General features: G+C 39.1%; 1 long non-coding RNA gene across 1 annotated transcript; it reads right to left on the bottom strand.

Annotated features, from left to right (window-relative positions):
* Positions 1-23,357: 23,357 nt before the first annotated feature.
* Positions 23,358-61,144, bottom strand: LOC130157066 (uncharacterized). The gene is made up of 6 exons (XR_008824687.1): positions 60,849-61,144; positions 44,643-44,976; positions 41,868-41,956; positions 29,964-36,284; positions 28,483-28,618; positions 23,358-25,150 (listed from the first exon to the last, which is right to left on the bottom strand). It is a non-coding gene; the product is annotated as an uncharacterized LOC130157066 (long non-coding RNA).
* Positions 61,145-72,089: the final 10,945 nt, after the last annotated feature.

Raw genomic sequence — 72,089 nt, 5'->3', positions numbered from 1 at the left:
GGAAGGGTCCTTTGGAGGTCATCCTGTCCAGGCCAGCTGCTCACGCAGTGCCACCTAGAACCAGCTGCCCAGGCCATGTCCAGATGGCTTCCAAACGTCTCCAAGAACCGAGACTCTGCAGCCTTCTGGACAACTTGTGCCAGTGCTCAGTCACCCACACAGTGAAAAAGTGTTTCCTGATATTCACACAGAGCCTTCTGTGTTTCAGTTTGTGCCGCTGCCTCTTGCTGTCACTAGACATCACTGAAAAGAGCCTGGCTCTGTCTTCTTTGCATCCTCCTTCTGATATTTATCTACATTGATAAGATCCCCCAGAGCCTCCTTATCTCCAGGCTGAACAGTCCCAGATTTCTGAGCATCTCATACATGAGATACTCATCCCTTTGTCTCCCTAGCCTTTCATTGGACTCTCTCCAGTATATTCATGTCTCTCTTGCACTGGGGAGCCCAGAACTAGACACAGTGCTCCTGGTGTGGCCTCATGAGTGCTCAGCAAAGGGGAAGGATGACCTCTCTTGAACTTCTGGCATTACTTTGCCTGATGCAGCCCAGAACGTCCGAAATGATCAGTAACCTTTCTTTTCCTCTCCAAACCACAGTATGGACCACTGGTACAGAACTGCACAAATAAGAAAAAAGAGCCTGTTTACATTTCCTGTTCTATAATGACAATATTTCTAATCAGATTAGAATTTGTTACAAGATTCATTTTTCCTTTCAGTAGAAGTAACAATATGCCTCTTGCTAATTAAGAATGGAGAAGCTGAAAAGACGGTTAGCTCTCCAGTGTAGATGCCACCACATTACTGAATATACGTGTCAGAAAAATGTAGGAACATTCCTCTCATAAAACTAGGAAATTCTTGATGAAGAACTAGAAATGTGATTTCAGATTCTTACAAGGCTATTGAAAAATCTTCCTGCTACCTCACACCTTCATTTTATATGACGTTCTAAAAAATAATGTAGGCGATTTGCTCCTTGCCTCTGTAAGATGCTCAAATTCCTCAAATACTCCAATACACCCTAATTATGAGTATGAACCAAACCAAATTATTTTGAACTCCAGAGAATTATGATCAAATGCTTAAAATTTGGCCTAGCTCATGTGAAGTTTTGGCTGTTTGGTACATTAACTCATGCTGCACATTTCAGTGACACTTCCAGAAATGCAACTTTTATTTCCAGATTATGAAGACTTCTGTTGTTCAGCCATGTGTTACCGCAAAAATGCCCCGCCCCCTTCCAGAAATCAATAACATAATATTTTTGATTCTTTGTGAAATAGGAGAACCCTTAAAAATAAAAAAAAATCAGATCATCCTTCTGTGTGTGTATGTATAACTTTCTTTGTTAAAAGGTACTGTCTTGGTTAAAAGACTTAATTAATTTACATCTCATGAATTCACAGTGTACAAAGAGATGTAGTCACTCAGATAATATGGCCATAAAGGATGAAATTCACAAAATAAAATGTTTTCTTTTGTTTTCCTTCTTGCCTCTTCAAAAGAAATAATCACAGTCAATACAAAGAGAAGATAAACGCAGAATGCCGTTAAAAGTGAAATGAGAGATAAGGAAAATATTTGTTTCCTGAGATATTCCCATCTGATATAAAAGACAAAAAATAGGACTTTCAAGATTATATTGGCTGAAATGTTTATCTTATTTATTCTGCCATCACCCTTCCATGTGTGCTGAATGTGGTGTTCGTTAAAATAGCATTTTTCTGGTCTTTCAGACAATGCTAACTAATCTTGCCTTGAACTGTGGAAACAGTAAGTCTTGTTAGATGTAACAAAAATACCAACCAAAGCAAGTATCTTCCTTTTTGTTTCTCTTCTTTATGTTGTTGTTATCAGAACAATTTTACACTTGTATGCTTTTTTTTTTTTTTTTTGGTTGCTATTTGATGTTTTATGTATATTGGCAGAATTAGAAGTTGATATGTTTGTGAAAATCATCTCGCATGCTACAAAGTGCAGCTATCACTGGGGGGGAGAATGTGCCATCCACTAGAATAGCTTGAGTTGTGGAGGATAAACAAGTGAAGAATAACAACATCCCAGCAGGTCAGCACTAGAAAGAACCTACTAGAACTGAATTACCAAAGTCAATGAATGTGGAAATATTACCTACCTCTCGTATATTCATATCAGTCTTCAATGTTTGGGTAGTTGCCACTAAATTGTCTGTCATTCTATTGTAGGTAAGCCTTTACGAACTACTGAACGCTAAATCACGACAGAATTTTAAAGATACTCACAGAACGAAAACCGCACCTGTCTTTGAACCATAGTATATATGCTCAAATAGTTCATGCTATAAATATTCCAATAGTTAAAATTCAAAAGATACAGCTAGAGCTGATCTAAACGTGCCTCATAATGTGTATTTCTTTCTGAAAAAAAAGTTTAAGGTGCTTTACTAAACTTGTCAAAGGCACATGTTGTGGATCACTAAGGACAGTGTCACCAGTGGATCATTGAACCTGGAAAGGCAGATTTCAATGTGTCTGTTAATGGAGAGTTTCCTCAATGCACTAGTGTTTGGAAGATCTCCGGCATCTTCTACCTATAGTGGAATAGACTCAAGGCTCCTCAGAAACATAGGCAAAATTGACTTTTTTTCCTGTTTTTCATCCTGTCAGCACTAAAATTCATTTTTGTAGACAAAATTCAGTCACAATTACATGCAAGAGAGGGATACTGCAAGGGAGTAAGTCTCTAGAGGAAAAAGTTCTGAGAAATCAGGTGTGTTTCAGAGAGCAGTGAGAGATTAGTGTCACTTTGGCTGGCTGAAAAGCTTTAGAAGGGAGAATAGAGAAGCTGGATAAGCAGTACTTTGGGAGGTTTTGGAAGTCTACCACCAGGGAAAGTATAATTCCATCCAACAGTACGAGTGGTGTCCTTCAGGGGTCTGTACTGGGACCAGTACCGGTACTATTTAGTATCTTCATCAATGACATAGCAGGATCGAGTGCACCCTCAGTAAATTTGCAGACAACATCAAGCTGAGTGGTGTAGCTGACACACCTGAGGATGGAATGGTGTCCAATGGGACCTGGACAAGCTCAAGAAGTGGGCCCATGTGAATTTCATGAGATTCCACAAGGCCAAGTGCAAGGTCCTGCACCTGGGCAGGGGCACCCCCCCGTATCAATACAGGATGGGGGATGAAGGGAAGAGCAGCCCTGCGGAGAAGGACCTGGGGGTACTGGTAGATGAAAAGCTGGACATAAGCCAGCAATGTCAGCTCACAGCCCAGAAAGCCAACTGTATCCTGGGCTTCATCAGAAGCAATGTGGCCAGCAGGTTGAGGGAAGTGATTCTGCCCCTCTGCTCTCCTGACAGCTGACCAGGAGTACTGCATCCAGCTATGAGGTCCCCAGTACAGGAAAGACATGGATCTGTTGATCTGTTGGAAGTGGTTCCAGGGGAAGGCCACAAAAATGATCAGAGGGATGGAACACCTCTCCTATGAGGAAAGGTTGGTGGGGTTTTTCAGCTGAGAACGCTCTCGTTGTGGCCTTTCACTACCTAAAGGGTTCTCATGAAAGATGACAAACTCTTTAGCAGGTCCTGTTGTGATAGGCCAAGGGGTAATGCTTTTAAACTAAATGAGGGTAGATTCAGACTAGATATAAGGAAGAATTTTATTTTTTTACAAGGAGTGTGGTGAAACTCTGGAACAGGTTGCCCAGAGTGACGGTTGATGCCCCATCCCTAGAAACTTTCAAGGTCAGGTTGGATTGGACTTTGAGCAACCTGATGCAGTTGGAGATGTCCCTGCACATTGCAGGGGGGGTGGAGTAGATGATCTTTAAAAGTTCCTTACAGCCCAAACCATCCTGTGGTTCTATGATGCTGATTCTAATATGGAGTGGGTGTCAACTGGCTTTGTAGAAGGTCTTGATAGTCCTGCAGGACAAGTTGAACATGTTACCAATGTGTTATTACAGCAAAGAGCAATGACATCCCAGGATGTGTTAGCCAGAAGGTAGCCAACAGGTCCAAGGAAGTGATCCTTCCCCTCTATTTGACATTTCCAAGATTGCTCCTGGAATGTTGGGTCCAGTTTCAAGCTCCTCAGTATAAGAAATATATTGACATTCTGAAGCAAATCCACTGGTAGACACCAAGGTGATAAAATGGTTGGGAAATATGATGCACCATAACAGCTTGAGACGAATGGGTATGTTCAGTCTTCACAGGAGTCTTCTCATTTCTAAGATTAATTGCTTAATTAATTCATTAGGCTATGGAGGGGCTAATCACTGTTTTTGTCTACGTCTTGGATGCATATAGATAAGGTGGAGTTAGACTCTTCTCAGAGGTTCTCAGAGAAAAGATGAGAGGGTGGTCACAAAATACAAGGGATTTCAACTGGACACCATTAAGGGCAGCTGAGGTTGGTGGATGGAAGGAGCTGGGGCTAGTCAAGACAAGAGGCTGCTCTCCACCTCCAGTCTCATGTCTCACCAGTAGCAAGGCTAGGGATGAATTCCCAACAGGTACACGCACACTACAGTCACAGCTGATCACCGACAGGTTAACACAGACCAGAATGCAGTACCATAGGCACTCACATAAATTAAGATAGCACTAAATAATCCGGTCTTGGTTTTAAGGGGGTTTGTTCATTAAAGACCTTCTTTCACAGATTTCTCCAATATATGGTTCCTGGATTTCCTGGATGTTTGATCTCTCCTGTATGCAGCTCCTAGACCCTTTGTCTCCCTGGAACAACACCCAGACCCACAGTCCCCCTGTTATCTTGCAACCAGACTTCTACCCATCAACTAGTCCAGCTTGAAATTTTCTCATTCGCGCACGCGCGCACATACACACACACACAGAGTAGTAAAAGTGGACTTTCATTAAAACATAGATCAGAGTGCTGTGGTCAGTTGGCGATCTCAGCCACACAAACTAGCAGCTTGCTTACACCATGGCCCTTCCACACACAGCCACCCTTCTATCCTTCCACTCCATCTCCTCCCTGGTCAACTTTGATCCCGGTTTTCAGCAGTTTCTTTTTTTCCCCATCCTCTCTCTATGTCAGTACACACAAAATGTCTCCTCTAAATCATGAGAAACACAAATATGGTGGTGTTTTGTTTATCTTCCTTTCAATTTATTTATTATTTTTTTAATGAAAGCATTTTATGATTGAGGCTGGTGCTGCATCCTTCAAAGGGAAAAGTCTAAAACAACTGGAGAAGGGATGAGGAGTTTGTGGAACATCCATGGTCATCCCTGACCCACAGAAAAGGTGGGATGCATTTTTAAAATTGAGGTAAGAATTTCAGTGAGTGAGCTTAGACCTCCTTCTTCCTGCCCCAGAGACTGCGATATTTGGCACGGCTCTGCTGTAATTTACTTGCGCAAAGCACCTGCCACTGCTTACATATCTCTGAGCAGGATATGGTATGTAGGAGGGGTGGTACAGTGCTTGAGGCTGTATGAAGATCCAGCCAGGGACAAGCTGTCAAACCTATGGATGTTCTATTCATCCCACCACCAGTGACAACCATTAATCTCCCGATAATGGGATGGAAGAGACAAAAAGAAAAGGGTCTGAGCTCAGAAAACTCAGGGAGAAGCATTTGGGGAAGGAGTGGGAAGCACTCATCCAATGGCTCTCAGAAGTCTTTGTGAGAATTCAGAGTACTGAAGGACGACATGAGATTGGTCATTCCAGCACCTAGACTGGAGTCCCCTTCCAGGGGTATTCTTTTGACTGTTCACAGGTTAAGCCTAGAAAGACTGAGCACCCTCTTCCCCACACTACTCTTGCAATAGTAAAATATTTTGAGCAGTGCAACTAAGCACACATACCCTGTTTATTTAAAAATTTACTTCCATTAGTCTACTAAAACCAAGTTTAAGGTTGTTCATTTATGAAAGCAGAGAGACCTTTTTTCACAATGAGCTAATTCGCAACAACCTATTAAGTTGCACCACAGGCTCCATTGTGTGCTTAGACACAAATTGCTGAGAGAAAATGTTTTAGTGCATTTCATTTCTGTGTATTCAGTCACAATATATTTACAGTTCTGTGGATTGTGAGGTAGATGTAAATAAGTTTCCCCCTTGTATATAAGTAAGTACTTTGTGGTATATTTCCTTGCTGATTGAAAGTAAATGGATAGCAACATTACAGTGCTGTAAATCATAATTTGTGCCTGGCTTCTTGGATCATCAGTTTGAAAATATATCAGAACATATTGTTATAGAATAAACAGCATGACTCAGTTTAAGCCTTTCTTGCTCCTTCAGGTGCTGAAAGTACTGTAAAGTGCTCCAGAATTCAGTCAGTTGCCTCCCTTCAGAGGAGCTAATAAACCCAGGTTCTTTCTCCCTGTCTCTGGGATTAGGATAAATCCAATTGCATCTTTCAAAACAAATACAGCTGCTGGTTAAACATCCTTTCTGATGTATGAAAAAAGTAAGAGTTCAATTCTTCTTGTCTTATCAAATCCAGTTAAAACACACGCGCCTTCAAGGTCTCTAATCTTATACCTTACATGTACCGAAAATGCCTATAAAAACCAAAAACCAATTACTGACATATAATGTGTGCCCTTCCCCCTCAACCTTTTAAATGGAATCAGTGTTAAGGGAAGTTCTTTTCTAGGCCACTTTAATCACAAAACCAAGAGCAATGAAAATTATGATTCAATTGATCTGTCATCACTAAGTATTTGCATTACTGATTTTTTTTCAGCTTAAGTTGAATCAAGAACTTCCCTGGTCATTCTTGTTGACATACACTCCTCTACTCATCATATTTAATGAAAATGGCAGGGATATTAAAATCATTTATAATATACAGGGGGAAAAAGAGCCCTTCTCACCAAGGGCCAAGGACAAACATGACATATCCAGGAGGCATTGACTATACCACATATAAAAACAACAAGTTTTTTAAATGTATTTTGTCTCTGCAGGGTACATAATGAATAATCACAATTTGAAGTATGTCAGATTAAAAGAAAGATGTGAGCCAACTTATTATATGCATAAGAAGGCATACATAATGCACAGGAAATACTCAGATAATGTTGTTTATGGCATAATTCTACACAATGTTTCTCAGAAGTATATCTTTGCAGGGAAGTCAGATATTCTTCTCTGTAAACCAAGCAAGCACCTGTGAAGACAGTGAAATTAGACTGCCAAAGGGCACTGGCCCATCATATTTTAATTTCTTTTCTATATCCAAAGTGATGAACTAGTTAATATGCCTCAAAAACAGTTTTTCATTTTTATTTGAGATCTTTCCTGGAGTAGCTCTTATTTCTTTGGTAAAGTTTTGCAGTCACTCCAGGACATTTCTAGAGTGTGCATATAACAGTTTCATGACACAAGTGATCAACAAGGTAACAGTGGGAGATGCTTTGCTGGACCTATTACATGCGAGCAAGGAAGAACAGGTCAAAGACGAGAAGGTCAAGTGTGGCTGTGGCTGCAGTGATCATAAGATGGTGCAGTTTTAAAAACCTGAGAGAAGTGACCAAGCAGATTCACAGCCCTGGACTTCAGGAGACCATATGTCAGCTTGTTGGCAGCACCCAGTGGGAGACTGGGTAAAGGAGCCCAGTACACCAGTGGTGAAGGACTTGGGAAAGACGGAGGCACTCAATGCCTTTTTGCCTAGGATTTCAGTGGAAAGGTCTGCCCTAAGGACTCCTAGGCCCTGAGCCAAGGAGCACAGCCTGTGGGATGAAGCTGTGCCCACTGTCAGGGAAGATAAAATTAGGGCACACAAAAGCAGACTGAGCATGCACAAGTTCACCATTCTGGGGTGCTGAGGGACTGGCCGGTATTGCAAGGCTGCTCTCTATCATCTCCATCACTCCTGAGATCACAGGACACGCAGAAAACTGACTGGAGAGAGAGACACATCCCACATACCTGCAGGAAGGGCAAGGAGGATCAGCAAAAGTACAAGCCTGTCAGCTTCACCTCATTTCCTGGGAAGGTTATGGAACACAGCCTCCTCAACCTCCTCTTCTTCTTAAGGATCCAGACACATGCAGAACAGTTTGAGACTGGGAACAGTCAGCATGGGTCTTCCAAGGACAAACCAAACCTGACCTGACTCCTTTCTGCAGTGAAGCAAGTGGCTGTATAGGCAAGGGAAGATCAGTAGCTCTTTGCTTTGGTTTTAGCAAGGTCGTGGACAAAGTCTCCCACAAAATCCTTCCAGCCAAATTGGAGAGACATGGACTGAGGAAGGGCATGAGGCAAGGAGAAAAGGTCCTGGAAAACTCGGCTCAAGGGGTGATGATTTGTCGTACAAAGTCCAGCTGGTAGGTGGCCAGTTACTGGTGGTGTCCCTCAGGGACTGGTACTGGTGATCTGGATGATAGGACAGAGTACACTGTCAGCAAGTTTGTAGACAACGTCAACCTGGGATGTGTCCTGATATGCTGTAGGGCAGGGCTGGTACCCCAAGGGACCACAACAGTACTGAGAAACAGGCCAAAAGAAACCTCATAATCCGGGGCAAATGCCTCTAGTTTGTCGTAAGCTCATGCAAGAACACAGGCTCTGGGCCAACTGGCCGGAGAGAGCAGCTGTGCAGAGAAAAATTCGGAGTCCTAGCGCACTATGAGCTGAATCAGCAGTGCGTCCTTGCAGCAACAAAGGCCAACCCCCAGGGGAGGGATCCTTCTTCCCAGTCCGGTCCTTGTAAGACTGTATCTGAAGTGCTGCATCCGCTTTTGGGGACTCGCTACAAGACAGACTTGGACCTACTGAAGAAAAGCCGGTTCTAATTAGGGGGCTGGAAAACATGACATAAATATAGGCTGAGTGAACTTAGTCTTTGCAGCCTGGAGAAGAGCAGGCTTGGGGGAGACCTAATGGCCATCCACAGCTGCCTAGCTGGAGGGTATAGAGAAGATGCTTTTCAGAGCTGCAAAGCAATGAGAAAAAAGACAACAGGCACAAGCTAGAACATGGAGAATTCTGATCTGACGTAAGGAAAAATGATCGCCACATGGGTGGTCAAACATTGGCACGGATTTCTCAGAGGTGGTGTGAAATTTCCACCCTTGAAGACAGCCAGAACTCCACTGGAAAAGGCCCTGAGCAACCTTCTGTAACTACCTGTCTTGACTGAGACACTGAACTAGACCTTTGGAGATCTCTTCCAACCTGTAATATTATTCTCTGTCTCCAAGATACGGCAGCATACTTGGAGTTACCATTTTTTCCAGATGGACTAGAGGAGAAAGGAGATGAGGGAAATTTGTTATAAGCCACGTGTCTGGGTTACCAGTTCTTTGACATTACCTTTCAATCATTAGCCAGAGGCCATTATTTCTGCTTGTCTGAGTACCCTTGATGTGAAAAAAAAAAAAAAAAAAAGAATAAAGTGTCTAAAATGTTTTTCCAATGAGAAAATTCTATGATAGAATATCTCCTCAAACTGTCCTTGTCCTGTTTTCTCTTTTCTGTGAAGTTTCTAACTTCTTTTTCTGTTTTAAAATATCTATGACTTTGTCCGGTATGCATCACAATTAGACAGAAGAATAAGCTGTTGTTAAGCTGTATCTCGTCAAACTATTGCAAAATCATAAAAAAACCCCAAAAAAACAAAACAAAAAACCAAAACAAAACAGAACCCTGTTGCCTTTTCTCCTTTCTTATATGATTCAGAGTAACATAGGAACTCTTGCATAAAAACTACAGCAAAGTCATGCCTTGATGAGAGAGGTCATCAATGCCTTTGGAACAGAGAAGAAAAATTCAGTTATCTGGAACAACAGCCGAAAACTTTATTCAAAGGAAAGGTAAGTTCATAAGTATTTCGTAAACTTTCTCTAAGCTTGATTAAGAACCTGAAAGTGCCTAACATTATTTAATTTCCTGTCAATTTCAGTCTGTCTTTTACTCTTCCAAGCCTGTACCAGAGTCATATTCTCCGTCCTTGGAAAACACGTTAACCCCATTAGCAGAACAAAAAAGGAAAATCTAAAGTTAAAAGCTCTTCTCCCTTGATCTGCGCAAGCACCTTGAAAGCTGATGACATGTTTGGGTTAGTGTAAGTCTAAAGCATGTTAAAAGTACACTTTTGGCATTTTTAATGAGAGTGTTTCAGGCAAGTTGATTAACTCTGAATGTTTGCCTAATGGGGAGTTGATGGTAAATTAGTCTCTTTAAACCTGACATGAAATGATCAAAACTCTAAGTTAGCAGAAGTTTATATAACTGTATATTACTATGCTGCCTGAATGTATGTGGAACACCCTGTGATACAGCTGGTCTCGTTTTCTTCTAGGTCAGCTAATTTCTTTAAGATTAATTATCTATTTATTGGTGACTGTAAGTGTTCCAACAATTTGCTGCTACATACAAAACCATTGTCCCCCATCCGATGGATCAATGCCACGTCTTCTCAGAAGGCTTTTCAGAAGCTTTATGATCCCTTCACTATACATAGGTATAACTATAATAAAGCCCACAGTGGGCTGTGATGGCTTAGTGTGTCCTTGTAGAGCAAGGCAGTGACGTTGAGTTCACCCAGAGTTATCATAGTTCGCTGTAGCATGGATGATGGGTATATCCAAAAAAGCAGAACTTGTACTCAGTGGAAAGCTAAAGAAGTTTTTAGCCAGTTCTGATAGTTTAAGAAGCTGCCAGTCTGTGTTACTGATTCCTAGCATACAATTTTTACTGGAGAGTGGTGGAACATCCTCAAGACAGACTTACAGCTGTCTGCTGCAATAGCAGCAGCAAAGGAACCACCACTTCGATCTGGAGCTCCTAAAATCCTTTTCTTTTTAAAAATGATGAATAAGACAGAGCAGGGGTAAGGACCTTGCCACATTTTCAGATTTTCCACTTCTGCCTCAACTATTTTAGTGACACATGCAGTAGCTGTATAAATAGACCTCACCTACAAAGCTGATGAGAAAACAGCTCCATGGAAATCTGCAGAGCGGTCAGCTGAAAACTTGTTTCCTAATGACTTACACAACAAAAAATGTAAAAAGGAATTATCTAGAATATTTTGAGGCCAAAAATGATGCTATTGTCCTGATATGGCAATAATATGTACCTGTAGATAACCAAAATTCATGGTGACAAAACATGTAAGTAAGAAGCATTATTAATTTGAAAAATAATGTGTAATCAATAGCTAAAGGATATTTTACTGTCATGGTCTATGTCTCTAAAGCAGGGAGACAGACAGTTCTGTTGGTTATGTCAAACACAGAGTTCAATACAGGGTCACATGACATTTGTGCTATTTCCTACTATACCATAGCCACCATCCCACTCGAAGAAACAATAACAAGAATACTCTGACAAGGTCCAATCTCTTAAACATAAATAAACAAGATAAAGCTCAGTCCCTCATGTTTTCATTATTGATTTCATATGCTTATATATTAATTTCTCTGAGAAATAAACTTCTTGTATCCATGGTACCCATTCCCATAAAAATGATACATTGATTACTAGTAATTATACATGTGAATAAAACCCAGTAAAATTAATTCTGAAACTACTAAAGTGCAGGCTTGTTTTGGACTTCCTGCAGCTGCTTCTCATGGCAAGAAAGATGAACACAGAAAAGAAGCCATCACACTGTTTCTTCTAATATATTTTCAAGTGCTTTTGTCTAGTCTTGTATTTTTGTATGCAAGTACAGACTTGTAGGATAAGCACAAGCAGTATTAACACATGCTTCGTGTGTTCTTAAAAGCATGTAAGTACTAAATTCCAGGGGCCTTCATCACTACCAAATTTGTCCATCAATCACATTTTTTCTCTGTGAAGTGCTTTCATACCAAGATGAATGCATGAGGAGGTGGAGTGGGCTTGCAAATGTATAACTATTCTTTAAATTACTCACATCTGCACTCAGCAGTTCGTCCTCTGAAAGTATTACAGCATAGAGAAATGCCCCCTCCCTCCGCCCCTTTATTTATCTTCCTTCCATACACAGCAGTGTCTCACCGGCAAAATGGTTTTTAGAGAGTGTATATATCAATTATTTTATCCTTTATGGAAAGAATATTTAGCCATAGTTCATCTTACAAGGTAGTAGAGAATGCCATTAAAGAGTGACACTAAAATGCAATGTAATTTTGTAGAGAATAATAGCTAAAAGAAATATTAAGAGAATGTGTTCTTTCTTTGTATTTCTGTGTCAGTAACTCAGAAATTTCACCACCACTGGCAAAAAAAATAGAGCATTTTTATATTTTTCAACATGATGGGAACAAAACTGTAGCTCTAGAAATATGGAGATTAAAATCACTAACACAAAGTTTGCATTTGTTGATATTTTACAGATAGACTGATTTTATTTTTTTTAAATTTTTCACTGAATTTGCATCAAAAGTTTCTGTTCCAAAAATGCCTGCATTGTTTTATAACAGATACGAATAAAGAACCAGATCTGAATTTGAAATTTGTTGCTAAAAATACCAGCTCTACATAAAACTATATGTGTCTTGTCTCTGCTGTATGTAGCCTAACACCTATTTTTGCCGTTTACCAAAGTTTTTATAGTTGCCATAAGGAATGTGTGACAAAATGCTTTGGGAATTGGAGAGAGACACCATCCACAAGACAGTCTTTGCCTGTCTACACTACAGAAGTATTTGCAGTATAATAGGTAGAAATATGTAAATACAGCTGAGATAGCTGGATGAGATTTCATATTGCACTTCTATATCTGTAGAATAAATCTGCCATTATGTGTTTGGCATACCTTGTGCTATCTTACATCTGTAGCTCTAAAATTAGAAAACACACAATTATGGAGTGATTGCTCTTCTGCTAAGGGGAGAGTGGGATTGTCTAGAAATTGCCAAGAAGTCTGAAGGATGGAAAGAGGAAATTCTTACACACACACATAATTTTTTTTTTTTTTTGCTTTAATATAAAATTCTGCTCGAGTACATAAATTGACAAATACTTGTACTGTTTTATTGGTACAAATGGCTGTTGTATACTTTGATATACCAATAAATATACCAATAAGGGTGCCAATAACTCTGGTATACCTAGTCTCTTCTTAGATTGATTTAAACATCAGGAATATATTTCCTTGCTCCTGCATACTGTGGTTAAATGGCTATTTAAATTTATTTATGTATGTCTATATGGGAGCAAAGTAAGAAAAAGGAATTAAAGAAGTCTTCACACCCTCTCTTTTCTTTCAGTTATTTGCAAGGGAAGCTGAGTATGGAATATTGCATTTTCCCCAGAAATACTCCCCTGAATGTAAAAGGAAGTCTGCTCCTTTAAACAGCCGATGGATATTTTATTTTTTTAATAGAATATTAAATTATTATCCTATTTTCATTTGAGACATCCTGTATGCAAGCATTCACGTATTCAGATAGGTGTAAAATATACAAAGAAAAACCTGTTTATAAATAAAATGTGTATGTAGGAGCCATACATAGTAAATATATACCTTTTACTTACTCCAAATTTACTTATTATTGTAGTCTGATAAATGGTGATCTGTTAACAATTCTGCAGATTTTCATGTGACTCTTCATTTGCCATTTCCACAATTTAATTCCACCATTCCTTCAAAATATGTGGATGATGTCAAAGAGCTGTGAAGCTTATTCTTCCTGTACTACCATGGCAAATTTTTTTGTTGAGGTTTCTTCACACTTTGTAAAAGGATTGAGAGTTCAGATTTGTCTGTCACTGAAATACATCTCGCTGATTGCTGTTGTTTGATAGACTTGTGCGTGGCTGGACTACTCACTGTAGAGATGCAAATTGTTTGGAGCATGACAAAAAATATAGGGGTTTATGGGATAGAAGCTTGCAAATCTAGGGAATACGGAAGCTTCAGGCAGGCAGAGACATTAAACATCTTGACTTTGCGCTTTCTAGCATTGAGCATATATACTAGGGACCACTCTATGTCTGGGCAACCAGAATCCAAAGCTACGTCCAGCTTTGGATGAAGGGGTCCAGTTTTATGCCTCAGAGGAGACTTCCATCGTCAGCTGCATCTGTGGCATGACCCTGGGGTCCGAGCCTTGCAGCACACAATTGCCTGAGAGCCCAACCATAAAGCACTGTCTTCCGACCCCATGGTGGAACCTCTGTGAGGGGCCTGGCTATACCATCTCATCCCCTCCCGGCAGGCAGGGTGGCTGCTGTGAGTCCTTCCACAGCCTTGCCTGCACCAGGGTGGCCAGGCTCTGCTCCTGTGGCCTCTCCTCCCAGCACTTGCTCCAGCCCCAAGCGCCCTGGGGACCTCTGCTGACCTTGCTCCAACTTGTCAATGTCCAAGACTGGAGACAATATCTGGATGTGCCCTAATGAGTACTGAAGAGGAAGGAGTAATTTCTGCCTTCTAGAAAACATTCCGGATAAACATTTTGTTGTATTTATGCATCATCAAATTCCATACAACTTAAGGTTTTCTTAAAAATCCTAGTATTTTCTAGATGACAATACTTCATATATGGTATCTCATAAGAACTTTCCAGCTTTCACATTCCCTTTCCCTGATACATAGACCCTAAAACACCTAATTAATTTCTGAAAGGGGGAGTTAGCCCTCTTTGGAAAATATTATCCCAGCTTATATCAGGGTTAATAACATCCTCATTGCAGGTATCTCTGCTTGAACAGGTTTATCCTGAATATTTAAAATATGAAAGCAAGCTGCTCTCTTGTTCCACTTTAGAGACAGCTGATATCTTACAAAAATAGGGACTAATATATTTTTTCCACCATTTGAGCAGGATAGAATGCCAGAGTTTTAGTTCAATGTGGAAGCAGACTCATGTGTTTAGTAAAACTGCCATTAAAACGCATTTGAACGACAATTCTTTGGTTCACTGCCAAAGCCTGTACGCGTGCATGATGCTGGCCTGGAAACTAGTGTCTTCCCTGTGGGCATGATGAGCAAAATGGTAAGTTGCATTTCTTTGTATTTACCTTCCCCTCCTTCAATCTATTGGAAGCTCAGAGATTCTGAACTGTGGTTTGTGGATGTAATTTTTCATTAGCAACTTCTCACCCTAACTTCAACCCCCATCTTCCTCGCACGCGTTACAGCGTTACCAGGTACACCGCAGGGCAAAGATCAAAGCTAGTCCTGTTCACAGCTTAAGCAATTTCCCATAGCCAGCCCAGCAAACCTCACATACTCGGAAGGGAACAATTGTTTGTGAGTTTCCAACTGCTGACAAAACAGATAGTTTTCCTATCACGTGTAAATATGCATCATACCAAGTCCCTTTAAAAATCTGTACACAACTTATTTTACCTCAATACATTTAACATTTTCCCATCTTTCTACCACAGTGAATTACTGGTTTTGTTACAAAACATGTTGTTTCTCATAAGAAGTCAGTGGTTTATAAATAAAAAGAAAATATAAAATTGCAAGACAATCTAATAACATCTGACAGACTGTTAAAAATACAACAGGTTTTTTATCTATGCCTTTCCTGTGCTAATGGAGGCTCTGCCATGAAGGAGTATTAACAGGACATGCATTTAACACATTAATTTAAACATGCTGTTCCTCTAATCAATTGCTTAGTGGTAGGTGATGACAATCTTACCCAATTAGAACGGTGGCAAGTATATAATTATTGGATTTTCAAGGGGCGGAAAAAAAAAAAGTGCCTTAGTAAATTCAAGCTAATTCAAGCTTCAAGTAAATTCAAGCTTAAAACTTAAAGTTTTCTAAAAAGTCATAGTATTTTTGAGGTTACAGCAATTCTTTCACTCACACACACCCTGTTCACTTGCTGTGATTTACTGCAGTGCAAAAAAGACTGACAGTATATGGATTGGATGAATATATGCAAAACCAAGAAATCACAAGGATTCATTTGCAATACAGACTTCTAACATATTAAGGCATTATTTGACAAGCACATTCATATGTTAATTCTTTATTTTGGTTTGGTTTCAAGGGGTTGATATTACAACATAGGCATTCATATGTTTGAGCTTCTTTTGATACAAAGTATGGACAAAGAAATCCATAAATATATATTAATATGAATGTGTAACGAATAATATATGCAAGTGTAAGGTCATTTTTATGCTGTGAAATATGAATTAAATATAGTTATTGGAAAAATTCTATTAAAAAACAAAATGCATTCTTGAGTGACTAAGCATTTGCAGAAATAAAAATTTCACTTGTGAAAGCACTAGTATAACAAGGTCATTAAATCATGTTGGGGCGCATATTTTGTGAGATTTTAATGCAGGGTAATATTCATTTTCTGGTTTTGTTTCTTTGCTATCACTTGTTTTTAATTCTACCGCTATCTAGCAGATCTGTAGTAAACCCTTTTTTTCCTCTGCCTGCAACTTTCTAATTACTGCTGATCCTTGCTGCCTTGTCATCAAAACTGATATTTCTGTTGAGACAAATACACAAATGAAACAAGGGATTATCTTCCTGCCATTGGCTTTTTTTTTTTTTGTTTGTTTTTGTTTTTTTTTTTTTTTAATGAACAGATTTAGGTAACACAAGGAGAAAAAATACTTCCTTTATTTGCTTATTTCTATTTCAACAGGAAGCCAGCAAACATTTTATAAACAGGAAATGTACTTTCTGTGGGGAGTATTCACCAAAACCTATTAAAGAAAAATACCTTTCTGCATTGCACATCAAGTTACATAACAACAGATTTTTGGGGAAAAAAACCCAACTACATTAAAATCCACATCATTAGCTAATTGCACAAAGTCTCAACAGTAAAGATAGATTTTAAAGTACTAAGACCCAAATTCATTCAGTAACTCAAGAAGTCACTGGTTCAGAGTGTGAAGCTTGAAGGACACTTCCAGCACCAGCAGTTTCATGATATTAGTCTTTCTCTTCCTTTCCTTTCTCATAAGGGAGACAAAGAATATTCCTTCAGGCAGTGTGGTGCATTATTTACAATTTACATAGTCTTTGTTAGAGGGATTGATTGCTAGTGTTTCATTTCACCAGTAAAAACCAATGCATTTTAATTGGGCAACCTCAGAATCTGCCTTCAGAAGCTGCTTAAAATTATCAAATAAATACATAATTATTTCTGTTATTAAATTAAATTCTCTACTCCTCACAATAGATAAAAACCCCTCTTTTCTTTGCTATGCCCCAAACCCATTTTTGTCCTAAACCTTGACCTTTTGCCTTAGAACTTCTGAAACCGAGCCAGATAGTAGCAAATTTTTTCAGGAAAGCAAGAGAAATACAACATAATAACCTTGCAATTTCCACAGTCTCAGCTAACCTAACCATTGAAAAATGCTGCACTGAAGTGAATAAAACAGATTGTGAAAAACACTGCCGTTCAGCATAGTGACAGTTACACTCCTATAGCCAAAATGGGCATTGCACCACAGGGTTGACCCAGATGAGGGTAAAATAACAGAAAAGAAAATAAAACCCAAACCAAACACATTTATTTTACTTTGAAATCTAAGAGCTCTTCATACAGTTGAAGCTTGTCTCATTCACACTTGCTTTCTACAGTAATAACATTTTCATTAAAACAGTAGCTTGCCAGACCTTAAATAAGCGCTACAAGTGCTTTTATTGAAAGTATAAGAATTAATCCTTTTTGCTATTACTTTCAATATTCCTTTTTAAAAAGCCACCCATATATGACATTTATAAATTTGTGTACACTATGTATTAATTCAAATTAAGCCCTGCAGTGAATAATGCTAAGGCCCTTGAATTAAGCTATTTAATTCCTTTCCTCCTCTAATTGCTGAAACTATTATGTAATGTCTCCTGTTTTTCTCTCTATTAATCTGTTTGCTTTACTAAATTGCATTCAGTTTTTCAATGCAGAAATCGTACAAATGAGAGGGAAAGTAAAGGTTTTAAACAAAGGAGTAATGCATTTATTTGAAAGAAGAAGTAAAAAGGTGGCTGAGGAAACATCCAAATTATAGGGTACTTGTCACAAGTACCCATCTATAAATTACAGGAGAGCTGGAAAGGGCCAGCAAGGTGAGCAGACTATTAATAACGTGAAGAAAGATAACCGGGACCTGCTACACTTGTGGCTCCAGCAGGTGGTGGACCCCAAAAAGCTCCGGCCAGGCTTGAAGTTTCTGAGTCCAGCCCAGGCGGTGGGCTGGAGCTGACAGAGACGAACTGCTAAAGCTGGAAAGACAAAATACTGTGCTTAACGTTTTAATTTTGAGCACAATTGTGTCACCGGGCTTTTCATGCTACTGTAACTAATGGCTACGAACAGTCGCTGCCACAGAGAAAGCTCTAAAAGCTTCTCCCTCTCGGTGTTATCTGCCCAGGTCATTCAGTTTGTGAATTATTGCTTGCATTTAACGTAGAGTGGGGTGGGCTTTTTTCTCTTCTTTTCCTTTCTCTTGAAGGAAAGAAGCGGAGCGGAAAGGTTCTGTAGAATAAAGACACAGTTCCTGTTTGTTCAGTGCCTTTCTGGTGTGGCTCCAACGCTGTTGATACCACGTTGTATCAGCCTGGGTCACAGAACGCAGCACACTGCTGACAGGGACGGCAGAGACCCACAGTATGCTTCAAATGGGACAGGCGGCTCTTCCAAGAGAAACCAAGAAAACAATAAATAAACTATTAAGCCTTATTTCATTATAATACCAATGGCTTTAATGTAGTCTGCAAGGACTAGTTTCAGTATCCCTTTAAGTCTGTGCACAAGGAACATGCACATTGTTCCTGGTGTGGCTAAAATATTCTGTGCAATAAGTAGGTAAAATAATTGTATCATTTCTGCAAATTAGTTCTGTGTTCTGGAATGAGCTATGCTGTTGCAGAGAGGCTTGTGTTATTTTCTGTATTCACAGTTTCCCTTCACACTGATAATTGGGTACACAGCCACTTCCACAATAATTTTCCCATCAGCTCAGAAAGCACCTTATGTTTTTCCCGTTACATCAGTCAGCGTGGACATATAGTGTGAAGGGCAACAGAAATAACATTGGTCCCTGCTTTGAATTGTAATAGGTACGTGTGCTTTAGTGATATCTGACTTCCTTAGGAGAAATCAGCACTGCTCATGGTCTGAGCCAAAATAATGTGCAAAATGGCCTTTTTTTGGTCTTTATGCCAATTACTGTCATTCTAGCTGGTAAAAAACTTGCAGAAACTATAGTCTTGATTTCAGATCCTTCTCACAAATTATAATCTCACTCGTAAGTTTTTGAGTGATTTTCATCAGTCTGCCATCTTAAAATGGACAGACACACACTTATCTGTCAGCAAATGGTAGCATATGAATAGTACACACTCTTTGCCACAACTGTTTTCTCTGCTGTCTATCACACAGCACTTACTTGTGTACATTTTCTTAATTCTGAGCTGATTATTGTACCTGCACGACTTTAGGGAGCATAGAAAGGAAGGAAAAAATAAAAACCTTGTTTCTTTCCACTAATTGCTAAATAGGGCTTTCTATTTTCTTAAATTAGTGCTGTGCTCCAGGGTTATACACCCTTTGCTGTCCTTCCACAAGACACTGACCACAGCACCATCGACAAAATCACACAGGGACATTTCAACAGCTAGAGAAAAGCTTTTGGATGCTTGTCTACTTCTTTTACCATAGTGGTGTTGGGAAGACTGGACCCACTGATGGAGTTTCCCCACAGAGATTTTAAACAACTTGGCAACTTGACTTTTTGTTAGTTTCTTTTGACTTGTCTGGAGTTGTTTGTGGTTTGTTTTTTGTTTTGTTTTTTTTTTTCTTAAAAAGCGCAGACTGCAATGCCGCAACTTCTTTCTGCTAGAAAGGTCCAGCATGTTTATATTTCTGTCAACAGTGTGCACCAACCTGGGTAGCCTAGTGAAATCATATTAACACACCTTCCCATCAGGGGCTGCTTTTGAATGCAAATAGATGGTATTTTTCCTGGCACCAAAAAGACTGTCTCCGGGGTCTCTGTGGGCACTTTGGTCCTCCCCATCTGATTCTGCTGTAACAACATCTTTGTGCTCCCATATAGACCTGATACTAAAGCCCACACTCCTCAGGTGGGCTATGTTTTGTCGTGTCGTGTAAACACCCAAAGCCACCTTGCCCCCTGCCAGGGGGTTCCCATCTTATTTATGGTGACATCTGACACAGCTATAGGAAATGCACCGGTTACACTCGAAAGCTCTCAGCCATCCGTCGCTGCACAGCCACCCAAAAAGCAGGACCCAGCTTGGGATTCAACATCTCGTAACACGTGCTAGTAAGTATTGAACAAAGGTGGCCAAATACCCTTCTTCCTCTGGCAGCAGCCATTGGGGAAAGAGAGGATGTTACCATGTTAGGAGTAAGGATTATAAAGAGGTGTATCTCTGCAAACATATGCCAGGCAGCAACGTGCTGAAAGGGATCTGTATGGATTATTGACCTTTACATCATCACTCTCTTCCACACGGACTGTGTGACAAATTACCACCACTTTCTCATTTCTTTATGAACTCAATGTCTCCCTCAAAATTTTCACATCTTGCTTTCAATAGTAACAAAGCTCTTTTGCAGGTCAAAAATTGTCTCACAATTAGTTTTGTGCCACACCAAGAATTGCTTTTTCTCCCTGAGCATCATGCTGTCCACCCTAAAATATTCACGTGTGGGACAGAGTTTTGCTGTTCAGTGGTGTTAAAAATAGTGAAAATAATAATCTCTGAAGTAAGATCTATGCAGTGGGGAATGGGGACATAGTGCAATCTGTTACTTGGTCTCTCTCCAAGCAGTGTATTACTTTCAAAGGTTTCTGTTTGCATAACTCTCAGTAGACCTCAGCTTTGCTTTAGAGAGGTACGCTGGTTGCCTCTTGTTTGAGCTGTGATCTTTTCTATATTCTTCAGACATGTAGTTATATACTAATCTTGTAATCAGAATCAGTCTTTTACAAGCAGAAGACTACATTTACATGCAAAAGCCTTTGGTTTAGGATCTTAGAGCTTTACTTGCTGAGGTCTTAAAAGTGATAATGACTTCGAACCTTTTGTTATTCACTTCATGAGTTTTCCTCTGGAACATACTCTGTTGTCCCTGACAAAGTACAAGACAGTGACTCTGATGGCCAATAATCTGAAAGTGTAATTGTTTCTTAGATTTTTGTTTAGTTCAGTTCTTTTTTTTTCTCTCTTACACATGGCTGGTAAAGCTTTAGCTGGAATCAGTGTGATTATAGAGAAGAAAAATCTGGTCCACTGTATACTGAAGCGTGCTGTGCTTGCAAAATACTCCTTATGAAATAAAGTTAGAAACTGTTTCAATGGTTGAACTAGAGCTACACTAATGTCTTTAAACTCGGTTAATTCATTTCAGCAAAACTCATCCATTGACTGAGTTTATCAGAGTGACAGAGAAGGGCTTTAATACTGTTGACTTCAGGTAAGAGAAAGTACAATGAGATTCTTTAAATTAGTTGAATGTGTTTGGACAGTTAATATCTCAAAAAGTCTATTATCTGTATTGACTGTATCACTATAGAATGTTATAAAATTAATTATATTCTTCATAGCTTAACAATGATTGCCTCATTTAGAAATATAATTACCTATCATTGACGTTTTCAGCCAGAAGGGTTTTTTTTAGCCGTGTATAACAACTTGGTTTGCTAGGCTTCATTTAAATCCCTTGCCTCCTCCTCCTCCTTGTAAAAGTTTGATATTTTAGGTAGCTCTTTTTTTTTTTTTTTTTTTTTTTTTTTAAATACCGAAGTTTTATTCAAGGTATTTAATGTCATTATACACAAAGGACAGATTGACACTAAAATAGCAGCCTGGCTAATAAAACAAGAAATCACCAAATGACAGCATGTTATGGGGTTCTCTGTGATACAATGGGATAGTGGACAGTGTGAGCAGTGTCCTCCTCAAGATTTAAAAGCAGGACAAATTATTATTCAGGAACAAAAATTATGCTCTATCTCCTAAAAGGATCATTCAACGAGACAGAAATAAGAAAATCAAAACCCAGAAGATATTTTCCATGTTTTCCCAAGAAAACTGTTTCAAGCATTTTTGTTCCAGTTTAGAATTGTTTTTGAGAAGCACAACTATCATTCCTACAGACACATCAAAACCAAGACCACCAGGTTTATCCTGATATAAACCATAATTTCTATGTGCAATTACAAGGCATTGGGAGAGAAAATAATTGCTAAACATTGTCAAGCATAATTACACAGCATCCATCTTTTGTAGACTAGTCAATTATCCAAATCAAGGCAACCCTGCCATCTTGCTCACAGGTTCATCCTTCCTCATCCAGTGAAACAACAAGGAGTTGAGAAATATTGAAGAAAGTCAGAGAATATATTTTGTTACTATTATTTTTCCTGTAGACACTATTCTTTCTCCTTGATAGTATCAGAGATCATCATTCTCCAGAGCTATTAATCTGGCAAGTGTATTGACATTGTGTGATTGTGAAAGATGCTATTTATTTCCTGCTGCCTTAAAGCTCAAGTAGACAAGAAATACTGAGAAGCCCCAAACCTTAGGAACAAAATAAGAAGAGAGTAAAACGATGAGGTATGATAATTTAAGTGCAAAGAGATCAGATCCTTATACTCGAGATATTGTTTTTGCTTAAAAAAATACGGATTTTTTTTTTTCAGGTTTAGCTTCAAATTAAGTTTGAATCTTTGGATTGAATCCAATTTAGTAAGCAAGATGCTGCTTTGTACCAAAATATTTTTTGGTACAAAAAATCACCACTAGAATTTGATGACTCTGTAAAGCACATACAATGAACATAATGCTTCCGCAGCTTTGCATGCCTTCTCATGCATGTAGGTGATTATGTAAAATACATTGTAAAATGAACACAGGCTGATTATTACACAGACACAGTATGCCAAACCAAACAGCATAAATCTTTGCCTTAGAGTAGGACTTTTTACCATAACCCCTTAAATCCATTATAAATAGGACACTGTACAAAGATATAACATATAAATATATACGTTGCTGATAACTTTCACAACTACAGTGTCTAAATATGTATTACATTGAATGTTTTAATGTATGAACTGTAACACCTGTAGAATACCTGAGTATTTTTAAAATTATATTTCAATTTCAGAAATACTGCAGTTTACTAAATTATTAGCATTATTCAAAAACAAGTACTCTTTAACCGTGTGATTGTATCCAAATAGTAAAATATATAGTATGTAATTTAGAAATACATGAATGCCTGATGGATCTTGACAGTTGTGAACATGCAAAACAAATTTTGCTTGATCTTTTGGCATATTCTTGAGTTACTATAAGCTGTCCTTTGGAAGATTTTTTTATTGTGCATTCGAACACATCAGGACCTCAGCAATCAAAACCTGAAGGCCATTATAGTGTGACATAAAGAACAAGCTGCTGTATCTAGGTGCAGAAATTAAGATTTATTGAGCATTGCAGGGTATTTGTGATTAACTCAATACAGGTAACAAAAAACATTTTGAAAATCTCAAACCCTCTCCAAGGGCTTCTCAATGAAATCATCAGGTGTAGAGGATGCCTGTTTTATGATGGTGGTCATATAGCTTTATCAACTTCTTATGATATTATGAGCTTAGTCAATATGAGGAGATCATGGAACAGATCCTCCTAGCTATGCTAAGGCACATGGGGAACAGGGCAATGGTTTGAGACAGCCAGCACAGACTTCACCAAGGGCAAGTCTTGCCTCACCTATCTAATATCCTTCTGTGATGGAGTGGCTACTTCAGTGGACAAGGGACGAGCTAGGGATGTCGTCTATCTAGACTTTTGTAAGGCCTTTGACACACTCCCTCACAACATCCTCCTCTCTAAATTGGAGAGATATGGTTTTGATGGGTGGACTATTTGATGGGTAAGGAATAGGTTCAATGGTCACATCCAGAGAGTAGTGGTCAATGGCTCAATGCCTGGATGGAGTTCAGTGATGATGGTGTCCCTCAAGGGTCTGTACTGGGACCAGTACCATTTAGTATCTTCATCAACGACATAGGCAGCAGGATCGAGTGCACCCTCAGCCAGTTTACAGACAACACCAAGCTGAGTGGTGCAGCTGACATGCCTGAGGGATGGGTCGCCATCCAGAGGGACCTGGACATGCTTGAGAAGTGGGCCTATGTGAAGGTCATGCAAGGTCCTGCACCTGGGCAGGGCCCCTCTGGTATCAATACAGGCTGAGGGATGAAGGGGTGGAAAGCAGCCCTGCGGAGAAAGACCTGGGGGTACTGGTGAGTGGCAAACTGGAAATGAGCCAGCAACATGCACTCACAGCCCAGAAAGCCAACTGTATCCTGGGCTACATCAGAAGAACTGTGGCCAGCAGGTTGAGGGAGGTGATTCTGCCCCTCTACTCTGCTCTCCTGAGACCCTGCCTGAAGTACTGCATCCACCTCTGGAGCCCTCAGCACAGAACAGACATGGACCTGTTGGAGACAGTTCCAGAGGAGGCCACAAAAATGATCTCCAATGAGGAAAGGATGAAGGAGCTGGGATTGTTCAGCCAGGAGAAATGAAGGCTCCAAGGAGACCATATTGTGGCCTTTCATTACTTAAAGGAGGTTTATAAGAAAGATGGGGGAAAATCTTTTTAGCAGGTCCTGTTGCGATAGGCCAAGGGGTAATGATTTTAAACTAAATGAGGGTAGATTCAGACTAGATATAAAGAATAGGTTTTTTTTTTACCATGAGTGTGGTGAAACACTGGAACAGGTTGTCCAAAGAGATGGTAGATGCCCCATCCCTGGAAGCATTCAGGGTCAGGTTGGGTGGGGCTCTGAGCAACCTGATGTAGTTTCCTGCTCATATTTGAGTAGTCAATGACTGCGGTGTGAATCCAGAGTGAGGGATCAGTGTACTCCACCGATGAACTTCAGCGGTGATCAGGGCAGGGCAGGGCAGGTATGGGCTGTTTGTGCTGATCGTATTCACATGGTTGCAGCTGGTGGGTGCTGGCAATGGCACTGGTATCTTTGGAGTGATCTGTGTGAGCCTGCACAGGTACTACGTATATACGTGTGTTGGTTGGGATTATGTGCTCAGTCCCTTCCCAGAGCTCTCTCCCCAGGGCTGGGAGCCCTCTGGACTTGGCTGCAGCAGTCCATAAAGGAGATCCCCTTGGTACCAAAGTCTGTTGGATTTGCCTACTTCTAATGTTGGACCACAGCCAGTTCTGCATCTGTCAAGTCAGAGAAAATGAGATGTGTTGGTAACTTTGGAAATGTCAGTACTGTCAGGTCTAAAGATCACCTAAACAAGAATTTAGGGGAATCTCTCTGATACCCATCTGGAAATCTAGCTTGAGGAGAGTTTGACTTTTCTTGGCCTTTTTTGTAACCTTCTTGTAAAGCTACTAGCAAAACTGCTCTGCCAGGCTCTCCCAAATGAACATCTTGCTGCAGTAAATTCAGGATTGTCAGGATTGCCTCTGTGTAGAGCAGAACAATGTACTGTTGAGACATGTATTTCAGAAGGGTTGTGACATACATCTCTAACACAAGAAAGAGTTCTTTCTACGTACTAATGGATTACAAATGCCTAAACATGTTCACATAATTAATTCTCATCCTTTTGCTTGTCAAAGTGCAGGGAACTTTGGGCTATTCCGTTTCTACTTCGCAAGAAGTAGAAGACATCCAGAATCACCTTCCAGGGCACGGTACAAGACCTCCTTGTCTCAAGCAAGAGATTTCCTCTGAACACTGCTCAGTCTACTGGGCCATTTTAAAAGAGGCTTTTAGTTTTGGAATTATACTGTTCAAGATTTTATGTTCTTGGAAAATTAAATCCATCATTTCACACTTTGAAACTTTTCAGCTCTTGTGCTTCTGGGGCAATAGACCAAGCTTATGATCTCCATCCCAGTGATGTAAATTTGCAGTAACACAGATGAAATCACTGGAAATACATTTCTATAGCAGAATCTAATTATTAACATCTTAGATATTCAGACTGTTGTGTCTTTGGGGAAAATTTTTCAGCTATTCATCAAAGAGCAACCTAGAGTTGAACATTTAAAACATTCATGTGTTATGGTTCATATCAGTTGATGCAGTCCCTCATTTGGGTGGCATTAGACTAACCAATGAAGGAATATTGATAGAGAAAGTAAAAAGATATTCCTATTTCTTGAACTCTAAATTAATTAGTTCCCCTCTGAAAAGCAAAATATAGTACTGAACATCCCTGGAACCTGTTCTAAATCTCCACCATTCTGAAACACCCCATGAAATAAAAATACTATATAGTATGGAGGATGACAGGAAGAAATATTTAAACATATATATAATTTAAATATTTGTTAAATATTTGGTTAAAAATACATAAATCACTGCACCGTGCACAGGTAATAGTCCTGTCAGGGCTGATATCACATGTTCTGGCTGCTGGTACATATGGTACATCATGCAGCTTTGCATTGCCTTCTTCTAGGTAGCCTATGGCACTGAACCTTCTAGGACTACCTTTTCTCCTGCCTTGCAAGTTCTGCACTCTTTTAGTACACCAAGCACACTACGCTACCCCTACCTGCTCCGCATACCCTTCAAATGGAGTAAAAAATATAATAATAAAGAAAAAGTATGGTTTAAAACTTTTGCATTAAGACAATTAAATTTCTTTTCAGTTTGTTTTATCAAAAAGATATCAGAAAGTTCCTAAATCTTGTCAGCATTAGGTCTCAAGCATCTATCTGCTTCTTGGGTTTGTTTGCAATTGGTCTTATTAATGTTGTTTAGCAAAAAATATAGATATTTATTTTTTTCTTTTTATTGCAGAAACACTAGAAGTTTCAGTCCTAGCTTGAAAGTTGTTCTTTTAGTAAAGACATAAGACAAATAAATTAACTTTAAGATGGTAAAATATGGAAATGGTATTTCAAGGATCTTTCTTCCTTTTATTTATAATCACAAATATTTCATGACCTTAAGCATCTGTATTCATATCAAGAAGGTCTATATCATACTGCTGGGGACTCCTCCAGCTATACAAAGTTACTATATATTTTTTAGTCAGCAGCAAACTTTAGACTGTAGCATAGTTCTTAGGCTCAAATCCTGGCCTCTCTTCTGGCCTTGGTGACACAGGGTGGTTATTCTGGTTGTAGACGGCAGAGCACTGTAGGGTGTATAAAATTACCCAAATTCGTTCTTTGTCTTTTTAGAATAGCAGATGAATTATCTCTCTTCAAGTATTTAGTTGAAGCTAAGTGGTCTTGCCTTGAGATCATAGAACGGATCATATATCCTGAGGCATAAAGTCTTTACATGGTGCTGGAGAGGTAGATTAATTATGCTTAAATATTTTTCTCAGAACAAATTTATGTATGCATGCACACACAATCACACACTTATTTAATGTTATAAGGAAATTACTCAAATGCCTGTTGCAGTTCTAAAAACAGAGGCTTCTCCTTATAAACCACTGAAAGAGAATACAAACACTAGAAATAATGACTGTATGTGAAGCTCATCACCTTGAGTCCTGGAAGCACTGTGGAGGTATAGGGTTGTTCAAAAAGGAAAAAGGGAAATGAACAAAGATAAAAGATCTCAGGATCTGCAGAAGCAGCATTGTTAGTGTTATGTGAACTGAACTAATACTTAATACTCTCCTGAAGTAGCAAAAAAGAAAATAACTTTTAAGAACTTCATAACATGCAAGAAGAAAAAAAAAAGTAATTTAATCTTGAATCAATATTTGAAAATGGTACATGGAAATTGCAGCTCAGTAAGGACTGTGACTTGCACGATTCCATTTAATTTTGCTTTCATGTAGTGCAAGTCTGGGAAAACATTCCAAATGTTGGATTGTACAGAGGGAAAAAAATACTTTACTACTTACTCTCTGCTCTCTGTTAATCTAAAACATTCATTTACTATATATTACATGTGATACATCATCTATATCTATAAAATAAATGGTAATTCTTTAATATATTAAGATACCAGACCATGGATTCACCTGTGAAACAAAGCAAATCACCAGCTCAGCTATCACCAGGCTTGCTTTGCCGGTTGGTGAATATGAATTTTGTCCATGTCCGTGTCCGTATTGTTGTCAGTCATATCTCCTGGTATTGAAGCCGTCTGCACTCAGTGTTGCTGCCTGTGTTGCACAAGCAGAGGTAGATTTCCAAGGCCAGGGAGGGGTCAACCTCAACGACGTAAGTTAAAGGAGCTGAAGGTCTGCTCTCATATAGGGTACGGGAACAGCCCAGATGCATGCAGCGTTACAGACTGTGTTTGCTCCAGCTCGCTTTAGCCCCTTTGTGCATTACTGGCAACTGTCTGACCCCAGCGTGGGTCAAAGGATCTTCTGCAAATACTCAGTCCTCAAAGCCCTCCAGTCTACATGTCTTTCCTTTTCAGAAGCTGAATCACAGCACAGCAGTGTTGGTGGGATGAGCCTACTGGCTGTGCTGGGGTTTGAAAAGGCTTTAAAGGAACACACACACACACACACACACGCGCGCGCGCGCGTAAGATTTTTTACATAATCTGCACAACTAACCAAAAGGAGGCAGTGCCTCCTAACTGGCAATGCCATGGATAGAGAAGACAACGTTCCCATCTGCTGCTGTGTGTCCTTGGTTTCACTTCACCTTCTCTCCTCCTGTCCCATCCTTTTTCTGACCTGTGCATGTAGACTGTAAGATTTTCAATTTAACAGTGATTTTTCAAAATACACTGCTTTTTCTCTAATAGGAAGAGATTTTGACAGAGACTAAACTCTGATTCTAAACCGAGATTCTGATACTGATTATAGGCGACACTGCTTTGCAAACAGTAATTCTTCCATTAAGTAAGTAGAAATATCAGAGGTGTGGGTTTGGTTGGTTTTTTTCATTGTTGTTTTGGATTTTTTCTATTTTTTAGTTCACATAGTTATGAAAAGGAAGAAAAGAAAAACTAATAGTTGGTTTGACTTTCTTTACCTCAAACTTCCTTTGTCCCTCGGTTTCAAAAAAAAAAAAGAAAGATGGTTAGTAGTGGTTAGTAGTATATATAACAGATTCAGCAAGCAACAGAAAAAATCCAAGGGTGAAAGTATACCATGCAACAGCTACAACATGCGGAGGTGTCAGAGCTGTGCCAGCAGTGGAAGAATTTGCTTAATGAAAATTTTCCCCAGGCATCCAATAATGTCGCTTGTGATTTCCACTGAAGATTACCCATCAGTTAGCACAAATTTGCTTTTTAATTGGCCTGTATTGCACCTGCCACGTTCTGTCTCCCCAGTCTCTGAAGCATTGGCAAAAGAAGGAAGGTGGATATCTGGGGGGATTTAATCTTAATACATTACAGGAAGGGCATACACAGCAACAATTAATGTTTAAAAGACAAGAATAATGTGCACTAGCACAAAGTGATGAGGAAGAGAGAATGGGACCTGGGGAGTAACTAATGAACAAGATTAATTAGCCACAGCAGAAAGATCTAAAGCTCCAGTGAATTCAGTGGGAAGCTTTAATTCTGTTGACTTTTGTGGGTCCTGGGAACAGCCCAAGGAGGCCAGAAGTAGAAAGTCCAGCAGCAAGGCTACGTTTATCTAGGCTTATTTTTAAAAGAATGCCAAAGTTAGCATGTGCTGAAAGCAAACTGTAAACAACTGGGCAAGCTAGCCAAAGGGCAGGGCCATGCAGGAGGCTGACAAGCACACGGCATGGCAGCCCCAGCCGGCAGCAGGTATGCCAGGAGACAGAACCACTCCGTGCACTATTTGACTGTAAAACAGCTACTTGTTTATGTTGTTTATGGTGGCGTTGCTGTTGGTTTGCTTTTCAGGGTGTGGAAAGGAAGAAAGAAAATAAATAACCTGAGAAACAGAGGGTATTTTCATCTAGATGTGCAACAGCGTGGAGGCTCTGCCTCATATCAGGCCTGGCGTGTTGCAGAGTGCACAAGCATCCAGTAAGAGGCAGTTTCCAATTTGGGAGGGTTACATATGAACAAAACAAACGCAGAGTGAAAAGGAAAAAGGGCCACACCAACCTGCTAGAGCTCAGGAGGCTTCCAAGAATCCAGGTGCAGTCCTCCATTCCAGGTACAGGATGCTCCAGGTCACTTTTCCTATCTCAGAAGGAGCACAATGCAGCTGACTTCACGTTCACAGGTGCTACCAGGCATGCTGGCTTTCTGCAAGGTCAGCCCATCATAGCAAAGGCAACCAAGCTGGCACTTTGATATCTCGTGGCAGCAGGGATGAATGAGGGCAAAGAAGGTGACAGTGGTGACCCAGGACCTGCCAGATTGGGGATCAAGGTTCCGGGAGGAGAAAAAGTCATTAGTTTTGAGTAAGCACAGTGGGACACTGAGGAAGGAACACCAGAGATAGATCAAAAGGGCAGCAAATCATCTTGTTCAGGTAACAGAGAAGAAAAGGCAGGGTGTCAGAGGGGTGGACAGGCCTGCTTTCCACCATAATCTAAACAAAATATTTACAGTTGAAATATCCCCTTATTTGTTGGATTGAGTAAGAACAGTTTTCCTCTAGAATCTCTGTAAATTTTGTTATTACATTCAGGTTTTTCCTCTTCAGTTTAATCTACATGAATTTTAAATACTTTTTTTTTTCCTCGTCTCTCTTTGCTCAAGTGTTTTATCTGGTGTTTGTTGTCTTGGGCCTTGCAATTGCTTTGACAGTTCTCACTGCGCAGTGTTGCTGGATTAGCACAAGCTGCAGCCTGCCTGCTGTGTCGCGGGTAAAACTGGCACACAAGGCTCAGCAACCTGAGTCATCACGAGCTGTTCCTTCTCTCTAAAGCTTTGTCTTCACCCTTATTCTACTGGCCTCTTTTACTGATGTCCATATTAGAATGGATGACTTTTTTTTTTCTTTATAGGGAAGTGTTAAAATTATTTCAATTTCTTAAAAGCAAGACAAATTGAACTTCAAGTGTAAAAGTTTGTTAGAGACTGCTTACTTTTGTTAACATGTTCAAACTATTTCTGCCACTCTTCCGGAATGGTTGGATTCTCCTGGCTCAGATTGCTATGTAAGCTTCAGAGAATATATATTTTACATATAAAAATTATGTTCAAGTTCTCTGCAGTGGCTTACTGGGATGTTCTGCTTCCAAACAGTGCAGCTTCATGGCAGCACTGCCAGCTGGAGCATATGACTTCACAGCTCCCAGATGTGGCTCCAGAGAAATACTGTCAGGCAGATAGCATGGGCAGCAGGGAGGTTAATTTCTAATGTATTCACCTCAAAGGCACTCCAGGAACTGCAGAAGGGAGAACGCAGTAAAACTTCACAGGGTTGGATTTCAAAGGACAGTCTCAATTAAATATAAATAAATACATATTTTGCTTTGAAATAAAAATAAATTTGAAAAATTAATTCTAGGAAATGTGGGCATTTGTTTTTGCTGTTTAAAACTACTCAAACTACTTTAAACTCTCAAAGTAAATTTCAAGTTTCAACTGGTTTTGTGGTTGTGGACTTTCATAAAACCTGCTGCATTTCCTTACAGTGGAGTTTCACAGCCAGCTTCAGCTGAGGGATTCTGCAGTGCTGTGCACGGGCAGCTGCTTCTTGCTCCTGCACACCACTCTTGGCTGTTTTTGCAAGTCTTCTCTCTTGTTTCCTTGGATTGGTTAAAGTAACCGTGCATATGCGTTGTGAGCTGGTGGACAGCAATTTCTTCCCCTCCATTGAAATTGTTACATTTCAATCTGGTCCGTGAACAGGTCTGCCTCACTAGGTCCCAGCAAGCGTAAGACGGCAGTGGGAAGGGATGGTTGCAGGCAGAAGGGAGGCAGGACTGCCCCCAGATTTTGTGTGATTTTACAGTGTTTCACACTGATCATGCACACAGCATCTATTTGTTATTTTTCCCCTTCCCCGCATCCTCCCGTCCCCTTTCCCCAGGTGCCTGCTCTCCCTGCCTGTCACTGTTTATTGAGTCCTTGGTTTATTTGCAGAAGAAATAAATTTATTCAATAAAGATATTCAAAATAAAGATATTCAGATAGTAGTTGTATAAGTATGCATATTTGAAATTTTATCTTTGCAGTGCCAGTCTGTGTTGTAATATCTATGATATATTGCTGTTCCCTTTACATTATAACAGATTGTCTATTATAGAGGCAAAATTTAATAAGGGCATGTACATTAACATTATGGCATAATTTCCTGGCTGCCAGACAGAAGATATTTTGAATGTTAAACTGTGTTTGATATGTTAATATATGATGTAAGTACCAAATGGGGCTCTATTAACATCACTTGCTTAAACATTTTCCAATTTTCCTGTTAAGTCAGAGCGGGGGGAAAAAAGGTACTTGGTTCAAAGCAAAGAAATCGGGAGCTATTTGATACACGTTAATAGCAGCCCAGTAGTTACAGTTAGCAGCTATCTGTGTGAAAACCAAGCAAGTAGGAGAACACATCTTGTTAATGGTGTAAGTGCTAGCAGTCCACACACAGCGGCTTTCTACTCAACATAAAAAAAATGAAAAATAATTGTCGTCATGCACTTGTTCAGCTGTCAGAGTCATCATTCAGAAATAGATGGGCTCTGCGAGGCAACTACTCCACCTTGCCTCTTGAATTTATGCTTCCAAGTTATCTGCACATTTCCTTTTTATGTAACATGTACAACGTGCTATTTAAAGGAACTCTAAAAGATCTAGGAAAATTGAGAAGCACTACAGTCGCATATATCAACAGCCCTAGAGGCAAATTCCACCTCTGCCAGTGACCTTCATTTTGACCAGGGACAAATTGCTTCTCTTTTTTGTCTAATATCATCTATTTTGTTTCTACATTACTTTTAAACCATTTTGCTTTGGTATCTCTTATATTGTGTTGGTAAATCCAGATGTGATGAATCTATGAGCTTCTGGTCTCCTCTGGGGTTTGAGACAGTACCAACATGAAAATAGTAGTAGTAGTAGTAGTAGTAGTAGTAGTAGTAGTAATAAAATTGTAAAATAACTGCTTATACAAGCATAGAAAATAATAGCTTTTTACTGAACTAGATTAAGGCAATTTCTTAATTTTCTATAAATCTACAGGTTAATCTGCTAAAGGGCAGTTGCATCTGTCTTACAGTTCAAAGAAGAGCAAATACTATAACACCTGAAAAGACTCTGAGGAAACCTTTAAATCAGTCTTCATTATGCCTATTAGGTACAGTTCAAAGGCGGCTGTATCTCTTCTCTGTCACTCATATTACTACTTCTTTGTATAAACGTATACATGTATATTGTAAGCTTGTTATGTATAATGGCTAAAGTACACATGTATGATTACAAAATAGGACAGTCTTGATACGGTCTGTCCTTTGAAGGGTTAAAGTTCAGGATCTGAGCCTCTGCACAGAGTTGGCATTGACCTACAGCAGACTAGAGATTTGTCTTTGTCAGTCAGATGTGACATTTAAAGCGATTTCCCACGTTCATAGTTTTCCTACCTTTGGTGCAACAACTGGTAATGTTAGAAGCAGAGCACAGGTTGTTGTTAAAAATCAAAACAGCAGCTGAATTTGCCTTCTACCCCTAGCCCTTGAACTAAGTATTTCCCTTTCTGGTCTGTGAATTGTTTGAACATACCCTGAAAATAACTAAGCACAACTTTAAATCTGATCATGTTTTAGTTATGGTAGCAACATAACCCACTCTGTCTGCTGGTGTCAAAATTATCTGACTGAAATCAGCAAGAAACAGGTTTTATAAAGGTCTCTTTCTGTTCTAGCTGCACTTTTAGGATACACTTTTCAATCAAAAAATACGTGCCACAGATTTAAGACCAATAAAAGCATCAACAATTGCAAAGGGCAGTCAAATCTGATCTTTATTTTAGAAATACTCCAGGGATTTGCAGCTCCCATGTCCTCAGCTATTCTGTCCTGGTCAATAAAAGAACCCTCAGAGGACTTTGAATAATTCTTCCCTGCAGGTTGCACATGATTTCTGAATGTGCAGGGGTTGATTCTGCAAAATCATTAACAACAGGAATGTTTAAGGGGTTGGGGGCAGGGGCAAAGATGCAAGAATCAGTGTTCTAAATTATATGCATTCAGGAACCGCTCTGAATCCAAAGACACACAATTGCAGATGTGAATGCTGTGCTTCAGCAGGGGAAGGAAAGACGTTTCCAGACAGAAGAAAAAACCCACTAACACACCTATTTTTCATTATGCTAAGACTACAAGTATTCAAATAGCTGATAGAACAGTAATTTTGCTAATTATGCACTCTACAACTTACACTATGCCTTTTCAGTCCTATGACCTTCGTGTTCTTCATGTACTTCCCATAAGACAAGGATGTCCTAGGACTTCCTCCATAAGGAAAAACTTCATCATAATAGTCAGCCATTCAGCTGATCAAGTTAACTAAGTTGCATAAGGTTATACACCATTGCTCTTATTCCAGTCTTCAGTAACTCCCTACATAAGCTGTTAAAATGATGACTGTTGTGTGATCTTGTTGGTTGGTTGGTTGTAGGGATTTTTTTATTTGGCAGCCATTGGAATGTTTTACAAATAAATTACTGTGTGGGAGCTGCAGCAAAAACTTGTGGTTTTTTGGTTGGTTGTTTGGGTGAGTTTTTTTTTAAGATGTTGAAACTAGGCATCACAAATGATGAAACTGATATCAGGCAACTGAGTGAAAAATGAGTTTTGGCAAAGCTAGAGCCATTCTACAAAACCACCGATGCTTCTGTGTAGTAGCACAGACTTTGAAAACTTGTGGGTTAGTTTTTTTTCCAGCCATATGATTTCCACAATTTTCAGTTTGGGATCTGGGGCATTTACAGTACACAGTACCTCAGTCCCAAGATGTAATGTGTTTTGATGATTTTGTTCGTTGAAGAAAATACAGCTCCAGTGTGGGGAAGGTGAGATGGAAGCTAGCTGAAGGTGGTCAAAAAGGACCAGGCCACAGGAACAAGAGGGGAAATGTTGTAAAAAAATCAAATGTCTGCTTTCTATAGTATTAATCTTCATACAATGTACAGTCACAGGTTCCCAGAAAGTTTTGCCTTACCACATTGTCAAAGTTAATTTGCTGTTGATTAGCAGACGTTTCATCCAGTGCATGTTCAGTATTCGGGACTCCCTACTCTCACAGTGGTTTTCTCAATTTTGGCTCTCCTTATTCTACTGACTTCATAAGTATATGCTAACTACTCTGATAGATTTGCAGATCACCAAACTGCCAAGCTTTTTAAATTCCAGTGGCATATGACCAATTAAACAGAATAATTTCCTAGTTCTTTTTGAGACACAGGAGGGAAAGCAAATTAAGCAAAACCAAATTTCAAGGAAACTAGATTAAAAAGGCTCAGGCAACGGACAATAGTGATTCTATTTCTCTGTGACTGCCAGGTAATCTGAATTCCATGCCATTTGTGTGTAACAGATCTTCCTTAGAGGTAAAAGAGTAGTAAAGAGGAATTGCACATTACCTGGCCCAGGTGCTGCTGGAGCAGCACCCAACCTCCGTATCTACTGTGCTTATGGGAAAGGGAGAGGAAACATATCACTGTGGGGACCACAAAAACCCAGTGCCTATCTTTCTGTCATAAACCCACCCAAAAGTAACTGCGTTATTTGAAATGAGGATGTGGTGAACTTATTTCATAAGGCAGACATCTGTAAATTAATTTCTGTTAGGCAAATTCAAAGGTTATCACTCATCAGCATTCATCTTTTCATAGAAAGAATGCTCTGCTGACTTTGGACTTGGGTGTTGGAAGACATCCTCACTTCAATCTGATTTCAGCTCAGCAATGTTTTCGAACATGTTTCACTTTTAGGATCTGAGAATTCCCACTGGATTCACATGGACTTCTTGCATACTCAAATTCTCTGTGCTTAAGTGACAAGCAATCTCTAATATTGGAGAATATCTAATGTGATAATGGTAATATTAACGGACAATCAAGAATTTAAGCATAATAAAATCACAGTCCTGAGAGCAAGCTGCAGTTCTTGGTGAAAGTGTGAATGCAAATTTGCTGAAGGATATATGGCTGGATGTTTGTGGGGGTTTTTGTTTTACTTGTTTCCCCATGCTATGATAGCATCCAAATACATTTTTCAAGTGTATTAAAGGTATTCTTTAAAGTTGTAAACTTCTTTCCTTAAAATGTTATGAGTTATTTCTGGTAATGGGAGGTAGTTGCAAAGCCTACTCCATAGGTCTCTAAGTTCAACAGAAAGGTTCAAATTCATTTCACTTGCACATTCTATCATGTCCAGTGTGAGTAGGTCTCATGGCAATGTCTGAACACAGCTTTGTAACTTTGCTTCAATCCAGATCCGAAATACCAAGCTGGGACTGCACAGCTCTGTCAAACTGCAGGAAAAAAATTGTATAAGCTGCAAATGAAGATGAAAGATAAACAAAATGGGTAATTCCAATTGAAAACTATTCAAAGTAGTGGACAAGAAAGAAAATTATGAGACTCAAAGAGGGTATGTGTATTAAGTTTCTCTCAATTCAAGCACTGCTGAAATAATTCCTTGCCTTGATCAAGAAAGGTAAAATGCTTTTGAAAAACTAGTGGATATTGCATTTCTTTAATTTATTTCACTTTTGGATTCAGGAAATGTAGTAAACTATGATGACTTCAGCAAAGTATTCAATATAATGTCACATTCTAAAGATGACGGAGAATCATACAACAATCTTGAAGTAAGCACAGAAAGAGCAAAGCAACGTCCTTAATGACTGAGCTGTAAAATGGCATGCTCTATGAGAACTTTTTAAAACAGAGCTTTAGGATTGATTTTATTTACTATGTTCATTAACACACACACACACACACACACACACACACAAAGTAAGAGCATGTGAAGATAGTAACTAATTCTATGGCAAAGTTTGATTAATTTAGGAAGGGGTTTATATGATAATGAAGTTTTCTGGAGTAGCAGATCACAAGACTGTCCCCTCCAGCACCATGTTTTTTGTAAATTGAAATCTGTGTTGCTAAGAGGTATCCAGTTATTTTTCTCATGTCTCAGACACTGGCTGGGTATCTCCAGAGCCACATGGTGTTGGGGTGAAGAACCCAAATGAGGCAGACATGCCCACACTCCAGCCACATCCACTGTTGTCCCTTCTAGACAGATGGTGGCTGATGATCCAGCAGTGGCAAATATTCCCATAGGTATGGATCTGGCTTGGTGACTATGGACTATCTACTGAGGATAACACTTCCAGAGACCACCGTTAATGTTTTAATGTTTGTGGACACTTGTCAGAGGTAATGGGTTTGGGGAATATGCTTGTTTGATTGTTTCTTTTGCTCTTCTGTTTTCTCAGACTTCAGCTGAACACATCCACTTCCATCCTCATCGCTGTGATAGATGTGTTGTCTTTTTTTCTCAGGTCTGGTATCATGTTCAAAGGAAACTCAGCGTCTGAAGACCTGTCTCATTGCTTTTTCTGAGCTTTGTCCCATAATTATCAGTATAGTAAAACAACTCTGCCTCCATAGTGATTTGTTTGGTTGGGGTTTTTTGGGTTGGGATTTTTGGTTTTTTTGGGGGTTGGGTTTTTTTTGGTTTGTTTGTTTGTTTGTTTTAATAAACATGCCAGGTGATATTATTTAAGAATTTTCCTATCAGGTTGACCCAACAGAACATTGCTGTAATATTTTGCAATTTGTTTACATTTATGTGTTCTTTTTAGCACCTCCTGACAAGAGAAGACCACTAATAGATAGAAGATAAATTATATTAATTCTTTTTGCCATTTATAGAAATTTTTTTTCCCTCTCTATATTTCAGCTCAGTCCCTAGTCATATCATTCTTTTCTGAGTTATAACAATGTGGAAAAGGAGTCTTTTTAGAAGTAGTAATGATATTCTATTTTTTTCTCACAGGGACACCAAACATCTGGTTTCAAAGATAATGGCAGTAACAATTATTTGCATCATAGCCCAAGCTAACTTGATAGCTGAAAGCTGCTGTTATTATCTTTCAGCCTCCTAACCTGTCCCTAGTGAGACAATGATGTATGAAATTCTCTGCCATTTCTCTCTGTGTTACTAAACTTTATGAAATGCACGTGACCTGACGCTAAAAAAAAATTAGCTGCAAGGTTGCCTTTTGTGTTTGTTTTACATACGTAAATGAATCATGCAGACTGAACCTAAATAAATAATTAAATAAAAGCAAATACTTCAACATTGTTTCTCAGAAGGGAAGTGCAAACTCATAATAAATTCCCCTAATAGACCATCAGCTGTTCAGAGGCGCTGCCTGGAGAGGGAAATTGTTACCTCAGAAGAACAGAGGTAATAATGAGTCAAGTTGTTCTTACTCATTACCACGAGGAGGATCTGCAGGGTGAACAACTCCGATGTACGGTTTATCCAGGTCATGGTTCTGCCACTTTTATTATTAATAAGATCAAACGTAAGACATTTACTTGGTAGCTGGACCAATGTATGCAGCTGCAAGAAAGCGCTGCTACCAGCCATCCTGCTCATGTGGTGGTGTCCTTTGGGGTTCTGCTGACCCTCTGAGCACCTTTCATCCCGTGCCAGCCCCTGCCTGGGGCTGGGAGCTGCATGTGGTTGCAGACAACAGAGGGAGGGAAGAGATGCTTCAAAATCTCACTCACTCACTGCCAGCTATATTCTATGCTCTGTGGTGCTTCTGCAATTTCCAGGACAAAGTGAGGAAGTCAAATGGGTTAGAAATCATCAAAAGGTCTGATTTTCAAACCCTGCAGTTTTAGTAGTGCATTTGTGTAATATTTCCATCTAGAAAAGGTCATATAGGCAGGAAATGGAAGTGATAAGATCCAGATGGGACAAACAACTAATTTTAGTATTGTCTCCTGACCTTTCCATTGCCTTCTTGAAAAATTTCAGTGCTGATATGGCTCTCTGTCAAACAGCTACCAAAATCCATACAGAATGTAAGTTTTATGAATTTCACCATCAAAAAGCTACTGCCGTCGTTTTCTGATGCTGGATTTCTGCAAGACTGTTTCATCAACATGGCAATCGCATGCACACATATTGGTGCCTTTGTGTTTGTGTGTGCGTGTGTGTGTATACTGTCTCCAAGTGGTATTTTTTAAACAAAAATTTCTTGAACTGGCTGACATGGGTTATTTTGCTTTCTAAAAGGAGCAATTTGGCATGGACAAAAACTACATTTCCCCATGCTGTTATCAACAATAAATAGCTCCATCACTACCAAGGCTTTCACATTGTCAGCTGTTATAACACCAGTGTACATATCCAGTGCAAGCATTCTGTCAGACTTTTTATTATATATATCCATGCTAGGGTATATCTCAGCTATATCTCTCAGTACTCCCTCATTTCCGATACAGATTTATCTCTGTCCCCTCAGAACTGTCGTTTGCTCCTTTTTATTACAGTGAAATATTTTCAGGGTGATGGCTGGATCATAAAACATAGGTCAGGGAACAGTACCCTGTGTTCACAACATGCAAATCCAGTTCCTCCTCTTTCCCATCCTTTTCAGCTTTGTGGATTTACAATGTCTTGTTTTCCTTCCTCTGGGTCCTTGTGCTATGTTCTCATATTTAGAGCTTGGCAGGCTGAAAAATGTGATCTTGGTTCTAGCAACAGACTGCAGAGTCTTGGCACAATTGCCTACACAGATGCAAATATGCTGAAAGTGCTTGTTATATGAGAAACCCTTAGCTCTTCAAAAGCAAACAAACCTCTTTTTTTTCTTCCCTTCTTCCCATTACACTATGCTTATGCTTCCATTTAAAAATAAAGAAAGAACACATTTTAGAAATGTCTTCCATGCTTTACAAAAACACAGCAAGTTCACAGCCTTTGGTTCCTCTCCCAAACATCCCATAAATCTTATGCAATCCCCAAATGCTCTTCCTTTGCATCCTCTAATGCACCCCGTGCCCCTAGGCAGTGATGCCCCTGGTGGGTGAGAAGACCTTGGGAGCTGTGACTCACCACAATGGGTACCACCCAGCCCCTAGAGCAGATGGTCTCCCAGTACAGCCAGGTCAGGGACTGGGTTACTGGAGTTCATCCCATCCCTCTCCACCTTGCCTTGTGCTCCCGTGCTCCTTAGCTCCATATGGAGATCAGCTTTTTATCCTATAACCTTACAACAATATAAAACAATCCCCAAGGTTGGAGAGTTTTTTTGGTGCACTGTCCTGAAAATGTTAATGAAAGTATTTTGCATAATCACTTTATTTCAGAAAAATGCTGGACCCCATTTGGAAGAGAAGAACTAAAAAAAAAAATTCATTCACTAACCAGAATATAAAAAAATATCAAGGATGACTAGGGGTGAAAGAACTGACAACATGAGAGATAGCTAATGCTGTACTCGTGGCCCTGTGCCCTATTAAACAGAGAAAAGGAGTACCCAGCCATGAACCGAACAACACAGAGCAGGAGCAGAGAGCTTAGGAGGGCAAAACAAAACTTCTGTAGAAATTATTTATGCAGTATAATGTAGAGAGGAAACTGAGGCTAAAATGCTCATAATATCTCTAGGGTGTGATTAAAATCTTTGAATTCACTGTGATTTTTCAAGTGCAAGCTGAACTGAGCTGAAAGGAGGCTAATCAAGTGAGGAAGAATGAAGCTCAGAACCGGGACCATACTCAAAATTTGGTCTGCTGACCACCTTTGTTGGAACTGCTAACACGATCTAAGTCACATCAGTGTCTTAGTGAAGCTAGAGGAAATAGGATATGTCGTGAATGTTCTTCTTGCCCTGTTTTCTTATTTTGTTCTCCATTCAAGATGATCAAAGAGGAAAAGGGAACAGCAATTAGGAACTAAAAATAGCATTAGCAATATTAGACTTTCTGCTAGAAGATAGATCTTTGGGAGTAAGACTTCAGGTATTTAGCCAGCTATTTCATTTCAAAGTGTCTGACACATGAAACGAACTCAACAAAAAGAAGTTCCTTGAGAAACTTGGGGATCAATGTGACAGCACCGTTGTGCATCCTGGTTTCCAAACAATTTGAGTCTGGGGATGATTTTCCTAGCCTTTGGCATGCACAGAAATGAGTGGTTCTTTTAAGGATAAAAGTTGACAGCTGTTTATCATGAAGCAGAAGGTTCTTTCCTTCGAGCTTACCAGGACACCTCCCTGAATTAAATAATTTTTCTACTGGCTCAAGGGTAGATTTATAGGCACCAGATGCAGAAAAACAGTAAGCAACCATTTTTTCCCTGCAGGAGTTCCCACAAAGCTAAACAGTCAAGACCAAGCAGGGCCCCGGCACATGTAAATGCAGTGCTGGTGAAGCATGACATAATTTGTAAAGTGAAATGCATCCAGGCACATGCAGAGCCTCATTCATAGAAATGACACTGTACATGCTGTCATCTGCATGAGCATAGCTTAACAAATAAGTGGCTACAGGTCTGGAGGAGCAGGGGTCAGTTCATTTTCTAGGCTTTTCTTATCCACATCCAAACTCCTGAGGGAACTTCAAGGCCAGCAATGGAGTGGAGACCTGCACAGGAGGGACTCCTGCCAAGGTGGCACATTACAGCTGCTGCAGAGATGGCTAACACCACTTACTTTCTAACTACATTATTCTTTACTATTTGCAAAACCAAATAGTATGCTGTAGAAGCGACTAGAAGGTAAGCAGAGGGTAAGCAGAATGATGCCACTGAGATCAGGAGACCATAACTAGAATTTTAGTGATCCATATGAGGATAGTAGGAAAGATCAAAGTAGGAGGAATGTCTTGGACAAAATTTGTTAATAACTTACAGAAAAAAATGACCTACAAGAGCCTGCCATGCACCACATAATGCAATCAAGAAGAAAAAAAAAAGAAAAAAAAATGTCCCAGCCCACCAGTCTGACAGAGGTTGGGGGGCAAACTCCTCCCTGTCTTCTCAAGTTTGTTTGGTGATTCCAACATGAGGGCTACTTACATACCACAAGCTTTGTTTTGCTTTCCTTGATTCTGTTATATACTCTCTTCCACAAAATTTTCAAACTCAGGAGATTTTTTTTTTAATCATTTCCTTAACAAAAAGAAAAGGAATACGATGTAATAAGGAATAATAAAAAGAAAAAAAAAAAAAAAAAAAAAAGGAAAGACAATAAAAACAACCAAAAATACCCCCCAAACCAGAAACTAGTTACTGAATGTTGTCAAAACTCAACTGAAGTCCCTGGAACAATGGAGAATTAGCATGATTTAAAGGAATGACCAACTTTATCTTGAACTGCCATTGTCCATCTGAACATTTCTTTCAATAAGGTTCATGAAGTGTGTGTAAAGTGTCTGCAATAGGACTAATTAGTCTTCCGTGTCAAAATTATGGTGACTGTAAATTTGTCAGCTAGGATTAGAGAAATATGTTTAGAGATGAAATCACTTTTGGAAACACATTTGGCCACATGCATTTTGGTAAGACTAACTGATCAAAGGGTAACTCTTCCAGAAATGCCTACAATAAATTTCAGAAGGACTTAATACTCCTGTGTCAGTTTTGAAATGAGGACAGTGATTGCAAAGTTAAGTGGGTACTTTTGAGCTTTAACAAACACCTTGTTTTATACCTCATTCAAAAGCTAACCCTAATGGTCCTAAACACACCCTCCTCTTGTAAACAGTTCCTGTGCAGTGTGATTGTGCTTGTAGGTGTTGGCATTTGATTTGTGTGGGAGGGTAGCTCTGTTCAGTCCCTGTCAGCCTCCTGGATCCCAGATCTATCATTCTTAAAGATGCAGTACCTGGTTTTGGGTTTGGATGGGATCTATAATTATTGCAGGTTTTGGCATCTGTAATTACTGTAGTGTTGCCATCTCTGATTACTGCAGTGCCAGGATCTCTAACTATTGTCCTTCTTAACAGTGTCTTTAAAATATTTGTTATTTCATCCAGAGAAGGTGCAGCTGGATTCAGTATAACTCTGGCTTTCCCATAAATTATTCGCTCTTAGCATCCAGCTAATAGAATAACATTTTCCTCTTTTGAGAAGTTTGATACAGAGGGTAATCTGTGGTTTAAAAATCAAATTACATGTTTCATACAAATGCTACTATATTCTACTATTTATCTGCTCTAGCTGAAAATAAATAAAATTGTTAGTAAAACAATTTGAGCTTTGTGTTTTTATTGTTTTTATCCCTTTTCTTCTAACAAAACCCCTGGAGATTTTTTACTTCAAACTGTATTTGAAGTGGTGTATTCAAGGGATCATTTTTCAGAGAAGATCATGGCAGCTCATATATGTAGCCAGGCAATTTTACACTGTAAATGGTGAAGGTAAAGCTCAGAACTAGCTGCTGTACAGAGAAAAATTAACTTTTATCTAAATTTAGAATTGCATCTCTGGCATTTTAAGGAAAGCCCACCAACACAGAAAACCCAAACCAAAGCAGGGGCATTGGCTTTTCTTCTTTTGATTTCACGGCAGTTTTCAACTCGTGGTTAGTTCAGCAGCTCTGTGAAGTCAAAGTCAAGCCTAATGATTTCACTCAAGACACCTTCTTTGATAGACTTTGTAACTGCATGCAATAATCATTCATGGGAAGGGATAACTAGGGAAGAAAATCTATGCTTAATTTACAGCATTTTTGCTTTCCTTCTTCAGGAAGAGGATCAGGAGATCCCAAGGACAGTATCATGATTTCTTTTCCCCTGTTTACTGCAATTAACTGCTAGCTTTGCCCTGAATTTGGTGAATATCTGGATTTCCACACCATGCAGCCATAGCTAATCCCAAAGAGACATTCTGTTTCACTACTGAAAGCTTTCAGTCCTCCTTTTCCCCAGGTTAATGTGCCTTTTCCCTAAGTACATCTACACTCCTGCATTGTGCTGGCGTTTCTGCTGAAGCATGTACGTCTTGCTCTATGCTCTCTTAGCCACTCCAGAAAAACTGTTATCTTCATGGGCAAAGCAGAGTGTGCACCCAGGCAAAGTATCCCCTCACAAGGCTGTGTTTTGAGAATAAAACAGGTCAAGGTTGATTTTCACCATACAATGGCTGTAGATTGCAACTAAGTCAATTTTTGTCCATGTACAATGTTTATTTTTATTTTAGCCTATATATTTGTTCCCATAGCGCAGAAGCACATAGAATTGCCTCTAGGGATTCAGCCTATGCTCTAAATGGGGCAATATGGTTCTCTTTTCCAGTTCTGGAATTTTTTTTAAAAAATTGTGCATCTGTACATGCTTCCTCTGAGGTTGCCTACTAGGGTAGGTTTTTTTACTCCTAAATCATGAGGTTTAGGCCCTGGACACGGTTATGAAGCACAGTAATTACCTCCTTCAACCCTGTAAATCCCACTAACATCACTGTTGTCTTTTCTGCATGACTGCGGCTTTTAAAACAATAATGTATATCTAATGCAGCATATTGTATTTCATTGATTTGTTTCCATTTTCCTTTTGACTCCCAATTTTTCTACCTGAAAGAAATTTTGTGTTAACATACCATCTAAGTTTTCATTTAATTTTTATTTCATCATTTCACTGTTGTGGTGGAAAAAAAAAAAAAAACATGCTTGCATTTGTTTTGTTACCCAGTAAAGATGATTGTGCCATGTGCTGTAAAAGCATAGGATTTTACATTCAAGTTGTCACATCCATAACACCCAGCTGTCAGGATGCTAAATATTTGTAAGCAGAAATTGCAAATATGTTGAATTAAAACAAAACAAAACCAAACCATACTTTGTTTGATTTGGCCTTACCTGTCAACTGAGACAAAACAAAAAGCGCTGCGAGCAAGTCTTGCTGCTGTGGTGAGCTCTTTAACAATGTAGGGTTTTTTTTCAAGAAGGTCAGCAATCATTTAAAGACCATGTTGAACCATGGGATTTGGGGTCTCACAGCACTATGTGAAAGGCTCTGAAGGTGCAGGGAACCATGGTGTGTAAGCAATCACTGCTACAATGCTGTCTCCAGCCTGAATCCTCATGAGCACAGAAATGGTGCAGGATACGGCCACAACAGCAGGAAACAGAAGACTGGTTCTCTTGACAAGGGTATCTGGCACTTGGAATTTTCTCTTCTCCCCACAGAGATCTAGATATAGGAGATTAAAAATTTAGCTTGTGTTATATATCGGGGGCAGGGGGGACACATGACACGATGTGGGGGAAAGTGAAGATGCGGTTTTGTCTTGCTGTCTCAATGGACATTTTAATGTTGTGTAGAGTGACATGTACCACTCTGCGCTAGCGGGCAGAAAAACGGACTGATTCTTTACCTGTTACCTCCGCTTTATAAAGCAGTGTCCTATATATCTTTCCTGACTTGTACAGAGACAAATCTCATTTGAGATATAAACATTAATTACTTCCCAGTTTTTCATGTTTCTTTGCAATAGAAGGCAGGAGCATAATACTAATTCATGCAATCTTACAAAAACAGAGGACATATAAATAACAAACCGAATGAGTGTTAGACTATTGGAAGCTCTTACCTGTGCTCTCTCACTGAAGGCACACTTTCAAAACAGAAACCAGCAGCATAAAATACTTTCATGAAAACGATCACTCTGCTTTATGCCCTCTGAAAAAGCATGCATGCTTTTATAACATATTTTCCATCACTGTTTTGAGTGTTTATTTCTTAATTCAGAAATACAAAATGACAAATACTTGTGAGCATTATACAGTGTAGCAAATCCTATTTTATACGAGCCCTTACGAAGTATTGTGAGTTTTCTAACTTTCTTCACATTTGAAGTAAACATGAAAAGGATAGATTTCTCCGCAGGGAACAACTGAAATGATCAAAACTTTTCATTTAGATAAAATTAAAATTCTGATTTTAAATGCTCATAATATCAAAGAGTTTCAAAGCAAAAATGGTTTTAATAGGAAAAACAACACAAACACCAGCCATATGAAATACCATTCAACACTTACATTTTGGGGTTTCAGTCCTTTATTACTTCCAAAATTGAGGTTTGCTCATTGAAATCCCACCAAAAACAAAAAGAAAGTGAACTTAGCCTCACAGCTAATACTTAGAAAGAAGCTGAACTGTAATAATCATTGTAGGTAAACTGAAGAAAGCTGCTTGCTGAGGTCTGTATGTGAGAACTGCACTAGATTTTGTAACCTCACATGAAAAGAGATCCATAGCAGAACAGAGGTGGCTATTAAGCCATTAAGCCTTTTTTCCCCTGTACTTGTCCTTTGCTTTTCACCTCTGCATTTTGTTGGACACATACTTTATTTTTGTTTTATTGCACCATTATACATAATAATAGATTGATAACTTCGGTCCCTGTATTGTTAAAGGGTGTGCCATGTTGCAATGCATGTTCAGAAATGATGACAAGAGTTAGAACTTTCTGTCATTTTTCCATACTCAATGTAACACTCAGGACCCCTTAAGACATTTTAAGTCCCTCTGCACAATGTTTGGCTAGCCTTTTTTTTCCTTTTTTTTTAATGCAGCCTTTTCGTGCTGTATCTGGTACTATACCCTGCTTATTATGTGCAATTTCCATCTGCCAAAATGGCTCCAGCTGTTTGATTTCAGATTGTACCCAGAGCCATGCCTATGAGATAAATTAATTGCCTGCCCTTTACAAATACAAAAAGACTTCTCTCCCCGTCTCTGGTTTTGTTCTCAGATAGAGGTATTAACCCTCCCACAGAAAATATAACCTCCATCACTGAGATGGAATACAAATGAGCAATTAACCAAAGCCATATACTTTTAGCACTGGTTTTTTACCACCTGATTCTCTAATGGGGCTTTGACTTGATGATATATACATCTTTACCCTGTACAGAGCAGAATTTTAAACTGACTTGTAACAACTGGGAACAATATGAGAGCTTTCTCAGAAAGTAAATGACAGAGAAAACTACATGTCACTACCTGGAAGGCCATTAATGTATGTCAGAAAAAGAAAGGTTATTTAATGCCAAAGGAATTGATACTGTACTTAGGCCAGCCCTAATGCTTATCCCACTGGTGAGATAACCTTCTATTCTGTGAATTAATTTATGAATCATTTTTGAAGCTGGAAAACTTCTCCAATTACTGTTTGTTGCTGGGTACCAGTAAACATTCTCTCATTTGAGAAGTTGCCTAGGAAGAGGAAAAGTTGGGTAATTCTGGGTGACTGTTGGCTTTCATTTCTGTTTTTCTTATATGCTTATAAAATCACATTTTAATGTATTCTGGCTTTCTAGTGTTTCCTGAGGTATCAGAGACACCACTAAGAAAACAACTTGATCCATCTCCTGCGGACATTAGATGTCACACGCTCAGAAGCCTACTGCATATATTTCGATCATATAATTATCAAAGTGCTGAGAAGTGAAAACTTCAAAATTTTCACCCTAATTCTCACTGCTAGGTGTGCCCATGCACAGTGCTGAGCATGATGCAAAATAAAAAATTAAGATTACACTTGAAGACAAGGCTGTGTTAAACAACCAATATCTGACTGGCAGTATCAGACTGTTTCAGAGCTGCAAAGTGTTCCTGTGGTGGACTCAGCAATAACTATAAAGCTCCATTAGTATCTGTACAGAATATCAATACTTTAAAAGTGAAATATTCTGCCTGAGGCTAGTGTAACTGAATTTGCACTGAAGCCATCTACCAAGCTGGCTGTGTCAGAGAGTCACAGCTCTTCACACCTCTGACTAACTGAACCTACGCCAAAGAAATTTTGCATTGTAGCTGCATGCTCAGTAAAGAGAAGCAATAGCATTTCTTGGCACACTACCATGACTAAAATGCACATTCAGTAGCCAACATGTAGAAATAGAAAGGGGAAAAGAGAAGTCTGCTAAATCGTTTTTCAAAGAGTACTGAAGGCAACAGGAGTTTGCCCCCATCATAACCTAGGTGTACCAATACAAATCATACTTGGCTGAAATTACTTCTGTTTGTAGCAGGCTTTAATGTGTGTTAGTGGAAACTATTAAATCTAAGACGCTGTCTTTTCCTTCCTTTATATGCCCACCTGGGAAATATGGAGGATGTAAAACTCTGCTAAGATCAACTTTCCTTGGCAGAAACATTTTTATTATCCCTCTATTTCTTAATACCCAGCACAAATGTTGAGGAAAACTAGTTCCACATAAAGAAACTAATTTGCCTTCTCATTTTTATATTCACAGGGATTGCATTTCAGCAGTCAGAAGAAAGTAAGGGAATATTAAAATCTTTAGATAACTGTTAACAATTATGCGAGTCTTGAAATATGGCCTATAAAGGGAGGAGGTCTCTCATGCTGCATCGTTTGTGACTGTCCAAACAGCAATAGGCAGGTACGGTGCCTCAGTCTAGATTTTCTTACCAGTATGCACATGATCAAAATTCAACGGAAAACCACTGCAGCATATTAGATACCTCTAGTATCAATTAAGGACAATTAGCAGCGCCACTATGCATATGAGTGAGACAGATTATTGTGGCACCAGAGACAAAACAGATTCAGAACAGGAAACAGAATATGGCTTTAACATCCTTAAGTGTTGTTTATGGCAATCCATAAATGTTTTGCACTGTGTTTATCTGAAATTTATGATGTTCTGAAGCAAACACTGGAACTTGCCAAAAAGAAAAAAACAAAGTACTGAGAAAGAAGAAAAGAACTATACCAGCAAATATAGGCAATGATCTTTCTGCTTAATCAGGTTATTATAAAATCTACCTTTCCAGAAAACAGATGAGAGCTGATTGCAGCTATCAAAGCTAAAACACAGCTGTCTCTTTCCTACTTGTTTGGTACAGAATAGAAAGCCATGTAAAATTCCTTTGATAGGGAATTCAAATACGCAATTTAAAAGAATTTTCTTTTAGCAGTGAGAACTTTAAAATCAGGTTGAGGCGAGGGTTCAGATTTACATCAGGATTAGAAAAAATTAAGATTCAAGAAGATAATTTCTTGCTAGGTATTTTGGGGATTACTAGCTGGAAATAGCATTTTCTCTTGCTCAGACTTTGTTTAGGGTTACTGCTAAGATTTGAGTTAGGGTCAAGAAAACTAAAGGATCAAGGGCTGAGTTTACTTCAGTATGTCAGTAGTTCGAAGGCTGAGGAATAGATTGCGTGTTATCTGGATCTGAAACTGAATAAGTGATCTAAAAGAAGGAGCTGTCTCCCATAGCAACTGTTAAGATTTCAGGTTGTATGTGTTGTTCATGATAAAAAAAAAACAAAGTTTCCACAAAGGATCTTCATGTTCCATGTCAAGAGAGCTGTGACAATTTGGAAGAAAGCCAATGTCGGTTAAGTGCAAAGACCTTCTTAGACAGAGTGCCCTTGATGCACCAAGTCAGGCTTGGATGAAAGGAAAGTTCAGAGTTCAGAAGGTAAAATTAATATTGTGTGTTCCCAGTGCTGAAGAAGTAGAAGACATCATTTGGTGCCAAGGGCAATAACGCTATCAGTGGAAATGTTAGTTCCTAAGGTCTGATTTAGTCTTGGGTTAAGGCTGGGCTTAGGTTTGGGAAAAATGATGAAGAAAGAGTTTGGTTCAGCCTCTGTAACAGCCTGTACAGACTGTTGCAGACCTTCCTCAGCCCCACAGACAGAAGAAGGGCCAGATGTCAAAGAAATATTTAATTTGGTGAGAAATCATTGAAATATAACTCTGCACTCTAGTTTATCTTAGAAAAGACTTAGCACCTGCATAAAGATTTTGGTTTACTTTCTGGAGAGCTGTATAGAACTAGAAAAAGTCTGATGCTTTTTGCTAGACCAAAAGGAAAGGAGCTGTGACCTGGGAAGACACCAGCTTGGGGCTGGGTTAGTTCTGTAATAAGTTCAAGAGGTGAAATTGTAGCAGTAAATTCAAGGGACTGCAGCTTTTGGATCCATGTCACATGCTGGTCCAAGATCAGAGCAAGGTTCCGCTTGTATTCTTGGGAACAGAATTAAGACTCCAAACGGAGTCAAGAGCCAAGAAACTTTAGTTGCCCAACAACACGTTTGCAAATGCAAAGGAAAGAGCGAGAGGTAAAGAGGGAAAGAGTTCACAGCAATAGCTACCACCCCAGAGCTGCAGCGCCCTGACAATCTGACTCGTTTCCAAGTTCTGTGGGGGAATGTTCCATCTGATGTTGGTTGGTTGCGTTCTTTTATAGGATTGTCATGAGCTGTTCTGCTTAATCACACCCAGTGGTGGAGCGTGTGCCCAATACTGTCAGATGGCCCTCAGAGGTCTCCAGGCCCCTTGATCCCCCTGACCCCAGGTCTGGGCACATGCACAGGGGTTTGGTTCTCAGGATCAGCTCCCCTCATTGCTCCATGGTGTCAGTTGGTGGGCTTCCTGCCTTAACAATGTTGAGATAAACCTCTGCTGTGGCAGTGGTGCTGGCTTCCTGCCTTAACGATGCTGAGATAAACATTTGCTGTGGTGACGGTGTTGGTTTCCTGCCATAGCAATATTGGGACAAACATCTGCTGTAGCAATGGTGGTTCTCACCGACAGTCTCTTACAGTTCAACAGTGCTGTCTAACACTGAGGGTGGGTCCAAATTTACGCTGAAAAATGACAGCCCGGCATCAGATTGTCTTAAGGAAATTCACCTGGAGTTGAAAATGCAAGAAAAGCTTTGTGAGAGCGTGATGCTGTGAAATAAGATCTTGGCATGTGTCATTTGGGGCAGGAGTTGCCTGTTCCTTTGTGGGAAGAAAGTAAGTTGCCCCAGCTTAGATTCTCTTCACATTTCCAGGGCTGACGATAGGGTTAAGACATCGCCTGTGCCTAAAATTGCCTTACTCTTTTGGGGGGGTGAGGAATGCTCCAGTTTTGTGCTTCTTCATGGCTTGGAGGGTAGGATTAAGGTTAGGCAAACAAGGGGTGATCAAGACAGATTGACTGATGAATGTCAGTGAGGAAGTAAGGAGAAAGATACCACCAGCTTCCATGGCCAGTATCTTTACTGGTTCTCAGTTTTGTCTCCTGAATTCAACTTTTGACCCCTGATCAGGCCCATAGCCAGCTGCCTTGTCAAGGGGGAAGACAACTGGCACAGTTTAATGCAAATCTCTGAGTATTCCACTTTGGTGTCACAACTAGAGTCATTGGTAAGGGTAGAAAGTTAAGGGCTCACAAAGGGAATGTACAGCTGGTTACTCCTGCTGGGCTTACAGAGTCATGAAGACAGGTGCTGTCAGTTGTTCCCAGAAGAAAAAAGCTTACTTGGGGGGTGAAGCAGTGTCCTGGGGCTCTTTTATTTGTTTTGTGTTTGGGTTTTTTGTTTTGTTTTGTTTTAATACTGCCTAAATGGCAATCTCTGTGAAAAATAGGCTTCTAAGCTACTGAAGCAACAATGAAGTGATTAGGAATAAATAATGTTTATTCCCCCATTACTAAATGAATCAGAGCACTCTAGTGCTTAAGGGGGGTTTAAAATGACCATTTGATGAGATATTAATCCTTAGTACTGTTATACCAAAATCCTGAATTCATTACTCAGCGCAAACTCCTAGAGATAACAAAATTTATTCCATTTTTATTAACGTGCCTTCCAGAAGTACAAACCTTCTTTACAAAACTAAAGAAAAATGTATTCAGAAACAGAATATATTTCCCCAAACCCACAAATTTAACACAGAAAATCTTACATAGACTCTTTACATAGAGGTGTGTGTGACTAGAACTCCAAGTAAAAATAATGATCCTTTGTAAAAGTGTTCAATTGAAAGCAGATATGAAACCTTCAGAAAAGTAATGCTCTTGTCACATGTCACATAGCAGACCAGACCCTTGTATCAGCTGCTATCTCCACATCTGTACCTTTTATTCTGCTTTAATTGAATGTAAAGGAAACAATGCTAACTAAAAGTAACAACAAACAGTCATTCATGCAATTAATGGAAAGGGAGACAATGGGAGTCTCACAGAGGGTCATGGAGAGCCTCTCACATGTAGAGAGTCTCAGGCAGGAGATGAGAGTGCACAGCTTGTATATCTGACAACCAAAAGGATTACTTGTCACAAGTCTCTCTTGTCTGTGTGGACAAAGTTCGGTAATTATTGCTAGACCACGATGCCTTTCTGACAGCTCATTGTTCTCCAAGCAGTTCCTTATCTGATGGCCTTTTCAGGGAGAGAGAGGTGGATTCTCCATGTGCAGCCTTTCCTGCTCCTGGTGCTTTTCACTGCTGTTGACTTTCTGTAATATGTAATTTACATCAGCCAAACACTCCCTGACAGTGTCAGTTCTGGATGTTCCTAAGCAGTTATCTAAGCAGAGCATTAAGCTCTGTAAGTCACAAACGACTTGGCATAGATATGAGTGGACATTAATTCCATGGAAGTTTCCCAGTTAGGGTATAGTTTTAGTTGGATGTGCATACACACACACAAACACACACACATCTATATTTTGTCATGGTTTTGTGTGTCTAGCACACCCAACGTAATTCAGTCCAGCCATTTTAATGGCAGGGCTCTTCCTCTTGAGAAAATGACCCAATATTGGCCATTTTTCACAAAGGCTTAAGACCTTTACCAACCATTTCCATCCCAGTCAGAAAAACAGATATGTTCTTCTTCGTCTTCCTTTGTCTGACGGTGACCCTAAAACGTATCTTGCAATGTCAAGTGAGTCAGAATAGCCAAAAGCTTAACTTCCATTCCCAGGGAAAAATTGACTAAGTGGTCCTCAGTTGGGAACCTGTTCAAAATGTTTTGGATCCATATATTGCTTATACTTTTTTAATTCTGTTGCACAGAGACCACATCTCATACAGTGGACATCACCACTCACTATTTTAATCTTGCATTTTCCACAGCACATAAATTTTAATGTATTTGTTTCAGTAACAACATGATGCATCATTTCTTCAGTTCTCATTAAAAGCCACTGTAAATCAGTAAGGTAAAGTTAACATTTTGACATGTCCATTTGGGCCATTCTCATTTCATTCCATAGACAGTTCAAGTCTTCTGCATCATCAGCCTGTTCTTCAACTGAAGAGAGTAAAGCCCCTGCCAGTTCTCCATTGCATATGTGAAGTTCTCTCCACATCAAATTCACAAGCATAACAGCCTTGTAGAAAGGTCTCATGCAGCATATCTGTTTGGCACGCTTGGAGCTTTCCTACAAGCCCTCGCATACAGTTAATTTGCAGCACTGCTGTCTCAGGAGTAGATTATAGAGAAAGCAGTGGTTGATCTCCTCTCACTTCCCAATACCCTACATGGATAATACCATATTTTCTGCCAATATGCTGCCGTGCCCACACTTGATGAAAGAGAGTGATGAAGAGATACAACATCCATCCCATGCTCTTCTCGCATGCCTGGAAGGCAAAGTCAGGGTCTTATTCTGGTTATTCCTCATTTGCGCTATGATCTGAAAAGTGTATAATCTGCAGGTTGACCTGGATGAATGACAGGTCTTACTCACTCACTCTTCTGTCAAAGCCCAGAAAACTAGTGACAATTTCACCCTACATTAAAAAGGCTGCGGATAGGATAATTACTTCATAGAAGCCACAATTAATCTTCCTGGGTGTCCTCCAAAAGCCGTGGTAAGACATGTGCCTGTAGTATCTGGGTCAGGACGCTGCCTCAACCACTTGTCCACAACAGGCAGTGCTTCACTGTTAACACTCTCTGATGTAACTTTGGCCCATGACAGACAGCACCATCCCAGCCACCAGCCAGGTTTGGTTCAATGGCAACAGCATGGTAGCGGTTTGGAGACCCACCACCATGGTTTGAAGGGGAGGAGGGTTAGGGTATGTAGTGCTCAGAAGAGCTGTTCTGCATAGTGACGTTTTACTGGGTTTATTTAGTTGCATGCAGGGATGGACTGTCTCCCAGAAGGTGCAAGCTCCTGCCTTTAACAAGAGAGGATGCCTAATCTTGCAGGTCTAAAATTAGCCTTTGTGAACACCTCGGCTAGTGTTTTATCTGAACATCAAGCAGTGACTAATCTTTTCTTATAAGCCTGCTGTGATGATGCACCATAGGTAGCAAGTACAAAAAAAAAAAATATCTCTTTTTTTGCTAAGCTATTTCATGTGACATGTGACGAGTGGTTATTTCTTTTGCACTGCCATGTTTGATGAATGTATTAAGTGCCCCAGCAGGACTTCTGCATCATCATCATCCATTTGTCTTCCAGCTATATGTTCCTGAATTTGTCTTTCAGTTTGCTAGTAGCTTGTAGTGTTTGACACAAATGCTTTTATAAAAAGCCTTATTATGTATTCCTTGAGCTACTGCTACTGGGCACCAACAAACATCACTGACCATCTTCATTTTATGGTGTATCTATTTCCCTCTTTTCTGTCTACTCACCTAGTCTTTCATTCATTTATTACCCTATACTTTGTCTCTGTCTCATTTAGCCTTATTAACTGCATGAATTCCTGTTTTCTTATTGATTGCTAACACATTTGAGAAGCAAAAATTCCAGCAGATCCATCTCAGTCTTTCATTAACCACAAAGTCACTTTTTATTATATTCAGCTACCTCACTTTGATGGATTGCTGCTTATGCAGAAAGGAAGCTGACAAGTCCAGTGGACTTTGGAATTGAAAGGATCCCTTCTTCCTGGCCCATCACAGCCTGGCACAGGGTTCTCTCACATCCAGGAGTTTCTCCTCCCCTAGCCCAATGGACATGGCTGTTGCTGGCTCCCAGCCCCTCTCATCCTACTTCTCTCCATTTCCCCCGGCTTGTTTTTCTCAGCCTTGAACCCTGCCTTTCTCTATTGTAATTGCCACCCAAATAAACGTCCTGCCACTAGTTATTTTTCTCCATTGATTTTGGTCTTGCAGTACCTGCACCCAAATCTGGAATTTCTGATACTGTTACCAAAGTGAACATGGCTTTACCTAGTGCTACTGATAAGTTACTGAGGCTCAGTTGGCCTTGCAAGACTCCACCCTATAAAAGGTCCCCATCACTCCCCTCCCATCATCTCTGAAGCCTGATTGTCTCTCACATTACCCCCACCAGTAATAGTCATCCCTCACAGCACTGTCTATGCCCTTTGCACCATCTCACTTTCTTAAATGCTATGGCCAGTGATTTTTCATGTCACGCCTAGTTGTTTCCCATGGTCTGCTCATTTAGCTAAACTTCAGGCCAAGGCCTAGTCATTTGCCTGCATACCTTAGCACTTTATCAGCTCTGGTAACTGCTCAAATCAACAAGCTTAGCTTTATAGCATAGCTCTACATCTGTGATCCTACCCATTTTGTTTTGGTTTTTAATGTATATTTTGTACATGGCTTTATTGTCTAAATCTTGGAATTAGTGTCTGACTTCGTCTAGTGTTTTACAGTTCCTCACACACTCCCATAGGAAATTGGACAGATCTTTAATGCCTCTGCATGTTACACTCTGGATGATCTCAACTTTTCTGGTTTCTCTGCAGCACCTAACCCTTGGACATATCAGGCCATTACTTGCCTTCACCTGTCGGATTTGTTTCCATAGGTGAGAGACATAGAAGATGCAATTTCTTCCATTGTAGTGAATGATTCGGTTCACATCCAACATGAGCTAACAAAATTATCACTGACAAAAGCCCTGGTAAGGGACAATCAGACTTTTTATATCTTACTGCAGCTTCAGTAACATTGCAAAGCTTTAAGGTGGTCAGCAGAGCTGTTACACAGGTGCCTCCTCCTTCCAGAAATGATTAGCAGGTTCATGCACACTCACCATACTTTGCTAACAGCTGCTCATATTTCCCTATGGTATGTCAAAAATGCTTTAATATCTAATATAAAGGCATATTCTAAACCCAAAATTATACGAAGGCCAACTTTGCTTACACACACTATTAGCCAGTGCCTAAGTAATTCTGTTCATATTCTGCTAGATTGCTTTATCATAGCACTGCTTCGAGTATTTCAAAGTTAATATTTCACGAAAGGGCCAAATACCTGTATTAACCTATGCTTTATAATAGATTTTAGTTTCACAATTACAGTTTCTACCATTTTCCTGATTCATGACATTAGGTCTGAGAAAATGACACTGTGCTAATTCATCTGCATTTTAACGCTTCTTACAACCAGATGCATTATACTCCTCATTGCTGCTGCCTTGTTTTACAACAGTCTCCTACCAAATTAGAAACAGACACTTCTCATTTCATTTACTTTCTAAGCAAAAAAGTCTAAAATTTTACAGAAGTTATTTAGTGAATAAATTTAAACCCACCACAAACAGAAGTTGTTACTGTTATTGTTAAAATCCTGGGATGGTAGAACTAGGTTCTAATTTTAGTAAAACAAAAGTCATTATCTGACCTCAAGAAACTCAGCTCCTACAGAAGTCTGATTGATAAATTGCTTCAAACTGTCTTTTCTTATTACTTGCAGACACACTGTTTGGAAAACAAATAATATATAACACTTGGGGGAAAATGTACATAAGTCATATATAGGCTCATATATCCAGTGAAAGCCAGGAAGACCCCCATCTGCACCAAATCCCTCACCCCGTGCTGAACCATCAGGCCCCACTGACCTTCCAGGACTGACAACCCTTGCTAAGGGCCAGTCGGCACACCAGAACTGACTCCGTCCCACCTTGTCATCAGGTACATCTGGCATTTAGAAACCTCTTTTTTGAGGACGACAACTGCAGCCACCGGACGGGTCAGCGGGCCTGGAGCTCTCTCCTCCCCAGGCAGCGACGCCTCTTTGGTAAGACTCGCGCATCTGACTTGGTCAGGTGTTACCCGGGAAAGTACTGTCAACTAAAGCGCTGAGCTCTTAACTCCAGCTTGATTGTTGCACTAAGTGCATCTATCAACAGCAATTTGTTGCATCTGTCGCCTTCATAGATCATCCATTTTTTTTCCAACTTTGTGAAACTGTTTCAGTGAAAGCCCTTGAGAGGGCCCTGGCAGGCAGACGTTGCCTCTGTTGAGTAGCTGTGTCCTTTAGAGCTAAACCGTTGGCCACGTCTGAGAGTTGGGCTGGCCCCAGCCGCACCCAGACTCCTCTCTGAGGAGGGGTTTAGAAAGCAAGGGAACCTTTTCCAAACCTCATGACTCAACGGGAGGGCTTTTCCCCCCACTGGCCATGAGTCAGACTCATACACACTACATGACAATGTTCCTCACACATTAAATAGAGTTTATTAAAACACACATGCACAAGTCCACACACGTTATATTCAGATATATCCACGTGCCCATTACACACTAGAAGGAAACAAGTGTTTTCTACCTTAAACAAACAGATGCATATAAAATAGGTTGCAGAAGCACAAAGAATGATTCAATATTTAAACAAACATCAAAATTTGTTGCTGGATCTGACTTCAGGTCTCATAAATAGTGAATAATTCAGCTGGATGCATACACTCTAGTTCACACAGAATATGTATTACAAAGCATGGGACCTGGCCTTCTTTTGCTCAGTACTTTATCCTTCCTATTAGATTGTATTTTTTTAATACATTGGCATGTACCAAAAACCTAAATAAAAAAAAGATCACAACCAGCAGGCATGTCTGTCTTTGCTTTGTTTCTCTGTTCTACATACCTCAGCTAGTCTTATCATCCCTTGCTTTTGTCCTCCACAAAGCTTTTCATCATATAAGCTTCCTCCAGCAAATTCAACAGTTACTGTTCTGTCTGTAGCCTTCATCACATACCCTGTCAGAAATACATGACAAGTTCTTTCCCCACCATGCTTTCTACGCAGCCCTGGATAATCTTTATACAAGTAACAACCTATAAAACCTCCCTTTTTAGTCTGGTAGTCTTAATTAGCAATATTTGGCCTCTTAGAACTGCACTTCCACAAAATCTACACACATTTTTACTCGTATTCCCCTAATAGATCTTACTGAACACAACAGACATAAAAGTTCAAGGTGACTATTGATTAATTCCAAAGCATATCAAACCTGCTTATGGTAGTAACACTTAACAGTCTGCATTTTTCCTAAAACATAATATTGCATATCTTAATGCAAATGCTGTTTGTGTGCTTTTTGCATATGTTGTTACTCCAAAACTGACATAAGGGCAATCTGAGGGCAATCAAGAGAGGCCTCAGGGCCCTGGGGTGACTGCTGGAGGATCAGGAGCACAAACGGTGTTTTCTACTGTCCTGCCAGTTGCGGGGAATGACGGTGGGTGTAATCGGAAGATCGCACAGATCAACACCTGGCTCCGGGCCTGGTGTCCCTGGCTGAATTTCGGGGTTTTTTTGATCATGGGGCAGTTTATGCAGCACCAGGCCTGCTGGCAACAGATCAGGTTCACCTGGGTCAAAGCAGGAAAGGGATCCTAGATCAGGAGTTAGCAGGGCTCACTGAGAGAGCGTTAAACTGGATTTGAAGGGGAAAGGGAATACAACCCAGCTTGTCAGACATGAGCCTGGAGGCAGCATGCCAGTGTTCAAGACAAGATCGATAGCACAGCTGAAGTGCATGTGTGCCGATCACCAAAGCATGGGCAACATGCAGGAGGATCTGGAAGCCACCGTGCAGCAGGAAGGCTGTGACATAGTCACCATCAGAGAGACACGGCAGGATAACTCACGTGACTGGAGTCCTGCAATAGATAACTACAAAAACTTCAGAAGCAATAGTAAAGGAGGAGAGGCAGTGGGACAGATCTGTAACTTATGGAGTGTTTTGACTGCCCAGACCTTAATGATAGTAACAAGGTTGAATGTTTACGTGTAAGAATCAGGGAGAGGGCATACAAGGCGGATATGCTGGTGGGAGTCTATCATAGATGACCCAACCAGGACAAAGATTTTAATAGGTAAAACAAAAGCTACGCATGCAAGCAAAGCAAAACAAGGCATTCATTCACTACTTACTTCCTTCCTTCCTTCCTTCCTTCCTTTCTTTCTACTTACTATCAGCAGGCAGGTGTTCAGCTGTCTTCAGGAAAGCAGCACTCCACGTGTAGCAGTTACTCATGAACACAAACACCATAATGCTGGGTGTCCCCCCCTCCTTCTTCGTCCCCCACTTTCTATACTCAGCATGATGTCATATGATATGCAATACCTCTTTGGCTAGCTTGGGTCACCTGTCCTGGCTGTAGTCCCAATTTTCTGTACCCCTCCAGCCCTCTTGCTCACAGGGCCCAAGAAACTGAAAAGTCCTTGACTTGGTATAAACATGACCCAGCAACAACTGATAGCTCTAGATTTAAAGGTGACTTTCTCCTCAGCCGTCAAATTGCCATGAGTGATGAAGATCACAGGCCTTTACTGCCTGTCCAGGATAGGCTGACCAGATCAGCCAGCGCTGGGAAATGCAGAGATTTCTGTCTGTTCCTGTACCCAAAAGTCAAGGAGTAAGTCTTTAAACTCTATGAAATTATACTGCTAACCTGGACACTGAAGAGGACACGAGTAGTACGTGCCAGGTGCTAGTCACACTCTTTAAGGTAGACCCAGAAGGTGCTCAGGCACTGCTGCTCTGAGGCTTTGTAAACAATTCATCTTGTCTAGAACAGACAATGCAAAATTGGCTTACAGGGAAGCAGAACTGTCCCCAGTGCAGTTCAACAGCAGAGAGCACAACAAATTGTAAGAGGAATTTTCGATGTTAAGTAATAATGTGTATGAACTTTACATGGAATTCTTCAGGTAGTCTTGAAGGCAAGTAAAAGGTATTCAGAAGGAACCAATAGGGTATTAACAGTGCATTCAGTATTCTGAAAAGTAGTTTAGTGGGGATCAAAGCTCTAGATAAGATAGGAAGCTGAGAAGGTTGTTTTTTTCCTCTAGACTGGAAAATTAGTACAGAATTAAGTGTGCTGCAGTTGTTATTTATAATGTCAGGATTTACAACACAGAGCCATTTGAAATACCACCCAGTGATACCGGAACACAGTAGAAACCCTCTTATCACAGGTTTGCCCCGTTGCTACTGACACGTACCATACGTGAGTCTCTTGTGTTTTGCACACTGGGAAAGCACTGACACCTGTTCAAAGTGATGTGAAGAATACCATAATAAAGCATTATAGTTGTCTCCTGATTAAATAGCTTTTTCATTCGTTGAAATAAGAATGCTCCTGGCCCCTTTTCAAAGCAACTTTTAAAAAACATGCTGGGAAAAAAAGTTTATATCTTCTTTTAAATTAATACCCTGGATTGCAACCAGCAACTCAGTGTACAGGGAGAGTGTCAATATATATATAAAAAAAAAGGTGGATTCATTTCACCATGGAATTAAAAAACTGTAATGCACATATATTTTCAGATTTGAAATAAATTTCTGCATCGGAAATTCCTGAATTGAAATGGCAGTTTTACTAAAACATCACATGAATTTCAAGGTACTCAACAAATGTATTCACAGACGTGCTTGATATTTATTTTTTATAAGTTTGAGCACACCCCAGACCTCGTCGATTAATGAGACTCTTTCACATCATATCATTTTCATAGTTAATTTCAGAAAGTAAATTGAAAACATATTATGTGCAAAACTTCAATCTACAGACATGCTCATTTATAAGCATAATTCATTTGCATATCACCATATGTATAGGTTTATATATATATTAGTCATAGATTGCAAAAGATTTTGCAAAGTATAGTGATCAATATGTCTATTTTGACATATTCAATATGACATATTTTGACATATTGATGGGGAAAAAAGATAAAAGCCAATTTATGTAACAGCCTTATTCATACCACATTCTTTATATTCTAGTTTAGAAGCAGAAGGAGATACATCGAAGTAAGAGAAAATGCATTTGAAATCAAACTACGTTTCTTCTGCAAATCCTTCTCACTGACTCCTTTCCTGTTCTGACCATGGCATTGTGTACACACAGTTACATATTTGATCTTTTTTGCACATTTTCACTCTTAAGTTCTTTCTGGCATGTCTAAGACACCTCCAGAAAAAGACAGAAAATGAAACTGATGTGGTCTGATGATAGTAGCTTTCTGTGGTATTGAACAAATTCTCCAAAACAGTTCAGTTACAGCTAATACTTACTCATGCAGAATGTTCCTTTTCCTCCATTAGCTTCTTGCTGTGTTGCTTTTGATCAACTCCTACAAGCTTTTTGGTTGTAATGAAGGAAATTGAGGTTAATGAGCCAAAAGGGCAGCAATGATTGATTCATAAAGTAATGCCTGACCTTCTGGAGGGCAATCTTTAGTAAAGACATTGACAAAAATAGGTTAGGCTGTAATAAGGAATTTGAAGGCTGCAGTCTGAAGCAATTCAGAAGTAGGCAGATAGGTAGATTATGCAAAGGAAGCGGTTAACAGCACTCTGAATGCCTGCCAATTTGAAACAAGGTGGTTCACTGGGAGAGTCTGAAGAAAGGACCAACTATCTAGAAAGCTTCTTTATTAATATATGAGGCTGAAATTATATCAGAAAAAGTACTTTAAAGATTTGGGGGTTAGAAGATGCTGTCATGCAACACACACACAAATTGTTCTTTGGTGGTTTAGGTTTCATTTTGTTTGAAATAGTGTCTCAACTCCATTTTCATGTCCATTCACCTTTTCAGTAACGCAGCTAGAACACCTAAGTAGGAACTATCCTGACACCTCATTTCACTTGTTCTCTCTTAAAACAATTGGGTGAAAACACTACAAACTGAGGGGCATCAAGTGGCATACTGCAGAAGGCATGTTAATTTCTATACAAGATTAATTTTCTTTCTTCATACTTCTTTAAACATCTATTAGTGCAACATCTGTTGGAGATTGCTACTATATTACATTCAGCAGAGATGTTATCAGGAAGAGGAACCTGCCCAATGAAGGGAGGCTGGGCTTGGAGGAACATCCATAGTCTGGTTCTGGCCCTTGAGCAATTGCAAGTATTAAAAATTGAGAACAGTGGTGACCCTTTCCTGAAAGATAAAAGTAGGGAGGATTTCCTTGATGCTAGGGGACTCCTCAGGAACCCAGATGAGTGTGAGACCAAGAGAGGAAAATAACGGGCATGAGTTAGGCTATTCCAGTGCATATGATTGCTAAACAATAAAATTACAGCAAGAGCAACACAGTTTTAAAAAGCTGAAGAATCCTACTGCAAAGATTACAAAAAAAGTAGTGTGTTTTCTCTACTTTCTTTCCTCTGGGAGATGGAGCATTTCTAATTTCCATTTTGACCTAAATCTCAGAGAATGAAAAGGAAGATAATAACATTGAAAGGTGTTCATAATTAATTTTTTGCCCCAAAACAACTTTGTATAAAATGCTCTAAGAATGCCCTCTACTGAATGAAACTTAATTTTTTGCAATAGTGACAGTAGAATTAATTTTTCCAGTCTTAAAGTACTTGTTTTGTTGCAATTGGAAGAAAGCTCATGACCGTTTCAAAAAGTCAGACACCACTGCCATATCTTGTCATCATTGCTAAACCATTACCAATGAATTTCAAAAAATACTGATTTGGGATAAAAAGATGTGAAAATCTGTTTTCCTGGAAACTTCTTTTATATTGGCTTGCAGTAGTTTCAATCATCACTAGCATATTAAAGTATCTCAGCTTAGTTCTGACAGCAATACCATTTTTTATGGCCAGATAATAATTTACAGAAAAGTAAATGCAGGAAAAGTTGAGCTGACCTCCTAAATGATTGACTATCATGACTAGGAAATTTGTCATCAGGCTGCATATCTTTAATGGACAGTCACTTTAATTATTTAGATAGAAGTGGCACCTGAGCAGGCCATACGGTGTTTGCTTTCAGTCTGAAGTTAAACAGAAATGTTCCCAGAATTATCTCACATAATTATATAAGACAAGCAAATAAGGTATGTAGGAGGGATCAATAAAAGTGGAGACAGACCCCACAATTTCAAGTCAACTCAATATGTTTTGCTATGATACTGAGGTTAGAAATCATTTTTTTATCAAAATCTGGTTAAAATCCTTCATGAATCTGTTCTCTAAATATCAAACAAAAATAATACACTGAAGCATACTCCAGCGCTTAGTGTATTTGATCAGTATCATTTCCATCCTCGCTCTAGTCCCCATACTATTTTCTAAAAAAAACTCGCTGTGGAACAAGTAAGTTAAATCGTCAAGGACTAGGACTGATAATGACATTGACAAAAAAAAAAAAAAAAAGAAAAGTAAGGAAGTAAACAATGCATCCATATCCGAGGACATTGTAGCTATTTACAATTTGTTCTATTGTGAATCAACAGGTTTTCAGTTTCCCCAGATAAAACAAGAAATCATAATACTTCCACACAACTTTGCTATCAATAGAGTAAACTAGAATTTTATCTGACATCATTTCATTGTGCACATACACAATGGTCATGACACTGGTGGATTTGACAAACAAAATGTTATTGAAAGGTGGTTCCAGTTGTTCATGTCCTGTCTTTTTTCCAAGGGAGACTACTTAAAGTTCATTCTGCCGAGAAAGCTTCTTACACTGTTGAAGAAAAGAAATACCTCCCCCTGTTATAACATCTCTTTATGTTATTATGCTTTCCGGGGTTCACAGAGAGAAAGAACATGATGCTACAGTTTCCAAACACAAAGAAGGTCAAGCCAGGAGTTCTGTTGGTTTTGTTTTTGTTTTTTTTTTTCTCTTTTTCCTTTTCCTCTTGTTTTCTCTGTATTACTTGTGCACTACCTGGACTAGATGCAAAAATATGAAGTTGTGCAAGAGTTTATCCTGATAATCTGGCAGCTCAAAGCACGATATTCCAAAAGATGCAACAGATCTCACCGCCAGCAGCAGGATTAGAATCTGTTACCTAAATTACAGATATCAATGGATATAATCTTCTAAATAGTATGACAAGATTCAATGAAAAATTTAGCTTGCTTATATGGAGTTTATTTTGAAATTAGAATTTTATATAGGGAATCTGATTTCCAGATGTCAGATACACAGAATCTTTTTTTTTAACCTAGTTCCCCTTTTTATTTTTAATCGCAAGTATTATAAATGCAGCTTAGGAAGGATGGATGGAATTTGTAAATTTGTTATTCTCAAATAGTTGGATCCATGCAGTGACACTCAAAACATCACAAGTAACATTTCAGCTCTTCGTTGTTCATCTGGATATTGTTCATCTGAACTGAAATCAAGATTTTTCCAGATTTGACTTTGTCTTAAGGGAGACTCTTAGGAAAATTAATATTGTAAAAGGCATGGGGTTTGGTGCTGTTAGAAATATAATCAAGTTTTGAGAAATTAAATCATATAAGCAGAAAGGAAAGCATATTTTCCATGGCTTTTCCCACTCCCCAGGTTTCCAGTAAATTGTCTATTAAGACATTTTTTAATGACCTTTTTATGGTGCTTTGGTAGCATTTTCTACACTTAGCTTCTTCACATCCTCTAATTTTACTGCAGCAACATCAAAATGTAATGATCTTATTGCCATAAAGAAAAGTATTGTCATAAAGACATCTTTTCAAAATCTGAAAATGTTTAAATAGGGCAAGCAGGCCAAAAGAAAGTTTCTTTGGCATTCAAAGGCAAGGCACAAACACTAAACCCACAAGAAAACCTAACAGCTTATACATGAACGACAAAAGAAGTGTGAAAAATTCAAAGGACTTAATTTCATTTTTCCCCCTTCCTTTTATTTCATTATTCAACATTTTCCTAGATATCTAGGACATCTCTGTTGTCATAATAATTAATTATATTTCATAAATTAGCAGTATGATTCACATTTCTATTTACCACAGTGATCATGTACCTCACAGTAAATACAAAATAAAATGCTATGATAAAAACCTTAAAGTACTGATCTATATTTGAAATGTGAAGCAGAGTTTTAAAAAAAACAATAGCCTTTTCACCACCATGATCATGAAAATAATGCAGGAGAGCAACATGGACCTTTTCAATTTCACTTGCAACAGGGAGAAACTGCTACTAATGTTACAAAATAAAGAAGTCTTCTTCCTACTGTGGTACCATACAAAGCATACGGAAGACACATGAGAAACTGTGGTAGATTTGGTTTCTTTCCTTATTCTTTCTTAAGGAAAAAAAATATAATAAGGGTAGAGTAATATAGCCAGAAATTGTATTTTCTATATGACTTCGCAGTCAATCTAGACAAACAAAAAAGAGGTAACAAAAGGGAGGGGCGGGGTAAGCTATGATTATTTGACATTACTTCAACTTGTGATTTAATATATGGTATTTTTTTCTAGAAAAAAATTACCAGCTGATACCATATTAAGAATGATCTTTTCCTAAAGCAATTTAGTGGACCCCTCCCAGCTGTCTAACAGAATGCTTCTCAATCAAATGCCATCTCTACCCTGGACCTGACCACAGTCAGAAGAAACTTTATATACCGGAAAGGTGATGCCCAGTGGTGACCTCATGCTCTCCCAGTCTTGCCTTTTCATGAAATGTTACCAAGCAACAGTAGTAAGAGAGGTATGAAGTCAGTAACAATTCAGCTGGTGATGCCTTGCAGCTTTGTAGCTCAGTCAATATGGCCTTGCTGGTGCTCATCTGCAGAGGCAGCTGCCTAGTTATTTTGTTATTTGGTTTTGCTTTTGCTTTTTTTTTTGCTTTGTACAATTGTGATATATAGAGACTTCCCTAACTAATACAGAGAAATAGCAGAGAATACAATGCGTCACAGAAGAACACTAGCATGGGATGATAGCATGTAACTTGAAAACACAGACACAGGATGATACTGGAGGAGCCAGGACTCATCAGCAATGAGGTACTGGTCACTAAAGAAACACAAACTCAGAAGCTAGGTAAAACCAGCTTTAGGGGTAGCTGGGACCAAGTCAAGAGACCAAGAACAAGTCTGCAAAATCTGTAAATCACACTAAGTAGTAAACTCACATGTACCACGGAACTGCAAATCAAGAGCAAGTAAAATGTCTGCATTAGCAAATGCATAAAAAATAACTTAAGTGGAGCCAAAAATGCAGAGGAGGAAACACCTACCATCAGCAAGATACACCTCTGAGCAAAAAACATGGGATGCTGACAACTTACTGTAACTCTTCTGCCCCTGGCTAAAACATCAAGCTCAGGAGGCAAAGGGGCACTAAAAAGAAAAGCATAACATCAGAGAAAGGGGTAAGGAAGAAATCTATCAGCTTCGACCATATATAATGAGAACTTTCAATGTTAGCTTCATTGCAACAGGACTAATAATAATTCTTTGATTAGACCGTTAAGACTTTAATTAAGCTAACAATAAATTCTTGGCTTTGCATATAAGGTGTATTCCTTTGGGACACATAAACCGCACAGGCAGTAATGCAACAAATTGATGGAGAATTTGAGCAACGCAGTCTGTAAATTAGATGCAACAAACTGGTAACAGATTGGTAGACAATGCACCATTAACACATGCTGTTAAAATTTAACACAACAAATTGGTAGCAGCCGTAATATACAAACTTCCAGGAAACAAATCATGTTCTCTGCAGGGGCACCACTGAAGTAGCTACAGTGAGTTAAATTCTGGTTCCTTCTATACTCCAGATAGGAAAGCAACTCCCTCGTAGCTCTCTTTCAGAGGCAGATTTCCCTCCTTTCTTGCTGTCCCCTCGTTGGTAAGACTCCATCCATATCTTGCCTAGCCGTACAGAAGGTTCAGAAGGACAGTGAATTTACTAATCCAGACTGAAATCCTGATGCAAGTAATTTACTCTTCAGTGATTCAGGGTCACCTTGCCTTTACAAGTTTCAGTAATGAGATTATTTGAATTCCAATATAATATTAAGCACAAGCCTTCCTGAGCTGCCTTGGAGTAGCCTTTAAAACTGCAAGATGGAGTTAAATTGGATATATTCTTGATTCTTCCTTTCCTTTTATGTTTTTTTCTTGACTTCTAGCTGCTTCCTGAGCTGCTTTCTACTTACATACTCGATATCCTAACAACTTCTTTGATTCTCTTCATGCATTTTTTTTTCTTCATTCTCATTACAGAAACCAAATTAAACTGTTTGCATTATATATGCTTCATGGGTTTGTGGGGGTTTTGAGATTTTTTTTCGAGTTACAAACATAAATGTTTAAGATTCTTAAGTGAGAAGGACAATCAACAGTGGAAAATCACTATACAGACCTTCACTCATAGTAATTTGTCAGACTGAACAGGATTTTGGATGCTTTGCCTTCTCTTCCTTCATTCAGACAATGCCTTTTACTGCAAATTACTTACTTATAACTTAACTCTTAGGGGTGGGAGAAATTCCTTTCTCCTAGGGAGTGATCATTTGCTTATATTCTGAAAGCAAAGACATGCCTCTTCCAAGTATCTATATCAGATTAAATACTTTCAAAATCATTCAATTAATTAGCTTAATCAAATAGCTTATTAACTTATTAACTTAATGACTGAGGTTATTTTTGTTGTTTTCTACAGATATTTCCAATCTTTTTTTCTAAATGTTCCTGGGCCCCCAAAATACTGATGATCAACAAGTTCTACCACTTCCTGTGTTATCTTTTGTGCTTGCTTTTTCAGGGCAAAGTGTTTCCTTCCATCTCCCTGCTGCAAGCACCTTTCCGTGTCATAAGGCCATCCTCAGTTTTTCTTTGTTTAGAAGGAGTAACATTCGCACTTATGTCTCTCTGTCTTCACTACTATGTATATTTGTCCCATGTTCTCTTCCATTTGTCAGTTGTGCCACTCTTTATCAAGCAAGGAGTCTCGATCTTTTCAATCTTGCTTCACATGGGAGTTTCATATGCTCCTGACCAGTTTGAAAGATCTGCATGACAAAGAGAGAAGTTATAGGCTGGCAAAGCTAATGGTTTACTTCAAACTGCTGCTGTGTTGTAGAATGGCTGATTCATGAGCATCTGAGCTGTCTATGCACCATCAGTGCTACAGGCAGATAGAGATGATAACTTTGTCAGTCAGCTCATATTATTCCATCTCTGTCAAGCAGAGCCCTGATTCGTATCTCTAAATGCCTTTTTCATCTCTTGCGTATTTTGAGTTGGAGAGACCTGAACTGAATATAGCCATCCTAGGGCAGGCATACCTTTTATAACATTATAATAATAATATTATCTATACAATTTTTCATCCCATTTATTAAAAAGTTCAGCATCATATCTGATTTTTAATCACAGCTAAAACATTAGTAGATACCTTCAGAGATATCTCCACAAATTACTGTCTTGATTCCTTCCTGAATACCGTCTCTGAATGCATGCTTAATGTCCTGAGTTTCATATCAGAAACATTTCATCTCAGAGCAAAGAGTAAATTTAGAAGCTACAAGTTTTTTTCCTTTCCTAAGAGCACCAAAGTAGCTTTGGATGAAGATTTCAGACATTTGATAGGGATCTCAATTACCAAAGGAAGTCTGTAACTGACCAGGAAATACAAACAGTTTCCTATTGTCTGGCAACAAGTTAATTTGAGGGAAAGAAGCTTCACCTCTTTTCAGGCTGAAGTGTCACTAATAGGTTCACTTCAGAAAGAGCGCACAAAACCCTGAGTATAATTACTGCTACATTGATATGATCTTCAGTAGTAACCTCTGCAAAGGCAGCAATGTTACCCATCTGGCCTTTCTAAATTGCAATTCCTTATTGTAAGCCTTATGTGATAAAGTGTGTAGTCTGAGTAGACTCACAGAACTGTTGTCTATTCTGAGGTTTAAAACCAAGGATTTGTTAAAAAAATCACTAAATCCAGGAAGTGGCAGGTTTTATTCTTGGGCAAATTCCAACTGTGCTAATTTCCACTACTCAGAAAAAAGATTACATTAAAATGACTGAAATGGTAATATCTACCTATTCTAAGTTATTATTATTAGTAGTAGCAGTAGTAATATATTAGTATTGTTAGCATTAGTATTAACATTAATAATATAACTTTATGCTGAGAGATGTCCAGGCAGTTTCTTGCATAAATACTTTCCTACAGAAAGCTTTGAGAATAAGGACTGATATCTGGACAGTGACACGTCATACGACATTATTTTAGTTGACAAAAGAAAAATTGAAATCCCCCCCTAAAAGAGTTAAAATTAATTTCAGATGAAAGCCATATATATGAAAGCATAGAAAGCTGATGTCAAAATATGCAAGCCCCCCTTGCTCTGCCTCTTTAGGCAGAATAATAAAATCACCCCAACGATATTCCTTTTTGAGACCACTGTGACAGATACACATCTTACTACACAACTTTTTAAGAAGGTCAGGATTGTTCCATTGGTAGCATCAGTGGAAGTTTGTCTTCTTCAAAATTCTTTCCTCTAAGAGAAGAAGAGAGAAGAGGAGAAGAGGGAAGGGAAGGGGAGGGGAGGAGAGGGGAGGGGAGGTTTTCTTTTTCAAGAGGTGTAAAATACAAAGTCAGAACAAAAACAAAGCAGAAATCATCTATTATATGCAAAGAATTGCAAGAAAAGTCAAAATGTTCTGCTTTCCATGAAAAAGTCCATGCTGAAGTTATAAATACACATGGCCAGTCTTCACTACAAATAGATGTACCAAATAAATGTACATCTCTGAGTTAATCTTATTTACATCTGAATATGGTTTGTACTTCACTAGACAGCATGTGAAGATATGCTGTGAAACTTGCTTGGCCAAGTAATGGAAATTTTCAGGCACTCAGCTGACTATATTATAATGTGGCAAAGAATATGTAGTACCGACCTGTGATGTTTAAGTATAGGACAGCTTGATAATTATTCAGTTTGTCCTGATTCATTCAGCTTGTGATTAAGCAATACTATGAGTTCAGGCTGGGAAATCTCAAATCCATGCTGAAAGGCATAAAGAAACTATTATGACAGTTTGAGAAACCTGACATCGTGTGTCTAGGAAATCACAGCAGTCTTTATAGAGAATTAAGCTCTCTAAAATGAGTGCCTGTTTGAAGGTAGTTAGTCCTCAAGCTCTTATAGCATAGAAAACAGCACACACAAGTCAATGGAAGAATTAGTAGTCTATTGCCATCCTCTTGTATTCCAGGAGTGCAACAAGAACTGAAAATGAATACAAAGATCTTCACACCAAATTTTCAATTACATTTTAAATCTCCCTCTCTAACCTGCTCGTGAAATTTTTTACCAGAAATATAGTGCTAATACTCTTAATCGCTTTCTGTCTGCAGGCAGGTGCTGAGACATGGTAGATTAAGTATGACTAACAGGTCTGTAAAGAGAAAATAAGGACAGGAACAACAATTTTCTCATGCTGCCTTTTGTCATATTTTTTCCCACTTTCTTCTGCCACTAGCACTATTAGTATTTCACCTGGACTCCATCAGATGGATACAATATTTTTTAGTCATGAAATAATGGAAGGCCTAAAGTTGTTTGTTTGCTGAGGACACTTATCAGCTGGCAGCTCTGGGGAGGAACACGTGCTGCGAGGGCAGGGTTGGATTTCCCTATTGATCACAACTATTGGATATTTCATCTGTCTCTCCTTTCTAGCTCCTAAAGCTTCAATCCCCCAGCCATATTAGTTGCAGGAGAACTGGAAATTCTGCAAGGTTTTATGTTATTTTCTAGAAAAAAATGCACTTTCCAGCCCTTCTGGCAAGGCTACCTCAGTGCCTAAGAGCTTCATCAGAAGCCAACACTGATTAGTATTTCACAGGACAAGGTCCTTAGCCATTTCCTAAAAGTTTTAACGTGAAGTATACTAGTGAAATAATTAAAGTAGAATATTTTGCTTCTCATAATTCAAAAGAAAGTTTGGCTTTAGAAGAACATTTTTTAAATTATTATTTCTTTATGAGATATAACAGTAAACACTGTAAAATCTCAGTTTTCCCAGCAAGAGAATCAATGGTTTATTATATCTAAAAACTTTTGAATTCTCTGAATGTACCAAGTGATTTGTCTAAGTCATTTTGGAGGGCAAACTACTGCAGAATCAGCTTCCTGAAAAGTTCATAATGCCAGCCTTACTCTCTCTCCACGTATTGAATTCTTGCAAAAGAGATTATCAAAACATAGTGTCACAAAAATAGTGGTTGTATAGAAAGTTATTGCCAACCAATCCATTACTGAATCGTGTGTGTAGAAGAAATGATTCCTCCATCCCATCTCATAGGAAAATGAAAAGATTTTCCACACACTGAGGCAGCCTTGAAGATACATGAATCACCAATAATATTTGCAATTAAACTTATCAAATGAAGTACACATAACCACACATTCAACTGTTATTACCAACGAGAACATTAATACTTACTCTTTGCACTTAATTGTCCATTCTCACCACATACTTAGTTGTAAACTCTTTGAAGTGCAATGAATTCTTTTAGTAGCTTTACTGCAATTCAATTTTAATTTGCTTTTTATGTAGCATCTTTGATACAATGTATCTCAAATTGTGTGATAGTAAGGTAAAAATAATGAGAACACTTTTCAGACTCGCATGCTGCTACTGCCAATTCAGAGCAGTAAGGCAAAATGATACATGGACATAAGCTAGAGGTAAAAAGAAAATGAATGTATATTTTAAATTAAAAAAAAAAAGCAACATTCAACTACGACTCCATTAGCTTTCATCTTTCCTTCATTAAATGCTCTTGGAAAGACATCTTATAAAAGAATAACACTCAGAAATGCTTATACTTCTCAGAAAAAGGAAGACACTTCATATTTCATGAACCTAATTATTTTGTTCCTGGCTTCATCTGGTATAGGAGACAGCTAGGAAGGCCTGTAGATGAAGTCTGAATTGCTAACTTCACCATCTTTCAGGCAAAGATGTCAGAATATATTTCTTAGATGGGCTAGAAACTTCAGGACTTTGTAACTTAGATAACGATGCAATTATCCATATTCTGTGGTATGATAATGATCTTTGTTAAAGCAGCCCAGATCATGAAGTCATGTCAAGAGTCCAGCAGGCATTGTGTTTAAAGCAGCAATGAAGCCTTTGAGACCTGCAAGAGACTGCTGGTAGAAACTCACAGCAAGGTACAGACATACAGAGAGTGCAGGGAAAGGATGAAACACGCCATTTGAGATTACACTTAACACTGCTTCAACGTCCTGGTCCACTATGTCTAAAAACCACTTGGAAAGTGGGAGGAAGGAAAATTGGGGAAATTAACCAGTTGTTCAAGGGAAGCCCAGTTTTGTCTGAACAAATCCTAGGGGATGAACTTCATCTTTGTATGGACAGATTTAAAACTTTCTTGAGTACCTAACTCCACTTGGTTTCAATAGGATCAGAAATCAGGAGGATACCCAATTTCCTTTCACAATTCTGAGAAGTACAGATTTTTTATTTTTTTTTTTCTTTTCCTGAGGAGCTG

The sequence above is a fragment of the Falco biarmicus genome, chromosome 11 (genome assembly GCF_023638135.1).
Source record: "Falco biarmicus isolate bFalBia1 chromosome 11, bFalBia1.pri, whole genome shotgun sequence".
In the NCBI taxonomy this organism is placed as follows: Eukaryota; Metazoa; Chordata; class Aves; order Falconiformes; family Falconidae; genus Falco; species Falco biarmicus.
This window is presented reverse-complemented; position numbering and strand designations above follow the sequence as displayed.